Source organism: Bubalus bubalis, chromosome X (assembly GCF_019923935.1).
Source record: "Bubalus bubalis isolate 160015118507 breed Murrah chromosome X, NDDB_SH_1, whole genome shotgun sequence".
Lineage (NCBI taxonomy): Eukaryota > Metazoa > Chordata > Mammalia > Artiodactyla > Bovidae > Bubalus > Bubalus bubalis.
Window position 1 is genome coordinate 127,824,350 of NC_059181.1, and position 69,461 is coordinate 127,893,810.

At 41.5% G+C, this 69,461-nt stretch overlaps 1 protein-coding gene, 1 non-coding gene and 1 pseudogene across 2 annotated transcripts; 2 read left to right on the forward strand and 1 right to left on the reverse strand.

Moving 5' to 3' along the window:
* Positions 1-12,790: 12,790 nt before the first annotated feature.
* Positions 12,791-17,005, forward strand: LOC112582132. The gene is made up of 2 exons (XR_006640637.1): positions 12,791-13,271; positions 16,440-17,005. It is a non-coding gene; the product is annotated as an uncharacterized LOC112582132 (transcript).
* Positions 17,006-42,407: 25,402 nt separating this feature from the next.
* LOC112582054 lies at positions 42,408-43,924 on the forward strand (annotated as a pseudogene).
* Positions 43,925-53,806: 9,882 nt separating this feature from the next.
* Positions 53,807-62,144, reverse strand: LOC123465405 (fibrous sheath-interacting protein 2-like; the record flags this gene model as incomplete). Its single annotated transcript, XM_045164428.1, is given in 5 exon segments — positions 53,807-54,018; positions 56,342-56,408; positions 58,466-58,509; positions 60,586-60,632; positions 62,044-62,144. Coding segments are annotated over 5 exon segments (288 nt in total). The 3' UTR covers positions 53,807-53,980.
* Positions 62,145-69,461: the final 7,317 nt, after the last annotated feature.

Consider the following 69,461-nt stretch of genomic DNA (forward strand, 5'->3'; position numbering starts at 1 on the left):
TGTTGCAGATGGCAAATTTCATTCTTTTTAATGTTGAGTAGTATTTCATTCTTTTTAATGTTGAGTATGTATATACCATATCTTCTTTATCCATGCCTATGTTGATGGACACTTACGTTTCTTCCATATCTTGGCTGTTGTGAATAATGCTGGTATGAACATTGGGGTGCAAATGTATCTTTTGGGGTTAGTTTTCTTCTTTTTAGATATATACCCGGGATTGAAATTTCGGGGTCTTACGTAGTTCTGTTTTTATTAAGTTTTTGAGAAACCTCCATACTGTTTTCTGCAGTGGCTGCACCAATTTACATTCCCACCAACAGTGTGCAAGTGTTCTCTTTTCCCTCCACAAGCTTACCAACTTTGCTATTTGTAGTCTTTTTGATGTTAGCCATTCTGGCATGTGTGAGGTGATATCTCATTGTAGTTTTGGTTTGCGTTTCTCTCGTGATTAGTGATGTCTGTTTTATTGAGGTGTAGTTGATTTCAAATATTCTATTAGTTTCAGATGTGCAACATACCGACTGAAAATTTTTATAGGTTATTCTTCATTTAAAGTTATTATAAGATATTGGCTATATTGCTGCTGCTAAATTAAATAAATCCTTTTTAATTTTCCAATTCAGTTTCATTACTAGTAATTGATCTGTTCAAATTTTCTATTTCTTCTTGCTCCAGTCTAGGTAGACTCTACATTTCTAGGAATTTGTTAATTTCCTCTAGGTTATCCATTTTGTTGATGTCTTATTAATTGTTCATAGTAGTCTCTTATGATCCTTTGTATTTCTGTGGCATTGGTTGTAACTTCTTTTTCATTTCTGATTTTATCGATTTGGACCCTCTTTTCCTTGATGTGTCTGGCGAAAGATTTATTAATTTTATTTCCTTTTTCAAAGAATCAACTCTTATTTGCATTGCTATTTTATATATTTTAAAATATATTTCATTTATTTCTTCTCTGATTTTTGTGATTTCTCCCTTGTACTAACTTTGGGTTTTGTTAGTTCTCCTTTTTCTAGTTCCTTTAGGTGTGCAGTTAGGTTGCTTATGTGAGATTTTTCTTATTTCCTGAGGAAAGCTTGAATTACTACAAACCTCCCTCTGAAAACTGCTTTTAGTGCATCCCATAGATTTTGGATTATTGTGTTTTCATTTTCGTTTGTTGCCGTTTGTTTATTTATATTTTTCCTTCAGTGACTCATTCATTGTTCGGTAGCATTTTGTTTAGCCTCCACGTGTTTGTGTTTTTTTGAAGCTTTTTTCCTTGTAGTTGATTTCTAGTCTCACAGCATTGTAGTTGGAAAAGATGCTTGATACCATTTCAGTTTTCTTAAATGTATTGAGGCTTGTTTTGTGGAGAATGTTCCATGTGCACATGAGAATGTGTTCAGTTCAGTTCAGTTCAGTTGCTCAGTCGTGTTTGACTCTTCGCAATCCCATGGACTGCAGTACGCCAGACCTCCCTGTCCATCACCAACTCCCGGCGTTTACTCAAACTTATGTCCATTGAGTCAGTGATGCCATCCAACCATTTCATCCTCTTTCATCCCCGTCGCCTCCTGCCTTCAATCTTTCCCAGCATCAGGGTCTTTTCCAATGAGTCAGTTCTTCCCATCAGGTGGCCAAAGTATTGGAGTTTCAGCTTCAGCATCAGTCCTTTCAATGAATATTCAGGACTGATTTCCTTTAGGATGGGCTGCTTGGATCCCCTTGCAGTCCAAGGGACTCTCAAGAGTCTTCTACAACATCACAGTTCAAAAGCATTAATTCTGCTGCACTCAGCTTTTATCGTCCAACTCTCACATTCATACACGACTACTGGAAAAACCAGAGCTTTGACTAGATGAACCTTTGTTGGCAAAGTAATGCCTCTGCTTTGTTATATGCTGTCTAGGTTGGTCATAACTTTTCTCCCAAGGAACAAGCGCCTTTTAATTTCATGGCTGAAATCACCATCTGCAGTGATTTTGGAGCCCCGAAAAATAAAGTCTGCCACCATTTCCACTGTCCACCATCTATTTGCCATGAAGTGATGGGACCAGATGCTATGATCTTAATTTTCTGAATGTTGAGTTTTAAGCCAACTTTTTCACTCTCCTCTTTCACTTTCTTCAAGAGGCTCTTTAGTTCTTCTTCACTGTCTGCCATAAGGGTGGTGTCATCTGCATATCTGAGGTTGTTGATATTTCTCCTGGCAATCTTGATTCCAGCTTGTGCTTCATCCAGCCCAGTGTTCCTCATGATGTGCTCTGCATATAAGTTAAATAAGCAGGGTGACAATATACAGCGTCGACAATCTCCTGTCCCGATTTGAAACGAGTCTGTTGTTCCGTGTCCAGTTCTAACTGTTGCTTCCTGACCTGCATACAGATTTCTCAGGAAGCAGGTCAGATGGTCTAGTATTTCCATCTCTTGAAGAATTTTCCACAGTTTATTGTGATCCACACGGTTAAAGGCTTTAGCATAGTCATTAAAGCAGAAATAGATGTTTATCTGGAACTCTCTTGCTTTTTTGATGATCCAGCGGATGTTGGCTATTTGATCTCTTGTTGGAAGTTCATCATTCATGCACTGTTGAAGCCTGGCTTGGAGAATTTTGAGCATTACTTTACTAGCGTGTGAGATGAGTGCAACTGTGTGGTAGTTTGAGCATTCTTTGGCATTGCCTTTCTTTGGGATTGGAATGAAAACTGACCTTTTCCAGTCCTGTGGCCACTGCTGAGTTTTCCGAATTTGCTGGCATATTGAGTGCAGCACTTTCACAGCATCATCTTTCAGGATTTGAAATAGCTCATCTGGAATTCCATCACTTACACTAGCTTTGTAGGAAGCGATGCTTCCTAAGTCCCACTTGACTTCACATTCCAGGATGTCTGGCTCCAGGTGAGTGATCACACCATCGTGGTTATCTGGGTCATGAAGAACGTTTTTGTATAGTTCTTCTGTGTATTCTTGCCACTTCTTAATATCTTCTGCTTCTGTTAGGTCCCCACCATGTCTGTCCTTTATTGTGCCCATCTTTGCATGAAATGTTCCCTTGGTATCTCTAATTTTCTTTTCTTTTAATTTTGTTATTTTTGTTTGTAATGTTATTGATGTATAGTTGACATAGACTATTACACTGGTTTTAGGTGTACAACTCATGATTCATCATTTGTATACATTGTGCAGTGACTACAACAATAAGTTTGGTTATCCTGTGCCACCATACAAAGTAATACCATAATATTAACTACAATTCCTGTGCTGTATATTATATCCCCATGACAAGTTATTTTTTTAAATTAATTTATTTTACTTTACAATATCGTATTGGTTTTGCCATACACTGACTTGAATCCGCCAGGAGTGTACATGAGTCCCCCATCCTGAACCCCCCTCCCACCTCCCACCGCCCTCCGCATCCCATCCCCCTGGGTCATCCCAGTGCACCAGCCCCGAGCACCCTGTATCATGCATCAAACCTGTGCTGGAGATTCGTTTCACATATGATATTTTACATGTTTCAATGCCATTCTCCCACATCATCCCACCCTCACCTTCTCCCACAGAGTCCAAAAGATTGTTCTATACATCTGTGTCTCTTTTGCTGCCTCACATACAGGATTATCGTTACCTTCTTTCTAACTTCCATATATATGCGTTAGTATACTGTATTGGTGGTTTTCTTTCTGGCGTACTTCACCCTGTATAATAGGCTCCAGTTTCATCCACCTCATTAGAACGGATTCAAATGCATTCTTTTTAATGGCTGAGTACTATTCCATTGTGTATATGTACCACTGCTTTCTCATCCATTCATCTGCTGATGGACATCTAAGTTGCTTCCATGTCCTGGCTATTATAAACACTGCTGCGATGAACATTGGGGTACACGTGTCTCTTTCGAGTCTCATTTCGTCAGTGTGTATGCCCAGCAGTGGGATTGTTGGGTTATATGGCAGTTCTGTTTCCAATTTTTTAAGGAATCTCTACACTGTTCCCCATAGTGGTTGTACTAGTTTGCATTCTCACCAACAGTGAAAGAGGGTTCCCTTTTCTCCACACCCTGTCCAGCACTGATGCTTTTGAACTGAGGTGTTGGAGAAGACTCTTGAGAATCCCTTGGACTCCGAGGAGATCCAACCAGTCCATTCTAAAAGAGATCAGTCCTGGGTGTTCCTTGGAAGGAATGATGCTAAAGGTGAAACTCCAGTACTTTGGCCACCTCATGTGAAGAGTTGAGTCATTGGAAAAAACTCTGATGCTGGGAGGGATTGGGGGCAGGAGGAGAAGGGGACCACAGAGGATGAGGTGGCTGGATGGCATCACCCACTCGATGGGCGTGAGTCTGAGTGAACTCTGGGAGTTGGTGATGGACAGGGAGGCTTGGCGTGCTGCAGTTCATGGGGTGGCAAAGAGTGGGCCACGACTGAGTGACTGAACTGAACTGAAAGCTTTTGATTTCTCCTTCATATTTGAATGAGATCCTTGCTGGGTACAGTAATCTGGGCTGTAGGTTATTTTCTTTCATCACTTTAAGTATGTCCTGCCATTCCCTCCTGGCCTGAAGTGTTTCTATTGAACGATCAGCTGTTATTGTTATGGGAATCCCCTTGTGTTATTTGTTGTTTTTCCCTTGCTGCTTTTAATATGTCTTCTTTGTGTTTGACCTTTGTTAATTTGATTAATATGTGTCTTGGGGTGTTTTGCCTTGGGTTTATCCTGTTTGGGACTCTCTGGGTTTCTTGGACTAGGATGATTATCCTTCCCCATTTTAGGGAAGTTTTCAAGTATTATCTCCTCGAGTATTTTCTCATGGTCTTTCTTTTTGTCGTCTGCTTCTGGGACTCCTATGACTCGAATATTGGGGCATTTCACATTGTCCCAGTGGTCTCTGAGGTTGTCCACATTTCTTTTAATTCATTTTACTTTTTTCCTCTGTTTCATTTATTTCTACCAGAAATGGCAGCCCACTCCAGAATTCTGCCTGGAAAATCCCATGGACGGAGGAGCCCAGTTGGCTACTGTCCGTGGGGTCGCAAAGAGTCTGACACGAATGAGCGATTTCACGATCACTATTCACTATCTATCTTCTACCTCACTTATCCTGTCTTCTGCCTCTGTTATTCTACTGTTTGTTCCCTCCAGAGTGTTTTTGATCTCATTTATTGTATTATTCATTATATATTGACTCTTTTAGGTCCTTGTTAAACCTTTCTTGCATCTTCTCGATCCTTCTGTCCAGGGTATTTATCTGTAACTCCAATTTGTTTTCAAGATTTTGGATCATTTTCACTATATTCAGAATTCTTTATCAGGTAGTTTCCCTATCTCTTCCTCTTTTGTTTGGTTTGGTGGGCATTTATCCTGTTCCTTTACCTGCCGGGAATTTCTCTGCCTTTTCGTCTTGTTTATATTGCTGTGTTTGGGATGGCCTTTCTGTATTCTGGCAGTTGGTGGTTCCTCTTTATTGTGGAGGTTCCTCATGTGGGTGGGGCTGGATGGGTGGCTTGGCAAGGTTCCCTGGTTAGGGAAGCTTGTGTCGGTGTTCTGGTGGGTGGAGTTGGATTTCTTCTCTCTGGAGTGCAATGAAGTGTCCAGTAAAGAGTTTTGAGATGTCAGTGGGTTTGGTGTGACTTGGGCAGCCTGTATATTGAGGCTCACAGTTCTGTTCCTGTGTTGCTGGAGAATTTGTGTGGTATGTCTTGCTCTGGAACTTGTTGGCCCTTGGGTGGTGCTTGGTATCAGTGTAGGTATGGAGGTGTTTTATGAGCTCCTATCAATTAATGTTCCCTGGATTCAGGAGTTCTCTGGTGTTCTCAGGATTTGGACTTAAGCCTCCTGCCTCTGGTTTTTAGTCTTATTCTTAGAGTAGCCTCAAGACTTCTCCATCTATACAGCACCGATGATAAAACATCTAGGTAAATGATGAAAAGTTTCTTCACAGTGAGGGACACCTGGAGTGGTACACAGAGTTAAAAGGAGAAGAGAAGAGGGAGGAGGGAGATAGAGGTGACCGGGAGGACAGAGGGGGAATCAAAAAGGGCGAGAGCAAGCTAGCCAGTAATCACTTCCCTATATGCTCTCCACAGTCTGGATCCCTCAGAGATGTTCAAGGAGTTACATAGAGAAGACACGAGGCAGGAGGGAGACAGAGGTGGCCAGGAGGATAAAAGGGGGAATCAAAAAGAGAGAGACAGATCCAGCCAGTAATCCGTTCCCTACAAAGGTCCGTCTAGTCAAGGCTATGGTTTTTCCAGTGGTCATGTATGGATGTGAGAGTTGGACTGTGAAGAAAGCTGAGCGCTGAAGAATTGATGCTTTTGAACTGTGGTGTTGAAGAAGACTCTTGAGAGTCCCTTGGGCTGCAAGGAGATCCAACCAGTCCATTCTGAAGGAGATCAGCCCTGGGATTTCTTTGGAAGGAATGATGCTAAAGCTGAAAGTCCAGTACTTTGGCCACCTCATGCGAAGAGGCGAAGAGTTGACTCATTGGAAAAGACTCTGATGCTGGGAGGGATTGGGGGCAGGAGGAGAAGGGGACCACAGAGGATGAGATGTTTGGAGGGCATCACCGACTCGATGGATGTGAGTCTGATTGAATTCCGAGAGTTGGAGATGGACAGGCAGGCCTGGTGTCTGCGATTCATGGGGTTGCAAAGAGTCGGACACAACTGAGTGACTGAACTGAACTGAAGTGTTCTCCACAGCCCAGAACACACACAGAGATTCACCTTGTTGGGTAGAGAAGCAAAGGGGGAGCGGGGAGATAGAGGCAACCTGGTGAAGAAAAAGGAGAGTCAAAAGAAGGAGAGAGCAATCAGGCCAGTGATCTCGATCCCAAGTAAAAATGGGTACTGAAGATTGGGTTCTTAAAGGTACAAAGTTGATAACAAATACCAACAAGCAAAGATTAAAAATCTTGAGTAGAGGTTAGATCCTCAAAAATACAATATTAAAAAAACAAACAAAAAAAAAAAACAAAAAACAAAAACGAAACCCAAAAAAAACAAAAAGCAAAACAAAAAGTCACAGAAATTATAAAATATAGTTATATATATATATATATATATATATATATATGAAGTTTGCTTTAAAAATAGGGTCTTTCTTTTTTTTTGCAAAGTAATAGATTATAAAATTGAAAATTAAAGGAGTCATGGGGACTTAAAAATAACAAAAAAAATAAAATAAAACAAAAAAAATTTTTAATTAAAAAAAATGATAATAGTAAAAATATATCTAAGACTTTCCCTGGAGCTCTAGTGGACAGGGTGGGGTCAGTTCATTTTCAGATAGTTCCTTCGTCCGGCTTGTACTTCTCACTGTCTGTAGGCCCCTTCCTATGTAGTCGGTGCTAACTACAGGGTTTCAGTCTATTGCACCTGCCTCTTCCAAAGCAGTTCCCTCTGTTTATGTTAGCTTCTTCTGTTTGCTGGTCTCTTCATTGTCTAATTTCCACCATGACACAAGGGACGCGGTGGTGGCCACTTTTTTTTAGGCTCGCTTGTTCAGTCATTCTTTGGGGAGGGAAGAACACTGCAAACAAATATCACTGCGTGTGTTCACAGTGATTCAGCCACACTGGGTTTGCTCCACTCATGGCATGTGTGCTTTCCCAGTCTACACTGCTCAGTTCTGGGTTGCTCTGATGGGAACTGTCTTGATGTGGGCCCTGGTTTGCATGCACTTCCCAGGTCTAAGCTGTTCAGGTTCAGGTTCTCGGGTACTCTGCAAAGGTGCAGACTTGGTTGGGCCTGCGTTTTGCGCCTGTCGCAGGTCCGAGCAGCTCAGGTGACCAGGTCCTTGGCGCGCGTAGTCGCCCCCAGTTGAAGGCTGCAACTTATCCCCTCCCCCGTCCCAGCCACTGGGTATTCTGGGTGTACAACGGGCGCGCCTTCTCTCTTCTGGGAAGCTGATCTCTGGCTGCGACCCTCCCAGCAGATGTCGACCTTCCAGCATCCCAAGAAGTCTTGGTTAGCAACAAAGTCTCTTTGCAGGTTGGTAAAGGATGCCTCTCTGTGGCCGTGATTGCCCCCTTCCGGCTCTGGCTGCCCTTGCCTGCCTGTCTCCAGCAGGGGGATGGGACAGTCCGCAGCCGGCTAGCTCTGCTCAGTACGTTGTTCTGTGAGCGTGCCTGGTGGTGGTTAGGACTTTTCGCGGGATAGCTATCCCACAGTCTGGGTGGCTATCTCAAGCTAGTTCCCTCAGATTGCCCTCAGGGCATTCATGCCCGGTCCTTATCCTAAGCAATGCTGCCCACTCCTCCCTGTCCCTCCCCTGCTTGCTAGTGGAGGATGTGAGCGTCTGGGCTGTTGCACCGCTGGGAGTTGCTGTTAGGCACGTAATCTGTTGGTTTTAATTCTTGATTTATTTTTCCTCCCGGTTATTTTGCCCTCTGAGATTCTAAGGCTCGCCACAGACCCGTTGGAGAGAGTATTTCCTGGTGTTTTGAAGCTTCTCTCTTTTTTAAGACTCCTTTCCCTGGCCGGATCTCCATCCCTACCTCTTTTGTCTCTCTTTTTATCTTTTATATTTTGTCCTACCTCCTTTTGAAGACAATGGGCTGCTTTTATGGGTGCCTGATGTCCTCTGCCAGCATTCAGAAGTTGTTCTGTGGAATTTGCTCGGCTCTCAAATGTTCTTTCGATGAATTTGTGGGGGAGAAAGTGGTCTCCCCGTCCTATTCCTCTGCCATCTCAGGACCGCCCCCTCCAATTTTCTTGAAGAGAGCTCTAGTCTTTCCCCTTCTATTGTTTTCCTCTATTTCTTTGCATTGATTGCTGAGGAAGTCTTTCTTATCTCACCTTGCTATTCTTTGGAACTCTGCATTCAAATGGGTATATCTTTCATTTTCTCCTTTGCCTTTCCCTTCTCTTCTTTTAATAGCTGTTTCTAAGGCCTCCTCAGACAACCATTTTGCCTTTTTCATTTTTTTTTCCTTGGGGATGATCTTGATCCCTGCCTCCTGTACAATAGCATGAACCTCTGTCCATAGATCTTCAGGCACTCTGTCTATCAGATCTAATCCCTCGAATCTATTTGTTACTTCCACTGTATAATTGTAAGGGATTTAATTTAGGTCATATCTGAATGGTGTAGTGCTTTTCCCTACTTTCTTCAATTTAAGTCTGAATTTGCCAATAAGGAGTTTATGACCTGTGCCACAGTCAGCTCCCAGTCTCGGTTTTGCTGACTGTATAGAACTCCTCTGTCTTTGGCTGCAAAGAATATAATCGGTCTGATTTTGGTATTGCCCATCTGGTGATGTCCATGTGTAGAGTCTTCTTTTGTGTTGTTGGAAGAGGGTGTTTGCTATGACCAGTGCATTCTCTTGGCAGAACTCTGTTAGCCTTTGCCCTGTTTCATTCTGTACTCCAAGGCCAAACTTGCCTGTTACTCCAGGTATCTCTTGACTTTCTACTTTTGCATTCCAGTCCCCTATAATGAAAAGGACATCTTTTTGGATGTGTTAGTTCTAGAAGGTCTTGTAGGTCTTCATAGAACCGTTCAACCTCAGCTTCTTCAGCATTACTGGTCGGGGCATAGACTTGGATTACTGTGATATCGAATGGTTTGCCCTGGGAATGAACAGAGATCATGCTGTCATTTTTGAGATTTCATCCACGTACTTCATTTGGACTCCTTTGTTGACTGTGATGGCTACTCCTTTTCTTTTAAGGGGTTCCTGCCCACAGTAGTAGATACAATGGTCATCCAAGCTAGATTCACCCATTCCAGTCCACCTTAGTTCACGGATTCCTAAAATGTCAACATGTATTCTGCTGCTTTTGGATGGGATGCTCTATCAGTCCATTAAGTCTAATATGTCATTTGAGGTCAGTGTTTCCTTATTGATTTTCTGTCTGGATGATCTGCCCGGTGATGTAAGTGGGGTGTCACAGTCCTGAATATCATGTTTACTGTCAGTTTCTCCTTTATGTTTGTTAGTACCTACTGTATGTATTTTAGGTGCTCTTACGTTGGGTGCCTATATATTTACAGTTGTTACATCTTCTTGAGTTGATTCTATGTTCGTTATATAATGTCTCTCTCTTGTTATGGTCTCTGTTTGAAAGACTAGTTTATCTGATACAAGTGTTGCTACCCCAGCTTTCTTTTGATTTACATTTGCATGGGATACCTTTTTCCATCCTCTCACTTTTGGTCTGAGTATTTAGATCTGAAGGGAGACTCCTGTAGGCAGCCTGTATGTGGAATTTGTTTCTGTGTCGAGTCAGCCACTCTGTGTCTTTTAATTGAAGCATTTATTCCATGTATATTTAAAGTAATTATTGGTAGGTATATATTCACTGCCATTTTGCTCATTCTTTTCTTTTTGTTCTTTTCTTCTTCTTTGCTCTCTTCCTTTGTGATTTGATGGCTTTCTTTAGTGTAACGTTTGGATTCCTTTCTCTTTTGTTGTATGTGTGTCCATTATAGATTTTTGGTTTGTGGTTACCATGCGGTTTATATAGCTAGTGTATTCGGTTATACTTAAATATACATATGTTTGTATATGTATTCTCGTCCACATTCTTTTCCATTACAGTTTATTATAAGATACTGAATAACCTTCCCTGTGCTATGCAGTAAATCCTTCTTGTTTATCTATTTTTTATATGGTAGTGTGCATCTGTTAATCCCATACTCCCAATTTATTCCCTCTCCTCAATAACCATAAATTGGTTTTCTACCACTGTGATTCTGTTTCTGTTTTGTAAAAGAGTTCATTTTACTGTTTTTTGATACTGCATGTAAGTGATACCTTATAATGTTTGTCGTTGTTGGAATTAATTCACTTTGCCTAACACTATCCAGGTGCACCCACATGGTCACAAATGGCAGAATTTCATTCTTTTTATGGCTGAGTAATATTCCATTGTATATACATACCACATCTTTATCCATTCATCTGTTGATGAACACTTAGAGTGCGTCCATGTTTTAGCTATTGTAAACAGTGCCACTGTGAACATTGGTGTATGTGTATCTTTTTTAATTAGAATTTGCTCTTTTCTAGATCTATGCCCAGATGTGGGATGAGCAGTGTTGAGAATCTTTTCATGTGCTTGATGGCCATCTATATGACTTCTTTGAAAAAATGTCTGGGCATAATTTCCAAACTACTGAAATAGCTCATACAACTTAATAACAACAGCAACAAAAACCCAACCCAATCAAAAAAGGGGCAGAAGACCAAAACAGAGATTTCTCCAAAGAAGACATGTGTGTGTGTGTGCACATTTGTGTCCAACTCTTTGTGACCACATGAATTCTTGTCCTGGAAACTCCACACACAGAGAAGCCTGACAGGCTACAGTCCCATACATTCAAAATGAGTTGGACACGATAGAGCACATATGTGCCCACACATGCACACATGTCTTCTTTGGAGAAATGTGTATTTAGGTCTTCTCATTTTTTTGATTGGGTTGTTTTTTGTTGTTGTTATTGAGTTGTATGAGCTGTTTGCATATTTTGAAAATTTAGCTCATGTCGATTGCATCATTCGCGAAGACTTTGTTCTATTCCGTAAACCTATGGACTTTCGTTTTCTTTATGGCTTCCTTTGCTGTGTAAAAGCTTATAACTTTACTTTTTATTCTTTTCTTATTTGTGTTAATAGCCTTTTCTTTTTCGCTTAGACAAGTTCCTTTAACATTTCTTGTAAAGCATGTGTTGTGGTGTTGAACACTTAGCTTTTACTTGTCTCTAAAAGTCTTTATCCCTTCTTCAACTCTGAATGATAGCTTTTCCAGGTAGAGTATTCTTTGCTGTAGATTTTTCCCCTTTGATCACATTAAATATACTCTGTCACTTCCTCTGGTCATCAGAGCTATATGCTCCAGGGGTGTTTTCTATATGGGCTGCATGAGCCCTTCTGTTGTGGTGGGCTGAGGACCATGGGTGGACCCCTGGTCTGTTGGTTACCAGGCATTGCCTAGTGCATAGGCTGCTGGCCCACCGGTGTTTGGGGCTGGGTCCTGGGACCTCTGGTGGGCAAGTGTGGTTCTTGGGTGACTGGGGACTCAGAAGCTCCTATGGCAAATGACTTGTTGGTGAGTGAGGCTGTGTCCCTGCCTGGCTAGCTGCTTGGTTTGGGGTGTGCCAGGATTAGTGCCAATAGACTGGTGAGAGGGCTGGGTCACAGTGCTAATAATCTAGAGGGAGGATTTCAAACTGGCCCTTGCCAGCAGCAGAGTGCTCACGGTCCAACGAGCACCTTAAATGGCTGCTGCCAGCATCTGTGTCCCCAGGGTGAGCTGTAGTTGTTTCCTGCCTCTGCAGGAGATTCTCCAGATCAACAGGTAGGTCTGACCGAGGCTCCTTTCAAATCACTGCTTCTGCCCTGGGTCCCGGAGCATGTGAGATTTTGGGTTCACCCTTTCAGAGTGGAGTCTCAGTTTCTCACAGCTCCTGGGTCTCCTGAAAGGAAGCCCTGCTGGCCTTCAAAGCCAAATGTTCCGAGGGATTATCTTCCCAGCTCAGGACCCCAGGCTAGGAAATCTAGTGTGCTCAGACTCCTTGCTTCTTGTGGTGAATCTCTTCAATTATAAGTAAGTAAGTAAGTAAGTAAGTGAAGTCACTCAGTCGTGTCTGACTCTTTGTGACCCCATGGACTGTAGCCTACCAGGCTTCTCCGTCCATGGGATTCTCCAGGCAAGAATACTGGAGTGGGTTGCCATTTTCTTCTATCCTCCTGTATACTGGTTGCCTGGTGGCTCAGATGGTTAAGAATCGACCTGTAATGCAGGAGACCTGGGTTTGACTCCTGGGTTGGGAAGATCCCCTGGAGGAGGGCTTGGCAATCCACTCCAGTTTTCTTGCCTGGAGAATCGCCATGGACAGAGAAGCAGGGTGGGCTCCAGTCCATGGCATCCCAAAGAGTGGGACACAGCTGAGCGACTAAGCCCAGGACATATGGGTTGCCGACCTGTGGGTGTGAGTCTTGACTATACCCCTTCTCCACCCTTCCTGTCCATCTTACCGTGTCTCCTTCTTCATATCTGTAGTTGTGGAAGATCTTGTCTGCTCATCTTTCAGGTCATTCTCATCAATAGCTTCTCTGTATATAGTTGTAATTTTGGTGTGCCCAAGGGAGGAAGTAAGCTCAGAGTTTTCTTATGCTGTTATCTTGGCTACTCTCTGAGTAAATATCTTAGATAGTGAGACATGTACAACATTATTTCATTTCATGCATAATGTCAAATGCTGAATATTTGTAATTCTTCCCCCTCAGACAGGAGCTTGCAAGACGCATGGGAGTGACTGAAGATTGAATGCAGGTGAGTAAACTGGAAAAAAGCAGTTTGGCGTAACAGCCATTCTAAAACCCACTTCGGGAACTGGATACCTTGTCCTGGACATTCTCACATTGGTTTGTGTTTGTAGCCTTCACTATGTTTGGAAAGAAAGATTGGAACTTCTGGACTTTGGGGCCAGAATAGATACCTCTTCAGTAAAGTAAACTCTTTCTAACACTGATACCCTTCAGGGGGCAATTCTCTGTGGACTCATGTTGGGGCTGAGTCTGACTTGGGAATTATTCAAATTAATGCACCAAATAGCTGGGTTTTAAGGGGGTCCACCCCTTGAGTGGCAACTCACTCCAATATTCTTGCCTGGAGAATCCCCATGGACAGAGGGGACTGGTGGGCTACAGTCCATGGGGTCACAAAGAGCCGGACACGACTGAGCGACTAAGCATGCAAGGGGGTCCAAGTATAGTAAATTATTTAAAATATTTAAGCCAGGCATCAGCTCTTTCTGCAAGGAGTGAATTTTCAAGTATTCAGCCATTTGGGTAAGGGAATAATTCACCTCAGGACGCAACGTATGAGCAACAAATGTACGTTTAGTTTAGCTGAGACTGATGGGGAGGGGCATCATTTAAAATTCCAAGTGCTGGATCCTCCTGCTGTTGTTTTTGTGTGTTTGGTAGAGCAACGCAGGAGACACAAGAGACGTGGGGTCCATCCCTATTTTAAGAAGACCTCCTGGAGTAGGAATTGGTAACCTGCTTCAGTATTCTTGCCTGGAAAATACCATGGACAGAGGAGCCTGGCAGGCTCTGTGGGGTTGCAAAGAGTCAGACACAACTGAGCACACACATACTCACACTCACAACAGTGTAGAGTTTCAGCTGTAAATTTTAATTTTCTGAAATTGTTTGAAGTGCAGCCTGAAAACATTGCTAACATAGTAGGTTGTGCATTATGATGGAGATGAAGGAAAGGTTTGCAACCCTTAGGAATTTGTCGATATATATTTTAAAGTTGAGTCTGAGAAAATTGGGCACTATTAATATATTTATTGGAGATACTGCATATATGCAGCATTATGAAACTACCAGATATATGAGTGAATATTATTTTTAGCAATTTCTTATGTGTAAGGATTTTTTCCTGCCCTTTTCATACTGTTTTCAGGGATTGGTTTTGAAGAAGTTCTCTCTGATTGTCCATGGTCCATGGCTCTCAGCCAGTAGCTTACTTGTGTTAATTTGAAGTACCCGCCCATTTACTTAGATGGTAATGACTACTTGGTACCTCCAGGCACAGAAAGTGAATATTTGTTCTTTGAACAGAGTAAGTTGTATCAGGGGAATATTTTTTCAAAGTAGAAAATTAAGAAAGGAAGGAAGAAAAATCAGGAAGGTTTTATTATTTGCTTTGCTGCCGAGCCCCTGTGTGAGGGCAGTGATGGATGCGGGCTGCAGACCTGGTCGGGGTGGGGGTGGGGGTGGGGGTCTGCAAAGCAAGGCTGGGAGCCTAAGGCCAGGGGCTGGGCTCACAGTCAGGTCTGGCCAGGGCTTGGGAGGCCCGGGCCTCTGCTCTCTCATGAAGGCAAAGCAAGCTCACGGGGAGAGAAAACCTGGTGACATGCTTCTCCGGGGTTCACATAGTGGTCTCTTAGTGGAGTTCTGAAGGGGAACAGGACCCACAGGAAACAAATAAGGGAAAAGAGAGAATGTTCCCATCTATTTCCAAATTCTATGGCACGAATCTCCCAAAGAAATATTTAATGGACACCTCCCCTTGTTTTCACACACAGCAAGAGTTACTCTATGAAAGCAGTACTGGGAATATGGAAGTAGTAGCCGCCAGCACTTCAGTTAGCCAGTTTTACATCTTGTTTATCTTTATGCAGATTTGATCCCTGGTACACTCTATCCCCCGCTCCACAGTGAGCTTTATTAACGTGGCTCCTTAAGACTACCTATTCATGCATCAGAAGGGCCCAGATACTAAGATGGGAGAGGAAAAATGAGGCGATAGAGAGAGGAGGCCTTTGGTTTCATGTAAAATTTGCAGAGTGAAAACATCCAAAAACATTAAATATGATGTAATTCCAACAACTGGGATGCTGAGGGAGCAGTGGCACCCACAGCACAGGTTTTTCTTTCAGTTGTTGAAAGTTGGCTCATATTTCGGAAGGAGCCATTTTGTGAATCCTGACCAACGTGTTTATCAATTCTCTTCCTATGCTCTTGCCTTAATCATGAGGGGACAATGAGGCTCTCCTGGTTGAGAGGCAGCGCCTAGAGAGCAGGGCTATGGGGCACAAGAGACTCTGGTCCAAGGTCCTGCAGCCACACCCAGAGCAGAGGGAGCTGACTGGGTCCTGAGCCTGGGCAAATTTGGAGGGTGGGGCAGGGTGGAGAGTGCAGAGTTGAGAAAGGCAACGGTGGTTGCGTCCTCCCCGCCATCTCTTGGCTGGCCGAGATTTTAAGAATGTTAGTCAATTTGGGCCGAGTTTGTTCCATGGACAGAGGAGCCTGGCAGGCTGCAGTCTATAGGGTCGCCCAGAGTCGGACAGACTGAAGTCACTCAGCAGCAGCGGTATAAACCTCTCTGATCTGCAGTCCGGTACTAAGGCTGTGTCCAGGGCTTCAACTCCACTGGTGTCAGCAGACGAGCCACAGAGTCCCTGGGCCCCCACGACCAAACCTCACTGGCAACACCAGCTCCGTCTCTAGAACCGTCACAGCAGTCCCTGGGGACAGCTTTTATTTACAAACCCAGCCCGTGCCTATTGATTATTTACTGTGCACCAGAGACTGGTCATTCAAAATGGGTCCCGTTCCTCTCAGTATGATTTTAAAAGGCACCCACTTTATCATGTGCTCAAAGTCCCCCATCACGAAGGTGCGCCTGCCTAGTGAGTGGGGTTAGTGCCAGGAATAGTAATAGGTGGGAGGAGAGACAAGGCGAGAAGCCAGTCCAGAGCCAGGCACATCATCAGTGCCCACTTGCTGGGGGTGGGGGGTGGGGGAGCTGATGGGAGGGCCTTTAAGTAAATGTCCTAAAAAATTTTAACCAGAAGGAAATAGCTTCTTCTCCTGGTGTAGTTTCCCATCTTCAAGTCACCAAGATTTCCCTGCTCCGTTTTTTCCTGTCTGATATTAACTGGTCCATGTACTAACCCAGCCCCCTTTTTCTCTCTGACTGGAGGTGTGGTTTAATCATAGAAGGGCCAAGTGGAGGAAATATCAGAGAGCACTGAGGTTCAGAGATGCGCCGCCCCTGCTCCCGGCCCACCGTGTGGTCAGCAACAGGGGTGGACCCTGCAACACCGTCCTCATTCAGGAGCTGAATTGTGTCTGGGTCCTTCTGGAGCCGATAACCCTGGAGCTGATGCCCTTGCCGCCCGTGCCCCCCGTGCCCCCCTTGATGCTGCCCGTGCCGCCCTTGATGCCCATGCTGCCCTTACCCCCTCTGTTTCTGCCTCCTCTGCCCTGGATTCTACCACCCTCCATTCACTCCAGCTGCCCTCACGGCCTTGCCTGGTCCCCTACCACCAGTGGCCTTTCTGTAGCCCCGTTTCCTCTTGAATGGTCTCCATGACAGCCTTGTCGAAAGTGCCTTTGAGCCAGATTGAAGTTCTGATATCTCAGCATCAAGCACACAGGGCCTGCCAAGTGCCTGCCAAGTGTGCTACATACACGTGCCGAGTCATTGACCCACTATTTTAGGGCACGTTTTCTGTGTTTTCAATAAAGTTGTGAATTCTCTGCATATTTGTTCTGTGTGTCACATGGGGTTATTGCATCTGATGGAAACTGCTGATCCACAGTCACCATCAGTAGACCACACACATCTCTGAAGTATCCCAGGTGCCCAGGAGGGGTGTACCGAGACCCATCCATTCGCTTCCACCCTCATCTCCAACACCCATCCTTCCCCCACCCTGCAGCACTGGGACCACCTAGATGTGCAAGACGGGTCACTTGGGTCTCCAAGGGAGGAGAGTGTGTTCCAAGGCAGGCCTGAGTCACATTCATGGTGATGAGGTCAGAGGCAAGGACCCCAAGGGCCACTTCTACAGGGGCTGCTCATAGGGCTTTATGGAGGAGAGGGAGCTGGGTGTTCATCTGGTTCTCTCCCAGTTCTGTTCACCACCTTCCCTTTTGCGGAGGATATGCGGGGTGGGTGGGGGCACAGATAGAAACTACCCCAGCAGCAGGGGGAGTTCCTGGCTCTGTAGAGGAAATGCAAGAGGAAACTCTGTCTAGGCCAGTGTGCGACTTTCCCCCTCTCCCAGAGGTGGAAACTTAGCCCTCCTTCCCCAGCTCAGAGTTGATCATGTGGCCTTCAGATATATTTTGTCACCTTCAACATCCTGGGGAGAACCTGGGTTCCAGCTAATTTAATACTGCAAAGAAGGCACTTGGTTGTCTGCTGCCTCAAGCCAGGGAGAGTGGTCCCTTGAGCACTGATGCAGGATAATCACATTATTTAAAAGAAGCAGGAAGACCTTGCCTTTCTTCTTCAAATGGAATTCCCAGGTGGAAACCACCCAGGAAAGGGTATGTGAGGAGAATGAGCAGGCTATCAGCCAAGTTGGGGGTTGGGGTTGTAGCTGGGGGTTGGGGTGGAGGAGGGCATCATTTGCTGGCAGAGGAAGAGAGTCTCCTCCAGTTGCCCATCCCAGAGGAAGGAGGGACTAAAGAATGGGGAAGGGGAGTGTCCAGGCCCAGAACCTTATGGAACTGGCTCTCTCCAGCCCTTGGCCATGCCAATTTGCCCAAAGAAAACCACATTAAACTCTGGATTTAAAAATAACAGCATTGGGACTTCTCTGGTGGTTCAGTGGCTGGGACTCTGCACTCCCAGTGCTGGGGGCCCGGGTTGGAACACTGGTCAAGGAGCTGGATGTCACACACAGCAACTAAGAGTTCACATGCTGCAACTAAAGAGCCCACACACTGCAAAGAAATGGAAGATCTCTCCTGCCACAACAAAGACCCAGCGTGGAAAAATAAGTAGAATATTTTAAACACATTATTTCTTCTCTTAAAACAAATAAGAACATTGTGATGGTATCATGGTTTTGTACATACGTCCTGCTACTGCTACTGCTGCTAAGACTCTTCAGTCATGTCCGAAACTGTGTGACCCCATAGACGGCAGCCCACCAGGCTCCCCCGTCTCTGGGATTCTCCAGGCAAGAACACTGGAGTGGGTTGCCATTTCCTTCTCCAATGCACGAAAATGAAAAGTGAAAGTGAAGTCACTCAGTGGTGTCCGACTCTTAGCAACCCCATGGACTGCAGCCTTCCAGGCTCCATGGGATTTTCCAGGCAAGAGTTGGAGTGGGGTGCCATTGTCTTCTCCAGTATATATGTCCAAACTTGTCCAAATATATACATTAAATATGTGCATTTTTGTATGTTATGTAGCAAGTTGAAATAAATATATAAAGCAACAATAAAGTTTTTGGTAGGTCGGTAAGTTTGGTAAGCTCTGGCACATTAGTCATGTATAATAACTTAATCCTTCAAAGAATGACACACTTATTCATTTGGTCATTGTGTCTTGACTTTTGGTAAAAGGATGGCTTTTGATGAATTGACTTGGAGCCAAATCCAAGACGTCCAAGGCCAAGCTAATGAGGCAGAGTGTTTATTTATGCAAAGGTCCTATCTAGAACCCCCTCCGTGGAGCCCCGTGCTCCAACATGAGAAGGAAAGGGCTGGGATTTTATTCTCACATATGAGTGAGAGAAATCATTCTTGATCCTCTCTCCTAAGGGCCTTTCCCAGGTGGCGCTAGGGGTAAAGAACTCTCCCAGAGACATAAGAGACTGGGGTTCCATCCCTGGCTCAGGAAGATGCCCTGAAGGAAGGCCTGGCAACCCACTCCAATATTCTTGCCTGGAGAATCCCATGGACAGAGGAACCCGCTGGGCTACAGTCCATGGCGTCACAGAGAGTTGGACACGACTGAATCGACTTAGCACAGCAGCACGCCCTGTCCTTTCCTAGTTCCTTTTCTCCCTTTACCTTCCCGATGAGAGGCTATTTGGCAGAATGGGTGTGAAAGGTCAAGAGCATGGTCAAGCTTGGGGTCTGGGTGATGAATGGGGAGAACCACTGCAGATGACTTTTGAGGAGCCCTCTCTTACTAACCCTCAATACCTTAGTGAAGGCATGATGCATACAGAGAGGAGCATGGAACCATGTATTACCATATGTAAAATAGATAGCCATTGGGAATTTGCTGTGTGACTCAGGGAACTCAAACAGGGGCATTGTAACAACCTAGAGGGGTGGAATGGGGAGGGAAGTGGGAAGGAGATTCAAGAGGGAGGGGACATATGTACACCTATGGCTGATTCATGTTGATGTTGGGCAGAAACCAACAGAATCCTGTAAAGCAATTATCCTTCAGTGAAAAATGAATAAATTAATACCTGAGTGGCCATCCAACCTGCAAGCAGCTGCAGCAGAAGCCTCAGAAGGAGTTTATGACTCCCTGTTCCCTAGGGTTTTCAGATGGAAAGTTTGAGTGCTGCTCTGGCAACAGCTGAGCTATTTCAAATCCTGAAGATGATGCTGTGAAAGTGCTGCACTCAATGCACCCGCAAATTAGGAAAACTCAGCAGTGGCCACAGGCCTGGAACAGGTCAGTTTTCATTCCAATCTCAAAGAAAGGCAACCCAAAACAGTGTTCCAACTACCACTCAGTTGCACTCATCTCTCATGCTAGCAATGTATTTCTCAAAATTCCCCAAGTTAGGCTTCAACAGTATGTGAACTGAGAACCTCCAGATGTTCACGCTGGATTTAGAAAAGGCAGAGGAACTAGAGATCAAATTGCCGACATCCGTGGGATCATAGAAAAAGCAAGCGGATTCCAGACAAACATCTACTTCTGCTTTATCGGCTATGCCAAAGCCTTTGACTGTGTGGATCACATCAAACTGGGGGAAATTCTTCGAGAGATGGGAATATCAGACCACCTTACCTGCTTCCTGAGACATCTGTAGGCAGATTAAGAAGCAACAGTTAGAACCAGACATGGAACAGGGAACTGGTTCCAAATTGGGAAACGAGTAGACCGTCACCCTGTTTATTTCACTTATATGCAGAGTACATCATGCGAAATGCCAGGCTGGATGAATCACAAGCTGGAATCAAGATTGCCAGGAGAAATATCAATAACCTCAGATATGCAGATGACACCACCCCTATGGCTGAAAGTGAAGAGGAACTGAAGACCACTTGATGAAAGCGAAAGAGGAGAGTGAAAAAGCGGGCTTAAAACTCAACAATCACAAAAGGAAGAGCATGCCATCACTTCATGGCAAATAGATGGGGAAACAATGGAAACAGTAACAAACTTATCTTTTGGGGCTCCAAATCACTGCAGATGGTGACTTCAGCCATGAAATTAAAAGACGCTTGCTCCTTGGAAGAAAAGCTATGACCAACCTAGACAGCATACTAAAAAGCAGAGACATTACTTTGCTGCCAAAGACCTATCTAGTCAAAGCTCTGGTTTTTTGAGAAGTCATATGTGGATGTGAGAGTTGGCCTGTAAAGAAAGCTGAGTACTGAAGAATTGATGCTTTTGAACTGTGGTGTTGGAGAAGACTCTTGAGAATCCCTTGGACAGCAAAGAGGTCAAACCAGTCAATCTTAAAGGAAATCAGTCCTGAATATTCATTGGAAGGACTGATGCTGAAGCTGAAGCTCCAATACTTTGGCCACCTGATGGGAAGAATTGACTCATTGGAAAGACCCTGATGCTGGGAAAGATTGAAGGCAGGAGGAGAAGGGGACATCACCGACTTGATGGACATGAATTTGAGCAAGCCCCAAGAGTTCTTGATGGACAGGGAAGCCCGGTTACGGCAGTCCATGAATTGCAACGAGTCGGACACGACTGAGCAATTGAACAGAACTGATGGCAACAGCAGTATCAATCAATGGGAAGTAAAACTCCTCTGCTTCAGTTCATTCAAGGATGGGAAATTGGAGACAGCTGAGGGAAGGAGGGTGTCGTCAGTTACAGAAACTTAACCTGACCTCAGTAACAGGAAGAGTCTAGAGTTGCCTTGCTCAGTTTCCTCCCAGCAAGAGGTTAGTTTGCAGGGTTGTGCCACAGGGAATTACAATGATAAATGTCGCAGCTGGTATGTACTGTATTCTTATGTGCTAGTCACTGGGTTAAGGTCTCAGTATTTATCTAGACGTTTACTTCTCAAAGCACATATTAGTACTTTCACATTAAAATGCAAAAAGAGAGAGAGAGAGAGAGAGAGAGACAGCATTTGCTTTGCCCAAGACAAACCCTGAACCATCTGTGCTTTTAGTTGGTTATTCCTAAATTCTGAGATCAGGGCCTCTGGCTGTGCTTGATGGTTAATGTTTTTCTTTTCTTCTTATTATTTTTTTTTTTTTGCCACACCCTGTGGCACTCATGATCTTAGCTCCCCAACCAGGAATTGAACCCATGCCCCCTGCAGTGGAAGTGCAGAGTCTTAACCATTGGACCACCAGGGAAGTACTTTGATGGTTTCTTTTAAAAATATCTATTATCAAACACACATGAGAGACAATATACTATAATGGTTTTCAGCAGAGTCAGGAGTAAGTTACAAAACGTTTCTTTTTGTCACTTTCCTTGCCTCCAAAATGGGGAAAACGACAATGCCTACTGAATATGATTTTTGTGAGGATAATATCAGGTAATTCATTGAAAGTTTGAGAATAGTATATGGTACATGGTAATCTTTCTCTATATGCTTTAGATATTATTTCTGTTATTAATATTAGTAGGAAGAGGAGAATGACAAGGTCTTAATTGGTAAAATGAAAAGATTATGACCTCTGTCCACACCCAGTTTTATTTTACTAATATTACTAGTCTGTGAAACCTTCAAGGTTTGGAGCCCCTTCCCTTAACCATGGTGCTTGTATATGGAGTGGCTGGTTTCTCCCGTTAAGACAATGCCTCCGTCCCAACAAAGAAAGGGAAGAGCTTGGCTAAGTGCCATCTCTGAGCTCACTGCCTGGAGGACAGCACACAAACCCAGGACCCACACGCAGACTGTGCCGCTGAGACGACCTGGAGAGGGAGAGGCATGTGGGTGGGGAGGAGGAAGTGTGAGAGGCAGCTGGCTTCCTAGGAAGAAGACAAACTGTGGACTCAGAATCAGATCAGAGCTCTGCAATGGACTGGCTCTGTGACTTTGAACAGATTGGTTCAGCTTTCTGAACCTCATCCGTACAACGGGATCTTAATAGTAGTTAGTTCATAGAGCTGAAAAGAAGATGAAGAGATTCACGTGGAGCACTCAGAAGAAAACATGGCAAGCTGTAGGTGTTCAATAAACATTTGCTACCATGAAGATGATGAAGACACTAATACAGCAGACAGAACAAAGAAGTAGAGGAATAAAAAGAGCCCACTGCTTCCCAGAAGCGGGGAGAATTTTCTCAGTGCCACAAGGACCGATGTGTCTTGAGCTCTCCCTCACTAGGGTCAATGCCAGGCAGCCACGAAAGAAGGAGGATTTGCATGGCCCCTCACTGGTGAGCACACGCACTCCAGAGCTATGAATATTGCTGATGCTGGAGACTGGCCTCAGTTCTGCTCACTTGCCTGAATCCCACAGAGCCCATCAGATCCACTGCTATGAACCTCTGGTGCCACAGCAGGCCCCAAACCAGAATTTTCCCCTCTTCCTGGCCACAGAAGGAGAAAAAAAAAAAAAGTTCCTGAAGAAGTGGCAAAAGTTGGGCCTTCCCTGGTAGCTCAGTTGGTAAAAGAAATCCACCTGCAGTGCAGGAGACCCCAGACCAATTTCTAGATCAGGAAGATAACCTGGAGAAGGGATAGGCTGCCCATACCAATATTCATGGGCTTCCCTGGTGGCTCAGATGGTAAAGAATCCATCTGCAATGTGGGAGGCTGGGTTTGATCCCTGGTTGGGAAGATCCCCTGGAGGAGGGCATGGCAACCCACTCCAGTATTCTAGCCTGGAGGATCCCCATGGACAGAGGAGCCTGGTGGTGGGGGGGGGGGGGCTCGGAAAGGGCCGGACTGAGTAACTGAGCACGGCACAGACCGACGGAAAGAATAACATGAAAATGGTATTCAGGTGCCCTCTTCTGGGCAATCTGGGCAAGGGCTTTCCCAAAGACATCTCTGGGTCTACTCACTCAATCCCGGGGCCTCAAGGGAGACTCATGGGCTATCCCCGCTAAGGAACTCTAATCTGGGGTCAGGAAGCAGATTATGAGGAGCCTGGCAGAGTCCCACTAGAGTCTGCATGGTGATGGCCCTGGATTTCACCTTTGCTGGTGAATTTGGAGATGAACCAGGGAGCCCCAGTGTCTTGGTCAGCTCAGGACAGTTACTGGCCTCTTATTGGCCCTTGGTGGATACTGTGCACATGATTCATGGTTGTGAAGTAATCTTTTAAAAAATAGTTATTTATTTATTTATTTGGCTATGTCAGGTCTTAGTTGCGGCATGTGGGATAATTCATTAAGGCACACGGGCTCTGTAGCTGTGGGCGCATGTGGCTAAGTAGCTCCGAGCCATGTAGGATCTTAGTTCCCTGGCCAGAGGTCAAATCTGCATCCCCTGCATTGGAAAGTGGATTCTTAACCACTGGACCACCAGAGAAGACTGTAAGTAATCTTAAGACCATAGATTTTCTTTGTCCTTACTGATTCTTGTTTTTCATTAAATGATACACAGCATGTAAAATACGCAGGACATGCTTAGTAGAGTTATGTAACATACTTAATTATTTTAGGAGAGTTGAAATTGAGTTCTTTTCCCCCAAAATCTAACAGACAATGCCCTTGTCAACAAAGTTTATTAAGTATAGATGAATAGGCTCACCAATACATCATCTTTCACCTACTAATTACTTGCTTAAAGCCTCTGCGCCTCAGTTTGCTCATATATAAAATGGGCATGTTGATAACACTTTACTCGTAGATTTTCTTTTTGATTAAATGAAGAGAAGGGTGCAAAACCACCAGGACATTGCTGAGAAGATCTAAGCAACTCAAATTTTTTTTTAATACAGAGAATTGAAATTGGGATTTTCCTCCAACAATCTAGCCAGAAAATACCCTTTCCCACACAGTTTTAACTAAATAGATAAACATGCTCAACAAAAAGCACGTATTTCCCTAACTAGTAACGGCAGTAATGTCTCTGTGCCTCAATTTCCTCCTCTATAAAATGGGAATGCTGATAACACATTCCTCGTGCATTTTCTTTCTACCGAAATTAAGGCGAGCATGTAAAACCCTGAGGACATGCTTAGTAGAGTAACATACTTCATTTGGGTTTTTTTGTTCAATAGAATAGAAATCAAGTTTTTCCCCCAAACATTCTAGATAGACAATGCCCTTTCCCACAAAGTTTACTAAATATGGATAAATACGGTTAGCAAAAGCATCTCTCTCACTTACTAGCAAATTCATTAATCCCTGAAGTATAAGCTTCATTAAGCTTCCTGAAGTATAAATAGGAATATTGACAACAATTTCCTCGTAGATTTTGTTTTAATTAAATGAAGCAGACCATCTAAAACACCGACGACACTGCTTAGCAGTCTAAGTAACACACTTAACTTTGTTTTTTTTTTTTTTTTTCCTTTCAGAAGAATGGGTTGAAATCGAGATTTTCCCCCAATATTCTGGACCGACAATGCACTTTCCAACAAAGTTTCCTAATTATAGATCTGTACACTCACCAAAAAGCATCTCTTTCACTTTCTAGTTACTTCATTACCTCTGGGCCTCAGTTTCCTCATCTATAAAATGGGAACGTTGATTACACCTTCTGTGTAGTTTTTCTTTGAATTAAATGCAGGCAAGCAGGTAAAAGAAGACAGACTTTGCTTGGTAGATCTAAGTATCATACCTAATTTTGTTTTTTTTCTAATAGATGGAGTTGACATTGAGCTTTTTTCACCAACAATCTACAGACAGTGCCATTTCTGCAAATTTTACTGTGCCCATAAATACGCTCACCATAAAGTATCTTGTTCACTTATTAGTCACTTCCTGAATGCCTCTGTGCCTCAGTTTACTCATCTACACAATGGGAGTGCTCTTTGTTTTTAATTAAATGAAACAGAGCATATGACACATCCAGGATGTTACTTAGTAGATCTAAGTAAAATACTTCATTTCTTTTTTTTAGAAGAGAGAGTTGAAATTGAGTTTTTTTCTCCAACAATCTAGAAAGACAATGCCCTTTCCCACAAAGTTTATTGAGTGTAGATAAATACACTCTCAAAGACATCATCCATTTCACTTCTTGTAACTGCATTACTGCCTCTGTGCCTCAGTTTACTCATCTGTAAAATGGGAATATTGACACCACCTTCCTCTGAGATTTTCTTTTGAATTAAATGAAGCTTAACGTGTAAAACGCCCACCATTGCTTAGGAGATCTAACTAACATACAAAATATTGTGTTTTTTCTTTTAAGAGTGTTAAAATCTTTATTTTTACCCCACAGCCTTGTAGATTTTCTTTTACTTTACTGATTCTTGTTTTTCATTAAATGAAACAGAGCATGTAAAATACACAGGACATGCTTAGTAGAGTTAAGTAACATACTTAATTATTTTAAGAGAATTGAAATTGAGTTTTTTTCCCCAAAAATCTAACAGACAATGCCCTTATCAACAAAGTTTATTAAGTATAGATAAATAGGCTCACCGATACATCATCTTTCACCTACTAATTACTTGCTTAAAGCCTCTGCACCTCAGTTCCTCATATATAAAATGGGAATGTTGATAACACTTTACTCGTCGATTTTCTTTTTGATTAAATGAAGAGGAGTGTGCAAAAGAACCAGAACATTGCTTAGAAGATCTAAGCAACTCACTTAATTTTTTTTAATACAGAGTATTGAAATTGGGTTTTTTCCCCAACATTCTAGCCAGACAATGCCCTTTCCCACACGGTTTAATAAATAGATAAACGCGCTCAAGAAAAAGCATGTATTTCCCTAACTAGTAACGACAGTCATGTCTCTGTGTCTCAGTTTCCTCATCTATAAAATGGGTATGTTGATAACACCTTCCTCGTGCATTTTCTTTGTAAATAAAGCCTCAAATCAAAATAAATAAATTTAAATTAAAAAATAAATGAAGCAGAGCATGTAAAACACTGAGGACATGCTTAGTAGAGTTAAGTAACATATTTAATTTGTTTTTTTAATACAATTCAAATCAAGTTTTTCCCCTAAACATTCTAGATATGAGGCCTTACAAAGTTTACCAATTATTGATAAATATGGTTAGCAAAAGCTTCTCTCTCACTTATTAACAATTTCATTAATGCCTCAGCTTCCTGAAGTATAAATGGGAATACTGACAACAATTTCCTTGTAGATTTTGTTTTCATTGAAATGAAGCAGACTATCTAAACACCGAGGACATTGCTTAGCAGTCTAAGTAACATACTTAATTTTGTTTTTTTTTTAGAAGAATAACTGGAAATTGAGTTTTTTCCCCATAATCTGGACTGACAATGCACTTTCCCACAAAGTTTCCTAAGTATAGATCTGTGCACTCACCAAAAAGCATCTACTTCACTTTCTAGTAACTTCATTAATACCTCTGGGCCTCAGTTTCCTCATCTATAAAATGGGAAGGTTGATTCCACCTTCTGTGTAGTTTTTCTTTTGAATTAAATGCAGGCAAGCAGGTAAAAGAAGACAGACTTTGCTTGGTAGATCAAAGTATCATACCTAATTTTTTTTTATAATAGATGGAGTTGACACTGAGCTTTTTTCACCAACAACCTATGGACAGTGCCATTTCTGCAAATTTTACTCTGCATAAATACGATCACCATAAAGCATCTCGTTCTCTTATTAGTAACTTCCTTAATGCCTCTGTGCCTCAGTTTACTCATCTACATAATGGGAGTGCTCTTTGTTTTTAATTAAATGAAACAGTGCATATGACACATCCAGGATGTTACTTAGTAGATCTAAGTAAAAACTTCATTTCTTTTTTTTAGAAGAGAGAGTTGACATTGAGTTTTTTTTTCTCCAGCAATCTAGATAGACAATGCCTTTTCCCACAATGTTTATTGTGTCAGGAGCCAACACGGGAGATCCCACCCATGACAAGGTCATGCTGAGGAGACCTGACAGGCAAGCCGGATCAGGACTCGAGGGACTGCCTGGACCTGCTCGAGCATCGACCCCCAAAGCAAAGTCTGTCTGTCTACTGTTTACTGTATTATGCCTTTCACCAACTCTTCTGACATTAACAGGGTGCTAACTCCGACCACCTTTCTCTGAAGAAAATCAACTTAAGGATCTAGTTAATAAGTGTCCTGGTCTTAAAAGGAGTATTTTAACTTTAACCCCTCAGTTACTATTTTAGTTTGCTTGGCAGGTTTATCCACACTCTTGCAACTAACACACATGATTGTTCACAACACCCCAAGCATAACCTTCGAGCGATAAAAAAGTTTTATTAAACAATACAGCATTGTTGAGCCAATGTTTGTTACTGAGTTTCCTTGTCTTTACCCAATGTGCGCCTGGGAGTGCATTAGCTAGTATAGTTGGTATGCAAGAAAAACAAGCAGTAGCCTTGGAATTAACAACATAAGACCCTTGAGTTAATACATTCTTTCTTTGTTGTAACCCACTGCACCTTTGCTCCATAAGAATGTAGCTGTGTTTCCTGAGGGGGACTGCAGACCGGAAAGATAAAGGGAAAGCAGGTTTTCTGGTTGACCAACCTTTATCAAGAAAGAGTCACAAATATGTTAATAGGCCTCTGGGCCAAAAGATAATGTACATAACACAAAGACCCTTGTAAATGAAAAGGTATGCAGAAAACATCCTGGTGCCAATGAAGGTCAAACTGCTCTAATGTTGAGCTGACTCTACATGACTTTGTATCTTTCATGTCTGGAAATGTATAACTCAGGGTATAAAAGCTCCCTTTAAAAATAAAGCTGCAGACCCGGCTTCATCAGAGCTTGGCCTCCCCGTGTCATTCTTTCTCTCTTTCTTTCTCTCTCTTTCTCTATCTCTTTTTTTCAGGCTTATTCCCTGGAGCACAGAGGCTCTCTGAGTTCACTTTTCTGCCTGGGCTTCTAAGACCCAATTGAAAAGGCGCTCTGCGTCTTCACTCCGGAGAAAAGGTGCTCTGAATCTTTGCCCCACGTTGGGTGCCAAAGAATATCAGCCTCTTTCTCTCTCCTTTTACTTTCATCTCTCTTCGCCGACGCTGTTCATCCTGAGGGTATCCCTAGATCCTGCTGGGGCTGGACCCCGGTATTATTGAGTGTAGATAAATACACTCTCAAAGACATCATCCGTTTCACTTCTTGGAACTGCCTTACTGCCTCTGTGCCTCAGTTTCCTCATCTATAAAATGGGAATATTGACAACACCTTCCTCATAGATTTTCTTTTGAATTAAATGAAGCTTAACATGTAAAATAGCCTCCGTTGCTTAGGAGATCTAACTAACACACATAATATTGTTTTTTTTTTTCTTTTAAGAGTGTTAAAATCTTTATTTTTACCCCACAGCCTTGTAGATTTTCTTTTATCTTATGGATTCTTATTTTTCATTAAATGAAAAAAACAGAGCATGTAAAATACATAGGACATGCTTAGTAGAGTTAAGTAGCATACTTAATTTTTTTATGAGAATTGAAATTGAGTTTTTTTCCAAATATCTAACAGAAATGCCCTTATCAACAAAGTTTATTAAGTATAGATAAATACGCTCACTGATACATCATCTTTCACCTACTCATTACTTTCTTAAAGCCTCTGTGCCTAAGTTTCCTCATATATAAAATGGGAATGTTGATAACACTTTACTCGTCGATTTTCTTTTTGATTAAATGAACATGAGAGTGCAAAACAACCAACACATTACTTAGAAGATCTAAGCAACTCACTTAATTTTTTTTTTTAGTACAGAGAATTGAAATTGGGTTTTTTCCCCAACAATCGAGCCAGACAATGTCCTTTCCCACACAGTTTATTAAATACATAGACACGCTCAACAAAAAGCATGTATATCCCTAACTAGTAATGACAGTAATATGTCTCTCAGTTTCCTCATCTATAAAATGGGAATGTTGATAACACCTTCCTCGTGCATTTTCTTTGTAAATAAAGCCTCAAATCAAAATAAATAAATTTAAATGAAAAAAAAAATAAATGAAGCAGAGCATGTAAAACACTGAGGACATGCTTAGTAGAGATAAGTAACATACTTAATTTGTTTTTTTTTTAAATAGAATTAAAATCAAGTTTTCCCCTAAACATTCTAGATAGATGAGGCCTTACCCACAAAGTTTACTAAATATAGATAAATATGGTTAGCAAAAGTATCTCTCTCACTTACTAAAAATTTCATTAATGCCTCAGCTTCCTGAAGTATAAATGGGAATACTGACAACAATTTCCTCGTAGATTTTGTTTTCAATTAAATGAAGCAGACCGTCTAAAACACCGAGGACATTGCTTAGCAGTCTAAGTAACACGCTTAATTTTGTTTTTTCATTCAGAAGAATGAGTTGAAATTGAGATTTTTCCCCAATAATCTGGACTGACAATGCACTTTTCCACAAAGTTTCCTAAGTGTAGATCTGTACACTCCCCAAAAAGCATCTCTTTCACTTTCTAGTAACTTCATGAATACCCCTGGGCCTCAGTTTCCTCATCTATAAAAGGGGAACGTTGATTCCACCTTCTGTGTAGTTTTTCTTTTGAATTAAATGCAGGCAATCAAGTAAAACAAGAAAGACTTTGCTTGGTAGATCTAAGTATCATACCTAATTTTGTTTTTTTCCTAGTAGATGGAGTTGACACTGAGCTTTTTTCACCAACAATCTACAGATAGTGCCATTTCTCCAAATTTTACTGTGTGCATAAATACTCTCACCATAAAGCATCTCTTTCACTTATCAGTCACTTCCTTAATGCCTCTGTGCCTCAGTTTACTCATCTATAAAATTGGTCTGCTCTGTTTTTTTTTAATTAAATGAAACAGACCATATGACACATCCAGGATGTTATTTAGTAGATCTAAGAAAAAGATTTCATTTCTTTTTTTTAGAAGAGGGAGTTGAAATAGCGATTTTTTCTCCAACAATATAGATAGACAGTGCCCTTTTCCACAAACTTTATTGAGTGTTGATAAATACACTATCAAAGACATCATCCGTTTCACTTCTTGTAACTTCATTACGGACTCTGTGCCTCAGTTTCCTCATCTGTAAAATGGGAGTATTGACAACACAACACCTTCCTCGTAGATTTTCTTTTGAATTAAATGAAGCTTAATGTCTAAAACACCCACCATTGCTTAGGAGATCTAACTAACATACATAGTATTGGTTTTTTTCTTTTAAGAGTGTTAAAATCTTTATTTTTACCCCACAGCCTTGTAGATTTTCTTTTACCTTACTGAGTCTTGTTTTTCATTAAATGAAACAGAGCATGTAAAATACACAAGACATGCTTAGTAGAGTTAAGTAACATACTTAATTTTTTTAAGAGAATTGAAATTGAGTTTTTTTCCCCAAAAATCTAACAGACAATGGCCTTGTCGACAAAGTTTATTAAGTATAGATAAACAGGCTCACTGATACATCATCTTTCACCTACTAATTACTTTCTTAAAGCCTCTGTGCCTCAGTTTCCTCATATATACAATGGGAATGTTGATAACACTTTACTTGTAGATTTTCTTTTTGATAAATGAAGAGAAGCATGCAAAACAACCAGGACATTGTTTAGAAGATCTAAGCAACTCACTTAATTTTTTTTAATACAGAGAATTGAAATTGGGTTTTTTCCCCAACATTCTACCCAGACAATGCCCTTTCCCACACAGTTTACTAAATAGATAAACACGCTCAACAAAAAGCATGTATTTCCCTAACTAGTAACAACAGTATTGTCTATGTGTCTCAGTTTCCTCATCTATAAAATGGGAATGTTGATAACAGCTTCCTCCTACATTTTCTTTGTAAAGCAATTAGCCTCAAATCAAAATAAATAAATTTAAATTAAAAAAATAAATGAAGCAGAGCATGTAAAACACTGAGGACATGCTTAGTAGAGTTAAGTAACATACTTAATTTTTTTTAATAGAATTGAAATCAAGTTTTTCCCCTAAACATTCTAGACAGATGAGGCCTTACCCATAAAGTTTATTAACTATAGATAAATACGGTTAGCAAAAGCATCTCTCTTACTTACTAACAATTTCATTAATGCCTCAGCTTCCTGAAGTATAAATGGGAATATTGATAACAATTTCCTCATAGATTTTGTTTTCAATTAAATGAAGCAGACCTTCTAAACACCGAGGACATTGCTTAGCAGTCGAAGTAACACACTTAATTTTTTTTTTTTTTGGAAGAATGAGTTGAAATCTAGATTTTTCCCCAATAATCTGGACCAACAGTGCACTTTCCCACAAAGTTTCCTAATTATAGACTGTACACTCACCAAGAAGCATCTCTTTCACTTTCTAGTTACTTCATTAATACCTCTGGGCCTCAGTTTCCTCATCTATAAAATGGGAACATTGATTCCACCTTCTGTGTAGTTTTTCTTTTGAATTAAATGCAGGCAAGCAGGTAAAAGAAGACAGACTTTGCTTGGTAGATCTAAGTATCATACCTAATTTTGTTTTTTTCCTAATAGATGGAGTTGACATTGAGCTTTTTCACCAACAATCTACAAACAGTGCCATTTCTGCAAATTTTACTGTGTCCATAAATACGCTCACCATAAAGCATCTCGTTCACTTATTAGTCACTTCCTGAATGCCTCTGTGACTCAGTTTACTCATCTACAAAATGGGAGTGGTATTTTTCTTTTTAATTAAATGAAACAGAGCATATGACACATCCAGAATGTTACTTAGTAGATCTAAGTAAAATACTTCATTTCTTTTTTTTAGAAGAGAGAGTTGAAATTGAGTTTTTTTCTCCAACAATCTAGATAGACAATGCCCTTTTCCACAAAGTTTATTGAGTGTCGATAAATACAGTCTCAAAGACATCATCTGTTTCACTTCTTGTAACTGCATTACTGCCTCTGTGCCTCAGTTTCCTCATCTGTAAAATGGGAATATTGACAACACCTTCCTCGTAGATTTTCTTTTGAATTAAATGAAGCTTAACGTGTAAAACACCCACCATTGCTTAGGAGATCTAACTAACATACATAATATTATTTTTTTCTTTTTTTTATTTTTAATTTTATTTTTTTTAAACTTTACAATATTGTATTGGTTCTGCCATATATCGAAATGAATCCGCCACAGGCATACACGTGTTCCCCATCCTGAACGTCCTCCCTCCTCCCTCCCCATACCCTCCCTCTGGGTCGTCCCAGTGCACCAGCCCCAAGCATCCAGTATCGTGCATCGAACCTGAACTGACGACTCGTTTCATATATGATATTATACATATTTCAATGCCATTCTCACAAATCATCTCACCCTCTCCCTCTCCCACAGAGTCCAAAAGACTGTTCTATACATCAGTGTCTCTTTTGCTGTCTCGTATACAGGGTTATTGTTACCATCTTTTTAAATTCCATATATATGCGTTAGTATACTGAATTGGTGTTTTTCTTTCTGGCTTACTTCACTCTGTATAATAGGTTCCAGTTTCATCCACCTCATTAGAACTGATTCAAATGTATTCTTTTTAATGGCTGAGTAATACTCCATTGTGTATATGTACCATGGCTTTCTTATCCACTCATCTGCTGATGGACATCTAGGTTGCTTCCATGTCCTGGCTATTATAAACAGTGCTGTGATGAACATTGGGGTACACATGCCTCTTTCCCTTCTGGTTTCCTCAGTGTGTATGCCCAGCAGTGGGATTCCTGGATCATAAGGCAGTTCTATTTCCAGTTTTTTTTTAAGGAATCTCCACCCTGTTCTCCATAGTGGCTGTACTAGTTTGCATTCCCACCAACAGTGTAAGAGGGTTCCCTTTTCTCCACATCCTCTCCAGCATTTATTACTTGTAGACTTTTGGATCGCAGCCATTCTGACTGGTGTGAAATGGTACCTCATAGTGGTTTTGATTTGCATTTCTCTGATAATGAGTGATGTTGAGCACCTTTTCATGTGTTTGTTAGCCATCTGTATGTCTTCTTTGGGGAAATGTCTATTTAGTTCTTTGGCCCATTTTTTGATTAGGTCATTTATTTTTCTGGAATTGAGCTGCAGGAGTTGCTTGTATATTTTTGAGATTGGTTGTTTGTCAGTTGCTTCATTTGCTATTATTTTCTCCCATTCTGAAGGCTGTCTTTTCACCTTGCTAATAGTTTCCTTTGTTGTGCAGAAGCTTTTAAGTTTTATTAGGTCCCATTTGTTTATTTTTGCATTTATTTCCAATATTCTGGGAGGTGGGTCATAGAGGATCCTGCTGTGATGTATGTTGGAGAGTGTTTTGCCTATGTTCTCCTCTAGGAGTTTTATAGTTTCTGGTCTTACGTTGAGATCTTTAATCCATTTTGAGTTTATTTTTGTGTATGGTGTTAGAAAGTGGTCTAGTTTCATTCTTTTACAAGTGGTTGACCAGATTTCCCAGCACCACTTGTTAAAGAGATTGTCTTTAATCCATTGTATATTCTTGCCTTCTTTGTCAAAGATAAGGTGTCCATATGTGCGTGGATTTATCTCTGGGCTTTCTATTTTGTTCCATGGATCTATATTTCTGTCTTTGTGCCAGTACCATACTGTCTTGACAACTGTGGCTTTGTAGTAGAGCCTGAAGTCAGGTAGGTTGATTCCTCCAGTTCCCTTCTTCTTTCGCAAGATCGCTTTGGCTATTCGAGGTTTTTTGTTTTTTTCATACAAATTGTGAAATTATTTTTCCTAGCTCTGTGAAGAATACTGTTGGTAGCTTGATAGGGATTGCATTGAATCTATAGATTGCTTTGGGTAGTATACTCATTTTCACTATATTGATTCTTCCAATCCATGAACATGGTATATTTCTCCATCTATTAGTGTCCTCTTTGATTTCTTTCACCAGTGTTTTATAGTTTTCTATATATAGGTCTTTAGTTTCTTTAGGTAGATATATTCCTAAGTATTTTATTCTTTCCGTTGCAATGGTGAATGGAATTGTTTCCTTAATTTCTCTTTCTGTTTTCTCATTATTAGTATATAGGAATGCAAGGGATTTCTGTGTGTTGATTTTATATCCTGCAACTTTACTATAATCATTGATTAGTTCTAGTAATTTTCTGGTGGAGTCTTTAGGGTTTTCTATGTAGAGGATCGTGTCATCTGCAAACAGTGAGAGCTTTACTTCTTCTTTTCCAATTTGGATTCCTTTTATTTCTTTTTCTGCTCTGATTGCTGTGGCCAAAACTTCCAAAACTATGTTAAATAGTAATGGTGAAAGTGGGCACCCTTGTCTCATTCCTGACTTTAGAGGAAATGCTTTCAATGTTTCACCATTGAGGATAATGTTTGCTGTGGGTTTGTCATATATAGCTTTTATTATGTTGAGGTATGTTCCTTCTATTTCTGCTTTCTGGAGAGTTTTGATCATAAATGGATGTTGAATTTTGTCAAAGGCTTTCTCTGCATCTATTGAGATAATCATATGGCTTTTATTTTTCAATTTGTTAATGTGGTGTATTACATTGATTGATTTGCGGATATTGAAGAATCCTTGCATCCCTGGGATAAAGCCCACTTGGTCATGGTGTATGATCTTTTTACTGTGTTGTTGGATTCTGACTGCTAGAATTTTGTTAAGGATTTTTGCATCTATGTTCATCAGTGATATTGGCCTGTAGTTTTCTTTTTTTGTGGGATCTTTGTCAGGTTTTGGTATTAGGGTGATGGTGGCCTCATAGAATGAGTTTGGCAGTTTACCTTCCTCTGCAATTTTCTGGAAGAGTTTGAGCAGGATAGGTGTTAGCTCTTCTCTAAATTTTTGGTAGAATTCAGCTGTGAAGCCGTCTGGACCTGGGCTTTTGTTTGCTGGAAGATTTTTGATTACAGTTTCAATTTCCATGCTTGTGATGGGTCTGTTAAGATTTTCTATTTCTTCCCGGTCGTGGTTTGGAAAGTTGTACTTTTCTAAGAATTTGTCCATTTCTTCCACGTGGTCCATTTTATTGGCATATAATTGTTGATAGTAGTCTCTTATGATCCTTTGTATTTCTGTGTTGTCTGTTGTGATCGCTCCATTTTCATTTCTAATTTTATTGATTTGATTTTTCTCCCTTTGTTTCTTGATGAGTCTGGCTAATGGTTTGTCAATTTTATTTATCCTTTCAAAGAACCAGCTTTTGGCTTTGTTGATTTTTGCTATGGTCTCCTTTGTTTCTTTTGCATTTATTTCTGCCCTAATTTTTAAGATTTCTTTCCTTCTACTAGCCCTGGGGTTCTTCATTTCTTCCTTTTCTAGTTGCTTTAGGTGTAGAGTTAGGTTATTTATTTGACTTTTTTCTTGTTTCTTGAGGTATGCCTGTATTGCTATGAACTTTCCCCTTAGGACTGCTTTTACAGTGTCCCACAGGTTTTGGTTTGTTGTGTTTTCATTTTCATTCGTTTCTATGCAAATTTTGATTTCTTTTTTGCTTTCTTCTGTGATTTGTTGGTTATTCAGCAGCGTGTTGTTCAGCCTCCATATGTTGGAATTTTTAATAGTTTTCCTCCTGTAATTGAGATCTAATCTTACTGCCTTGTGGTCAGAAAAGATGCTTGGAATGATCTCAATTTTTTTGAATTTGCCAAGCCTAGATTTATGGCCCAGGATGTGATCTATCCTGGAGGAGGTTCCGTGTGCGCTTGAGAAAAAGGTGAAATTCAATGTTTTGGGATGAAATGTCCTATAGTTATCAATTAGGTCTAACTGGTCTATTGTATCGTTTAAAGTTTGTGTTTCCTTGTTAATTTTCTGTTTAGTTGATCTATCCATAGGTGTGAGTGGGGTATTAAAGTCTCCCACTATTATTGTGTTATTGTTAATTTCTCCTTTCATACTTGTTAGCATTTGTCTTACGTATTGCGGTGCTCCCGTGTTGGGTGCATATATATGTATAATTGTTATATCTTCTTGGATTGATCCTTTGATCATTATGTAGTGACCGTCTTTGTCTCTTTTCACAGCCTTTGTTTTAAAGTCTATTTTGTCTGATATGAGTATTGCTACTCCTGCTTTCTTTTGGTCCCTATTTGCATGGAAACTCTTTTTCCAGCCCTTCACTTTCAGTCTGTATGTGTCCCCTGTTTTGAGGTGGGTCTCTTGTAGACAACATATGTAGGGGTCTTGTTTTTGTATCCATTGAGCCAGTCTTTGTCTTTTGGTTGGGGCATTCAACCCATTTACGTTTAAGGTAATTATTGATAAGTATGATCCCGTTGCCATTTACTTTATTGTTTGGGGTTCAAATTTATACACCCTTTTTGTGTTTCCTGTCTAGAGAATATCCTTTAGTATTTGTTGGAGAGCTGGTTTGGTAGTGCTGAATTCTCTCAGCTTTTGCTTGTCTGTAAAGCTTTTGATTTCTCTTTCATATTTGAATGAGATCCTTGCTGTGTACAATAATCTGGGCTGTAGGTTATTTTCTTTCATCACTTTAAGTATGTCTTGCCATTCCCTCCTGGCCTGAAGAGTTTCTATTGAAAGATCAGCTGTTATCCTTATGGGAATTCCCTTGTGTGTTATTTGTTGTTTTTCCCTTGCTGCTTTTAATATTTGTTCTTTGTGTTTGATCTTTGTTAATTTGATTGATATGTGTCTTGGGGTGTTTTGCCTTGGGTTTATCCTGTTTGGGACTCTCTGGGTTTCTTGGACTTGAGTGATTATTTCCTTCCCCATTTTAGGGAAGTTTCCAACTATTATCTCCTCAGGTATTTTCTCATGGTCTTTCTTTTTGTCTTCTTCTTCTGGGACCCCTATGATTCGAATGTTGTAGCGTTTAATATTGTCCTGGAGGTCTCTGAGATTGTCCTCATTTCTTTTAATTCGTTTTTCTTTTTTCCTCTCTGATTCATTTATTTCTACCATTCTATCTTCTAATTCACTAGTCCTATCTTCTGCCTCTATTATTCTACTATTTGTTGCCTCCAGAGTGTTTTTGATCTCATTTATTGCATTATTCATTATATATTGACTCTTTTTTATTTCTTCTAGGTCCTTGTTAAACCTTTCTTGCATCTTCTCAGTCCTTGTCTCCAGGCTATTTATCTGTGATTCCATTTTGATTTCAAGATTTTGGATCAATTTCACTATCATTATTTGGAATTCTTTATCAGGTAGATTCCCTATCTCTTCCTCTTTGGTTTGGTTTGGTGGGCATTGATCCTGTTCCTTTACCTGCTGGGTATTCCTCTGTCTCTTCATCTTGTTTAAATTGCTGAGTTTGGGGTTTCCTTTCTGTACTGTGGCAGTTTGTGGAGTTCTCTTTATTGTGGCGTTTCCTCGCTGTGTGTGGGTTTGTACAGGTGGCTTGTCAAGGTTTCTTGGTTAGGGAAGCTTGTGCCGGTGTTCTGGTGGGTGGAGCTGGATTTCTTCTCTCTCCTTTCGAAGACAATGGGCTGCTTTTCTGGGCGCCTGATGTCCTCTGCCGGCATTCAGAAGTTGTTTTGTGGAATTTACTCGGCGTTTAAATGTTCTTTTGATGAATTTGTGGGGGAGAAAGTGTTCTCCCCGTCCTATCCCTCCGCCATCTTAGCCTCCAATTTCTTAAACACGCAGATGAGCTCTTCGTCTTCCCTGAGCTCCAGTCCTCTTCATACGTAGCCTGTAGTCTGGCTCCAATAGCTGCTGAAAGTTCTCTTCTGGCAGGCCTACCCCACTGTCCACAATCAGCTCTTAGTTTTGTTGAAATTCTGGGTACTCTGAGAGTAGAGTCAGTCCCTCTCACAACCTCAGCCCCTTTGAACCCTCACCCACTGGGAAAGTGCCACCTCCTCCACCAGAGGCACATTTACCCACAAAACAAGAACTCTGATCTCATCTTTCAGTTATTCAGGGCTCTACCATGCCCGGAGAATATTTATATACATAGCGCAGGAAGGCAGAGTGGATCTTATCCCCATTTCATAGATGAGGAACATTACCTCAAAAAAATCATGCACACTAGCGCGGTCACATCAGTTCATTTAATGCCGAACTAATTCTAAGCCAAGTAGTACACAGCCATTGCCCCAAGACTCCTAAGTCTATTGTCTTCTTTTCAATGTCGGGCATTATTTCCAATATTTTGCTGTTATGAATTATACTGCAGTGTACATTGTGATATATACATCTTTGTCTGCCTCCCTGATGGTTTCCTTCATGAAATTAATTTATAAACATTGTCAAATTACTCTCCGAAAAGGTTGTATCAGTTTTCACTCTGACTGGAATGCTCATTTTCCTGAATCCTAATCAGTAATGGTTATTTTAAGAAAATATTGCCATATGATTTCTCATTATTATTTTACTTTGCCTTTATTTCATCATCCGGGAGGTTGAACATCTCTTCGTAGATTTATAGGCCCTTATTCTTTTTCTTTGTAAGTTGTCTATTAAGATCATTTGCCTAGTTTTTCCCTGTTAGTGTGTTCCTCATTTTCTTACTGATTTTACAAGAGCCCTTCATGTATTAAGGATATTAACTTATTGTTTTTAACACTTTATCATGTATTGTATTGCTGTGGACTTATTTTTTTAATTTGATGTGTTATACTACATTGCCATTATTATTATTTCTTGATGCTCAAACTGTCCCAGTTTGGTCTGTAGTTATCCTGTCAAGCCAGCTCCTGTATTCTTTTTTTCTTTTACTTTTTATTTTGAAATACTTGAAAAAATTTCTGGGTTAAAACAGGAAAGTTATGAAATAGAATGAAGAATACCTATATCCCCTTTACTCAGAGTCCCCAGATGTTAGCATTTTATCACATTTGCTTTATTATTTCTCTCCACCTGTATGCATATTATTTTTTTTCTGAACCATTTGGGGGTCAATTGCAGACACGATGCACATTTACCCCTAAATTCATCAGTGTGTATTTCCCAAAATACCGGGACATTTAACTTCAGGATAGTGATCAAATTCAGGAAATCAACACTGTTACACTGTTATCTAATCTATAGACTTTATTTGACTTCCAGTTGTCCTGGTAATGTCCTTTATAGCAAAAGGAAAAAAAAATGGCTTTCTAGCCTTAATCTGTGATGTAAATTGCAGACGTTTTCTCCTAGTTTGTCATTTGACTTTGTTTATTGTGATTTTTTTTTCTTTGCAAAATTATTATTTTTAAATTTTTATGCGTTCATTTATTCATGTGTTTAAATGATCTTATGGTAACATTGACTTTTTAGGGGATGTACAGTCCTATGAGATTTTTCTTTTTAGTACTTGAATAGATTTGTGTAATCACCCTTACAATCAGGATGAAGGACATTTCCATCATCCCCCAAACTCCCTCATGCTGTCCCTGTATAGTCTGTCCTCTAATTGCTGGAGAAGGCAATGGCACCCCACTCCAGTACTCTTGCCTGGAGAATCCCATGGATGGAGGAGCCTGGTAGGCTGCAGTCCATGGGGTCGCTGAGAGCCAGACACGACTGAGCGACTTCACGTTCACTTTTCACTTTCGTGCATTGGAGAAGGAAATGGCAACCCACTCCAGTGTTCTTGCCTGGAGAATCCCAGGGATGGCAGAGCCTGGTGGGCTGCCGTCCATGGGGTCGCACAGAGTCGGACACGACTGAAGCAACTTAGCAGCAGCAGCAGTGGTCAAATTTATCAGTCTTTTATTGCTTCTGGATTTGAGTCATAATTAGAAAGTATTTCTTCCCACCCATCCACGTTCTCTTCTAATACTTGTATGGTTTCAATTTTATGCATTGAAATCTCTGATCCATTTAGAGTTATTCTGATGTGTAGTGTGAGATATGGACCCAATTTCATATTTTTTCAAATGGCTATCTAGTTGTCCCAACAGCATTTATTTAAAACTCCATATTTACCCCCAGAAAATTGGAGTGTCACCCTTATACATAAGTATTAACTTGGGAGGTGATTTTGATATCTTTATAATGTTGAGTCATCTTATGCAAGAAAAAGAGGTGTCTTTATATTTATTGCAAACTGTGTTTGTGTCTTTCAGCAGTTTTTAAGAGTTTTCTTTGCATAGACCTTGTACATTCCTTGTTGTTAGATTTATTTCTAAGTATTTTATCTTTTTGTTGTTGCTGTTACAAATAGGGCTCCTCTTTCCTTATATCTTATGATTATTGTTTGTAAGAGGGTGGTTTATTTTTGTTGTCTTTATATCCTGTTATCCTACAGATCTGTTATATTGTTTGTTTTTAACACTGTTTCTCATTGCTTCTCTTGGGTTTTCTATATATATCATCATATATAATCTTCATACAGAGATAGCTTTACTTTTTCATTTTTAAATTAGTTTTTAAAATTAGAGTATAGTTGATTTACAGTGTTGTACTAGTTTCTGCTGTGCAGCAAAATGTGTCAGTTATACATACACATATATTTACTCTTTTTTTATATCTGTTTTCTCCTGTCTAATTGCATGGGCCGATACCTACAATATTAAATAGTGTTAAATAGCTGAATACCATATACCATAGTTGAATCATTTCTAGTGTTTTCTTTTAAGTAAGATGCTAGATTTGGGGCTGAGGTATATGTATGTGATCATGTTATAACATTTCCATCAGCTACTATTGTATTTTTATGACTGTAGTTTTAAGTTTATGAAGCTTTCTGGAATTAATTTTTATATAATGAGTAAGGTAGAATTTTTTCTTTTTTTTTTTCATTAAATTATGTCTTTAGTCTATGAAAGTAACTCATTCTGAAGGTTTCTGTCCTCTATTCTCTCTCCTCCACCCTTGTAAGTGCGACGGTGAGTGATGACATGAGAGTGAGGCATGAAAAGGGGATGGGGCAAGTCAGGGTTACCTATGCTCCACATGCTCCCTGTGCTCATTTAGGAAAAGCACTGCCATTGAATAAGCATTGTCACAGGTTGGAGGGGTGACTCTTGACTTGGAGAATCTGTCACTGATTGCACCAGCAGTGAAAGGAAGTCACCATAAAAGGTGACTTTATTCCACCTTTTATGGTGGAATGGGATAGGTGAAAGTACTCAGGCTTAGGGGTAAGAGTAAAAACTTGCTCTTGAATGGAACAGTAAAAGCCAGACATTTCACATTTCTGATGGCATTGCCTATAGAATAAGTCTGTATCTGCCCGAATGTTTTTGTTTTAAGTGAAGGTTTAATTTTTTGTTGTTCACCTGGAGAGTTGGGATTCGCAGTGATAGTATCAGCATGAGCCAGTGGTTCCAGTATGGTGGGGGTGGAGCAAGGAGTGAGGGCTTAAGAGAAAAGAAAGTAGTCCTTTCTAGATTCCTTACCCCCTCCCAGCTGTTGTTCGCTTTGGCCTCATCCATTTGTGTTGAGAAAGCAGCTGTAGCATTGAGCTGAATTTTAGGAATTCCCTTTAGCTTCCAGGCTTCTTAACAGTGTGTTTCACTGTAAATTAATGTTACAGATGGAAGGTAATTCATGTTTGTGCATCTAAACTCTTGCAGTTTTCCATGCTGCTTATGCTTTGGGGCAGTACTTCCCAGGCTCCTTTCACTTCATGGCACACTTATAACATGGAGATATTTATATAGAACTCTGGGATAAACTGATGAGGCTCCCAGGATCTCCAGCTGCCCCAGGCTCTACCTGACTGCCCCCAGGGTTGAGCGAATGTGTAGGGATGTGTGCTGTGACACATCACTTGAGCAGGTCTGCTTTTGAGATTTTCTGAGAAACAGAATTAGCAAGAGGATAATGGGAATGGCTCAAACCATGGATTTCTGCAGCTGGGTTCAAATAGATGGAAGGCTGTGTTTGGTAGCAAATAGTTAGCTATCTGCCAAAGCATTGCCTGTCTGTCTTAGATCAAAGGAAGAACTATCTGAGTGGATCATGTATCTAACTATCGACTTCCTGAGGACTCAGAAGAAATGGATGAGGTGACCAGAGAGCTGCAGGAGAGGGGCTGTGGGACTCATGCTCCTCCACCAAGTTCATCTGAGGGCTCTGAAGATGACAAACCCACCAAAAAAAAAACACAAAAAAGGTAAATGGTTAAGGCCTATGAGAAGACACTGGGTAGGCTTAATGTTTGCTCTTCTTAGCCTTCACTGAGATTTGGTAGTCAGTTCTCAAGTGTGAAGGGGGCAGGTGTGGGGAACCTTACCTTAACTGGGAAAGAAGAAGTATCAGCAGAAGACTAATGCTGTGGGCTAAATTCTGGCCACCAAAATGTGTATGTTGAAGTCCTAACCCTCTGGTGCCTAACGTGACTGTTTGGAGGTAGGGTCTTTAGAGAGAGAATTAAGAGCTGGAGTTGCCTTATATAGCAACCTGACATATTAAGGGTGACAGACATCCAGCTTGGATTCTTGGAGGCACTTTTCTAGAAGTAGAGACCGTGAGTGTTTCATGCTGCTGCCAAGCATGCTTTTCTTTTGTATATCCTCCATCTTTTCCATCTTCTTTTTCTTACTGATTGTGCCCCTCTTTTCCTCCAGACAAAACGGAAGAAAAGAAAAAAAAAGAAAGACAGAAGACTGGCCGGGAGGTACAGGCAGAGTAGCCAGCCTCCTCTTCCTTGCCCAGAAGCAAGATGATAAAGGAAAAGGATGACCCTGGCTCTAAAAAGCACAGTGGCAAGCACTCAGAGAAGGCAGAGAAGGGTCAGAAGTCAGAGTCCAGGGAGGTGCGGAAGTCCCACCCCAGTTCCCCTGAGGTCAGGAAGACCTGCCGTGGTAGAATGGAGGACCGAGAGAGGGAGCCAAGAACGGAGAAGTCCAAGCACGAACACAAGTCATCAAGCAGAAGGGAAGAGAGAGAAGACAGGCACAGGGAGAGAGACAGGGGTTGAAGCTCAGACATACATTCCAGATGGCATGACAGGCGCTCTGAGGGGCGGCATGACAGGTGCTCTCTGAGGGGCGTAGTCACAGGAGTAGAAGTAGGCACCAAGATAAATCCCACTGGCACAAAAGGTCCCGGCACTCCCGGGACCCGGAGTCCTCTAATCCCAAGGAGTGCAGGCATCACTGATGCCGCAGCCTGTTCAGCTATTCAGCACGGTAGAATTAAAAATGAACTGTATTTTTCAAATGCAATGAAATTCAGTTATTCTTTTACTATATTTACATGTAAAGTCTCTGAAAATGAATTCTTTTGATCCCTTGAGTATAATAATCATCAAGAGAGCTGTAGTTTTTAACAGCTAAATGTCCTGGATTTTTGAGCAGAATCCATTGTCCCTGGGAATATACTTGGTACTTTTGGTACTTACCAGAGCATGTACCTAAATCTGGGTTTATCAATAGGGCCATTGAATTCATGACCCCAATTTCTGATGAAATGGCCAGGAAGGAGAAATAGCAGACAGTTCTAGAATTCCAGTCTTTGTGCTACATGTTAAGAACCTTTCCAGTTGGCAGCTATAACCACTGAGCAGAGAAGTGTGGCTTAACTAGGTTCAGACAGGTTGCTATACATGTGATAAGGATTCTTAACATCAGCCTGCTCCTTCCTTATTTTTGCCTACCTGCCCCCTGTTTTTTGAAATTGTAGACATCTTTTTTTCAATTTTGCTGTTTTTGTTTTGGTTGATATGTCTACATTTTTTCCCTTATAACTTATTTATTTATTTGATTGAGAAGAAATTCACATGAAATTAACCATTAAAAAATATATATATTTATTTATTTATTTTTAATTTATTTAAAAAAATTTTTTTTACATTTCTTTCATTTTATTTATTTTTTTAAGTTAATTTTATGTTTTAACTTTACAATATTGTATTGGTTTTGCCATATATCAACATGAATCCGCCACAGGTATACACGTGTTCCCCATCTGGAACCCTCCTCCCTCCTCCCTCCCTGTTCCCTCCCTCTGGGTCGTCCCAAACTGGAGTTTATTTTTTAATTTAAGGATAATTGCTTTACAGAATTCTGTTTTCTGTCAAACATCAGCATGAATCAGCCATAGGTGTACATATGTTCCCTCCCTCTTGAGCCTCCCATCTCCCTCTCCATCCCAACCCTCTAGGTTGATACAGAGCCCCTGTTGGAGTTCCCTGAGACATAACAGTAAATTCCCATTGGCTATCTATTTTCCATATGTTATTGAAAGTTTCCATGTTACTCTCCGTACATCTCACCCTCTCCTCCCCTCTCGCTGTGTCCATAGCCTGTTTTCTATGTTTCTCCATGTCTGCCTTGCAAATTCGTCAGTACCATCTTTCTAGATTTCGTATATATGTGTTAGTATACGATATTTATCTTGAGATTAACCATTTTAAAGGGGATATTCAGTGCAGTTGGGTACATTGACAGTGTTATAAAACCACCAACCCTATCTAGTTCCAATATATTTTCATCACCCCAAAATGAAACCCTGTATACCCTTGAAGCAGCTCCTCCCCATCCCCTCCTCCTCTTTGTCCCTGGCAACTACCAGTCTGCTTTCAGTTCCTGTAGATTTACCTATTCTGGGCATTTCATGTAAGTGGAATTGTACATGTGGCCTTTTGTGTTTGGGGCCTTTCACTTAGTATAATAGTTTTGAGGTGCATCCATATTGTATCAGTGAAAATGTTACGCAATCGTGTCCAACTCTTTGTGATCCCATGGACTGTAGCCTTCCAGGCTCTTCTGTCCATGGAATTCTCCAGGCAAGAATATCGGAGTGGGTAGCCATTCCCTTCTCCAGACACCTCATTCGTTTTTGTGGATAATGTCCCATTGTATAGATATTCCATGTTTTGTTTGCCACTCCTGAATGGATAGACATGTGGGTTGTTTCCACCTTTTGGCTAGCCAGGTATACCAACCTGCTTCTGTGCTTAGTCTGCTTTTCGAGTAGCTGCTCTTGGTGAGGTGGGAACACTTTGTCAGCTCCATTGCATATCTGTCTGGTCTGCTGGGTAGTTCTTTCTCATTTTGAGATTTCTTTTTATTTATTTATTTTATTCTACTTATTTATTTAATCAATCCTTTATGAATTTGATAGGAACAGTCCACAAAACCTTAATACCTCTGCTGAATTATTAAAATGGAATTTCTGACACTGTAAAGCAGAGGATTAGAGCTTTAATAGTGAATGTGCTAAGTTAAATCAACTGGTGTGTTTGTATGGGTCCTAGATGAGATGTGCACCTAGACTGGTGGTTGGGATGTCCATGAAGGAGAGTGGGGAGGGAGCTGGCGGAGATTGGGAAAGCCGTCAGACTATGACGTATGTCTAACTTGTGGAGAAGAAAGGGAGGGAAAGAAGGAAGTTACATAGGAAAAGTCTTAAGACTGCAGTGGAGTTCTAAGACTATTTCAGCAAGACCAGTGGTGAGCCCTTGATCAAGAGTCACCTGTCAGAGGAGTCCCAGGAGATGAGCCTTGGTAAACAGGCGTCCTTGCTGCTGGACTTCCGTCAGCCATCGTGACCACTCTGCTCGTGTCCATCATGCCAGTTGTGTAGTAACTAACGAAGGCCCCTGCACCTGGCTGAGTCGTTGTGTCTGCCTGGTGGTTCAGTGCCTCTTCCATAAGAGATGTTTTCTGGTGGTGGTTAACATATGATGCAGAAATCTTCACACTTTGCATGCTCCCATGTGTCAGTCCACGGCCTTTGCATCAGATCGCCTTGTCTCTGATCTTCCAGCCCTTTTCCTTCCAGGCTTCCAATTGGATGGTCAAGCCATTGGCCACTTCCTAGAGTCTTATGTATTCAATAAACGGTCTCACTTTGGGCCACTTTTTCCACACCAAGTCAAGTGCCCTGCTTGTTCCATCCACTGGAAAAATGTTCCTTCTCCCCCGTGAATGTATCTGCTGTTATATAGATACCACCCATCTTCGTTTTGTACTTAGATATTGAGTGCTGACCCATCTGTAAACCAGGCTCAAGCTGTTTCCTCCTTCAGCTGGTCATACAGGAATCCCCATATGGCCATAGGTGCAGAGTTACCATAGAGCCTACCACTGTCTGCATCATTCAGGTGTTTAAAAGCAGTGCTGATCTACTGCATCTCCATGGAATATGTATTTGATTTATGTATCAATTAGGGTTTTTCCAGAGAAACAGGGTATACATATATGAATGTGTGTGTGTGTGTGTGTGTGTGTGTGTATATATATATATATATATATATACATATATATACATATATACATACATACACCATATATATCTTGCATCCAGTATTCAAATGTCTGGCTATTCTTGCCCCAGTGTACATACAGCGTTAGTGCCGGGAGAAGCATTACATGGCATTGTCCTTCCTTCTAGGGGCCCAGCTACTTCTTCTAGATCTGAGGATGGGCTGATGTCTGGAAATTGAGCAAGTAATTTGGACTTTTTATTGGGGAGAACCTCCCTCGGCCCCCTGTTTCTCCACTTTTGCCTTTTTCAGCTTGTAGATCTTGAGTGATAACCCTTGGTGGCTCTCTGTATTGCTTCTAGGGACACCATGGTCCGTTTGCGCTATTTCCATGAGTCCATGTGGGTGAAGCCCGCTTGGTTGCCCTTCTGACCTTGAGGTTCACTTTAGTATTTGTGTCTTCCTGGCTTCTGGGGATAAGCACCACTCAGTTCAGTTCAATTACTCAGTCATGTCCGACTCTTTGCAACCCCGTGGACTGAAGCACACCAGGCTTCCCTATCACCAACTGGAGCTTGCTCAAACTCATGTCCATGGAGTCAGTGATGCCATCCAACCATCTCATCCTCTGTTGCCCCCTTCTCTTCCTGCCATCAATCTTTCCCAGTGTCAAGGGGCTTTTCTAATGAGTCAGCTCTTTGCATCAGGTGGCCACAGTGTTGGAGCCTCAGCTTCAGCATCAGTCCTTCCAGTACTATTCAGAATTGATTTCCTTTAGGATTGACTGGTTTGATCTCCTTGCAGTCCAGGGGACTCTCAAGAGTCTTCACCACCACAGTTCAAAAGTATCAATTCTTCGGCACTTCCTAGGTTTTTATTACTGTGGGGCCCCAGCTCTGTGATGATCTCTTACTGCCATCCCTGGCCTGCAGAGGAGGCCACCTCTGAACCTAATGAGCCTCTGAGTGGGATATCCTCTGGACCCTGCTATGGAATACTACCCTCTGGTGAGGTTTCTTACCTCATGCAATCTCTCCAGGATACCTACTCCCCTTGGCCTCGTCATTCCTTCCTTGGTCCTTTGCCAGGACAGCTCAGGTGTTTCTACTTTGCCTGGTGGTGGCCAGCACTTTCTCCAGTCCTCTGTGAGCCACCTCAGTGGAAGCTGCTCACCCCCTGCAGTTCTTGCCTGGGGGTTAAATTCTGTATGTATGTGTGTGCGTGTGTTCAGTCGCTACAGTCGTGTCTGAGTCTGCAACCCTATAGACTGTAGCCCACCAGGCTCCTCTGACAGTGGACTTCTCCAGGCAAGAATACTGGAGCGGGTTGCTGTGCCCTCCTCCAGGGGATCTTCCCCACCCAGGGATTGAACCTGCATCTCCTATGTCTCCTGCATTGCAGCTGGATTCTTGTACCACTGAGCCACTTGGGAAGCCCTCTAAATCCTATATGCTGAGTTCTAAGTCTGAATTCCTGCTTTTCTGATTCTTGATACAGCACCCTTGAAAACCAAACCCAGTGTTCCCATGGCTCCTGCCAGTTAATTCTTGCAGCTTTTTGGTAGGCCCAGCACTTCCCTAGCCAGGTAATGCTGGAATTTAATCCTAGATAGCAGTTTGGTAACCAGGAAAGAGGCTGGACACAGCTCCTGGGTCGGGGAGGAGGCGGGGGGGGGGGGGGGCCCGGCGGGGCACTGCGTGTCTGGTGAGGGGAGCAGCCTCTAGCATCTTCCAGCACAGGGTGTGCAAGCCCTTGTTTGGAAAGAATGGCCCCCTTTGCATACTGAGAGCTGGGTAGGGGTGTCTCCAGAGCCACCACCTTCAGGAAAGTCTAACCAGATGTTCCTATCCCACGTTTCAGGGTCCCAAGGATTTTCCAACCATATGAAGTCATGTGGCCCTGACTGCAGCAAAGCCGACCTGCCATATGTTAGATATTGAGTATTTAATCTCCCTGGAGTTATGCAACTCTTATGGCTTCTTTGTTGCTCTGCTGCATCCACTCCTCCACTGCAGGAACTGAGGGGCTCTTGGGAAGCTCGCTGGAGGCCCTCTGGCTCTCACACATACTCTTTACTTAACGGTCATCCATTTCTCATTACCCTGCTGCAGGGCATCAGTATACTTAACAGTATCCAGCCATTTCCACTGTCTTTGTAGGCCTTCCTTATTCCTCCATTTTCAAAAGTCTGAATCACCACATCTGGCAGCCTGTTTTCTCAGTTTTCCCACATCATCTCCAGAGAAATCTGTAGCAGTTGGGTCCTCAAGGCCTAGGACTATCCGTGCCCCACATCCCCTCAGGACAGTGTCCATTCTGCCCACCAGGCAGTGACTGAAGCAGTCCCAGGCCCCATCTTACACAGCCTGTTCTCTTGGACCACTGATGGCACCATCTGTGATAATTCGGGTTCTCTGAGAAGCAGGGGCCAAGGTGGGATCAAACACATAAGAGATTTATCAGGGTAAAGGCCTATGAGGGAGAGTGGGGAGGGAGTCAGGGGAGAGCTGTGGGACTAGATGCGGGTCTCTAACCCCGGTGGAGAGAGGGAAGGAAGGAAGGGTGGAGAGGAAAATTCTTAACCAGGTGGTGCAATTCTAAGGACATTTTGCGAAGCAAATGCGTCTTTCAGGACAGGCAGTCCACCATGGGCCCTGAGCATCTGCACATTCTTGCTGAGGTTCTTGAAAGCACAGTTTACCTGCTTCTTGATGCTGAACCATTTCTGTGTAGGGCAAAGTGACCATAGTATGACTACTGTTTAACCACTCGCTTCCCAGGGGAAGGAGCACTGGTTTGTTTGTTCATTGCTCAGAAGGTCCTGGGCCCTTGACCCTGGGTTCCTCGGCAGTGATGCAACCCGCCACATAGGTAGCATGTCTCTGAGCCCATTGCATTGCCCTTGGGGGACTGGCAGAACTCCACTGATACCCATGCTGTTTGCTGATAAAGTATTACTATCTTGTTCTGCCCCATGAAGTCTGTCTACTTTGCATCTGTAATGTGGGATCAGGTCGACCTGCCATCCTTTGTGAGGATGGGCTTCTTCCCTGACAGCATCCCTGCCCAGTCACCTGTGGGGGAAGTCCTGTGTCTTGCAGGAATAACCAATCTTAGCATCTCTGCTACACTCTGCCATTGGCCGAGAGTAGCCCATGAGAAATTTGGCCTTGGTGAAAATGCAGCGGTGATGGAAAGTGCAGCAGCACTGCATTTCAGAGCTCAATAGCTGTGGCAGTCAGTCACTTATGCTCCCTGGAGTCAGAGATCTGAGAGGGGCAAATACACCCTGCACTACGCCCAGCTGAGAACAGCCAGCTAGCTATTGGTTTTACTTGATCTTTGGCAACAACGAATGCTTACTGGTTTCTTTCATGGGTTCACTTCACAGAAGAGTTGCAATTCATTGGTGGACAAACTCGCAGTGACCTCAAAGCTGAACAGCCAGTGAATAAAGTGCTCATTAAGAACAATTTTTACTTCTTGGCATATCAGTATTTCTTTCATGTGGCCTGATTAACACCCTAGTCTGTCTCTTTCCTTCCTCTAACCTACTGGAATGTGTACCTCATAAGTATCTATCTTGGCCGTTTATGGACTCAGTGAACCCTAAATTGGAAGTGATCCTTATCTAGTACAGATGTTCTGTAAACAGGTTTTAAAGCTTTTTGAAAGGAGTAGCCTGGTCATTGTCTAAATGGTAGTCCAGTGAAGTATAAAGTGCTGTGCACTATGCTGTTGAGACCAAACAATAGTCAAACATTTGCTGATATCTTTCATCTGAAAAGTTAAGCTTAGAAGACATGTTTGGGTGTGACTATTTGCACTGAAAGGATTTAACCTAGTATCTTTCCTTTACTAAATAGGTGGCCCGTGATTTCTGCAAGTGTTACTGGGAACTCCATCATAAAATGAATGATAAGAACAGATCAGTTTTTCCAGTTGGAAATAATAATTATATCTGTGATAAGCATTTGTTATTCTTTAAGTATGGGCTTCCCTGGTGGCTCAGTGGTACAGAGTCCGCCTGCAGTGTACGAGGTGCAAGTTTGATCCCTGTATCAGGAAGATGCCCTGGATGAGGGCATGGAAACCCACTCCTGTATTCTTGCCTAGAGAATTCCATGGACAGAGGAGCCTAGCAGGCTACAGTCCATTGGGTTGTAAAGAGTTGGACACAAATGAAGCAACTTAGCATGCATGCAAACTAAGTATGACCAATAGCGTGTCATCAAAGACACATTGGTCCCTAGATGAATCATTAAAAATACTGAAATTATGTGCTGGGTCCTAAAAAGGGGCAAAACCATATGACACAAGTTACTCTAAAATATATGCTTGTCACCTAGCTATATAGCTATTGTATATTTGATGCCAATATACTTTCTATAATGAACATCAGTCAAAAATTTGGTTACCTTTTGTCAGCTTAGAATTTAGAAGAGCACCTTGGGGTTGACTGAAGATGACCTACTATCTTTACAGAAGTTGTTCGAAAAAATCTGAACTAATGCTTTGTTTTTCTACGCCTCATAAGAAACTGAGGCATTTGGTATTATCCACCTTAGGCTAGGTTTAGAATTGGCATAAGAACTGATGTTGGAGATGGTTGTGATGATGTTTCCTCAAGAGAAAGGCATTTGTTAGCAAGCAGCTAACAGCGGCCAAAAAAAAAAAAAAAAAAAGTCCTTCATGATTATTTAGATCTCTTAAGTTCCTTGAATTTTTATTAGTATATTATATGGTTGCCAAATCATAAAGTATACTGTGTAATTGTTATCAGTGTGACATCTTTTTTTTTTCCTCTAGCCTTCCCTGGTGGTTGTGGGAAACCCCGGGGTCTCCTTGGGTCTGTGGCCGCATTCTGGCCCTTCCGGTTCATGTCCTGCTTGCTTGGCAGGCCCGGTTGGGCCCCTTGGAACACGTCCACAGCACGAGGGGAGGGGAGGGGCACTGACGCCTCCCCTCCCAGCGCCCCTGTGTGGGGAGGCCCGAACAGGGCCTTATTCTGTGCTCACATCTTATCTGTGTGCTGGTTTTACTTATTTCATATCTGCATTTCTTTGTGTGTATATTTTCACTAGCATTCTTTCCTGATAATACACCACACCAGTGTCCCACTAGGATTGTTTTAATTTGTCTTCATAATTAATAGTAATGCTATGTACATTTTCATATAGTCTTTTACATTTGTTTTCACTTTATATTATTCCCTTGGACCAAATTTACCTAAATGCAGTTACCAGGTCCAAAAGTACAGCTGGAACCATAACCCATCTTATTGTTAGACTGCTTTTCAGAAAGATCAGATTTGTGGGATTGCCACCACTGTAGAGTTGAAATGTAATTCCCCACATCTGGGCAACACTGGATTTTTATCATTTTATTCCTGTTTTCTTCTCTGAAAGGTATATTGTGATACATTTGCGTTATTCTAATTTGCATTTTATTTCATGGCATTGTTACTTTTAGTGCTTTCGTTTTTAAAAAATATTTAAATGGTTCTCTCTCTAAGGACTGTAGTTACCAGCTCATACATTCTTAATGTATTTTGGCCAGCAGACTTGGAAGAGCTATGGTAAGCACCTTTCCTCCCATTCTGGCGCTCACCTTTTGACATTTAATTCATTAGACAAAAGAGCATTTGAAAAAATGACTGACTTTGAGACTACGAATGCAGTGATATTAGGACATAGTAGCCGTCAGATAGCGTGCACGCATTCTCTCCTTCCATTCTCACCTCCCTCTTCCTCTCTGTTTTCTGCCTTTTTTGAGGGAGGATATTAGACTTCTTGCTAAAGTCATATGAAAATACACTTGTTATCCAAAGCCTATCTCTGAGAAGGATACTGGTCCCATTGGTAATAGAGATTGCTTTGGGAGAGGTGAACCAGGCCAACAGCTGGGAGAGGAGAGGGAAACTTTTCACTGTAGCTTTCATACCTTTTGATTTCCAAACTGGATTGCTATTACTTTAAAAAAGTTTTATTTTTTGGTATTACTTTTTAATAAAAACAAAGGCTTATGTAATATCAGTGCTTGCCATTATTGTAGATCTTTCAAAGCTAACTTTAAACTTATGCTGCTGCGTGCGATGAACTTCAGTATGTAAGGGCAGAAATGAGATGAAGGCAGTGCAATTTAGGTATATGTGATATTTGGGCAGAACTGCCTGCCATTCTATTTACTAAACGTCACTTAACATTTCTGGACTATAGGTACAGCATAAAGGAAATTTACTTTCATAGAAATAGTTCCCTTGGGCATTAGTATAAGGCTGAGACCTTCCACTGACCTAAATTCCTGGATAAAGCTGGGGTATGAGAATGACTAGTGAGTGATCATCTTCATGTGTTGCTGTCTCCTGGAAGCCGTTTCTAGCCAAGCACTGCTTGAGGCCAGCTGGCAGATGCAGGTTCCAATTTTCTGTTTGTGATTCCCTGACTTTGGTGTTCTCCATGGGGCTTATCCTTTCTCCATCAATTGAGTTTTGACAAGTGCAGCGGCACAAATATGGCTGGAAACCATGAGCTCCTCTCTGGCCACACTGGTGGTTCATGTCTCTTAAAGGGACCAAGAGGATGCCTGGAGGCTTCAAAGCCCCCCTGAGGAGTTAGATCTCTACACGTCTTTGTTTGAGGATAGACTTTGGAAATGAACTTTCGGGGAATCCTTCAACCTAATTGGAATTGGCTGCTGTCCCTGAGGCCTTGTACCGATTAGACTAGTGCTGTCTGATAAGGCAACCACTAGCTACATGTGGCTATTTAAACTGAAATAAAATGGAAAGACTGGGTTCCTCAGTCACGCTAGTGACAATAGCCACGTGGGGCTGGTGCCTCCTGTACCAAACTGAGCAGATACAGACCATTTCCATCATCGTAGAATGTCCTATGGGCCAGAGCTAAATTGTTCAGGCGTGGCGGCAGTGTATGCAGGTGTGTGACCTGAGGGGATAGCCTTCCCGGTGCCGTCAAGGCCTCCCTAATCCGAACGGTCCTTTGAGGATTGTCTGAATTCCAGTTCCTCCAGCAAATGTATCCTGACCACTCCAGCCCACAGCGATGACTCCCTTCTTTGAACACCTAGGGTGCCTGAAAGATGTGATGACACGTTGTTTTACTGGTATCACACGTTTGCTTTGAAGTTAGTTCTCATCTTCCCGGCAAGGCTGCAGGGCCCTCAAGAGCAGAGCTTCAACCCCACACTGCCTGCTAGATGGATCTCTATGTGACACAGAGCTGCTCTTTTCATCCCAAAATGCTTGTCAGAAGCATTTATCAAAACCCTCCTTTTCTCCAACTGCCTGTTTATGCTTTCTTTGCTCTTATTTTCAATATAAGAATCAGTGTGTAGGACACAATGTCAGCTTTAACAACCGTTTATTTTTTGAGGAAGGTCAACATGCTTACTGTTATTGGGTATTACAGTCTCAGTTTCTGTTTTGGTGAGGGGGTGAGGGTGAGGAAGGTTTCGGAACACTGGTGTTAGATTCTTGAAAACACTTGGGAGGAAGTTGATGATATCTTCCTCATCATTTCAGACCCATCTAGAGGAAGTATGGGGCTTTTCAAAGTCTGTGAACAACCAAAAGAGAAATGTGATCAGTTACCAGGCTTTCCAATTGCTGTCAGGCCCCGGGGAGCGATCATTTAGGATTCAGAAATAAGTAGTTATATCATAGCTTTTGTTTTTAAAAGTGCTTTCACAAAGAGTATTTTGCTCCTTCTGACAGCCTTGGGAAGAAAGCAGGAGAAACCCAGTGAAGTCAGATGCCTTGGCTAAGGTCACATGGGTAGCCTGATGAGCTAATTCCACACAAGAAGGTAACTTTCAACTCTCAACAGTACCGGTGTCCATTTCAAAATGTCCAGGCAAAAGCAGCTGCGCACTACAAAAGGCTAGCATTTCTCTCAGTCTGGGAACATTTTCAGTTGTCTGACCTCAAGTGATCTGTTTGTTGTGTGAGCTATACAGGACTTGTGTGGCCAATAAAAGTCTCCATTTGGACTCATTGTTCTATACCACTTGTCTTGTGCAAAGGGCTCTTAAAGCGTCTAATAGTTTATGTTAACAAAATGACTGTTGTATCTGTAAGGACAGAAATGAGCATTTACCTTTGTTGCTGATGAACTGTGACAAGATGTCATAAAAAGACACAGGGCAGTAAAGAACATACCTTCTTATTTCTAGTAAAAGACAGGGTTCTCCTAGACCTCTTGCAAATCCTCAGCTTTTCTCATTAGCAATATAACCTTAGGAACCTCAAGGATCTATGATTAAAACTAAGGTAGCAGATAGCAAATTTAACCGCAAATAAAGTGGGGGGTGGGAATAGTTTAGCTCTTCAGATCAATAATGCAGTACTGGAATGTGCTGATAGCTCAAACAAAATAAGAACAACCAAGAAATTAATAAGGAAAAAGCCAAAATTTGCAAAGGCAAAGGTAAAGGCTTGAATGGAGAGATCTCTTCTGAAAAAGTAAGACAAAGACAGTTACAGAATTCAAGCATATACTGCAAGGCCACATTCTGAAAATCTTGAGGGGAAAAATAAAGCTTTGTTTTTGCAATTTGCGGGTCTTGTTAAAAATGTAGATGCCTGGCCACCATTTCCAGGTCTCCTTCAAGACACCCTGCTGCTGCTTTGATCTGCTTTGTGGGCAGCACCATGGACTTCACTTGGTTGGTACTGGTCACTCTCAAGAGAGAAATGTACCTGGGTGTTTATGGCCATGACACATGCCAAGGGCTAGGGAATGACACGTCGTACCATGAACTGATTTTGATTCCCCCAAAATCCTATTCGTGAAAAATAAGCTGTAATGAGCCTGTGTTGGTCCAGAAGTCCCCTCTTTTGGGGTGGGTTTTCCTAAGCAGGTATCATTGTAATTTCAAATTCAATGTAAATTCTCCTCTGTGGGGAGCTTTACTACTTTGAGCACCTTAGCACAGGGTGAGCCATTTCTGCATTTCTTCCTCCAAAAGCCCTTATCAGAGCAAAAATAGGTTATCTGAACTGCTTCTCAGTGAACTCCTCTAATGTGTGGAATGTAGGGGTTGGGAGGAGGCGTCCCCATCAAACTGAAGTCACAGAAGAATGGGATTTTACTCTTTGACTGGACATGCTACTTGGAAACCTAGATGGGATCTTTTCTACTTATCACTAAACTCTGCAGGAAGTTCCTGGTCACCGCTTAGTTCTGAGATGTGACCCCTGTTTGGCAGGAAAAAGAATATGGGAGAGAGCCTCAAGACCTGTGATGTTAGAGCCCTGGCTCAGCCACCTGCTGGCTGTGCCACCTCAGGCAGGTCATTTGCCTCCATTTTCTCCTCTCTGAGAGAGAGCTTCAAGACTTGCAAGGAAGCATGGTATGATAAGCTTTAGTGACTGTTACCTTGTCGATATAATGGAAATGATGCTTCACAGGGTGGATGTGAGAAAAGCACTTAGCAGAATGCCTGGTACATGGCCGGTCCCTAATAAATGTTACTCCCATGACCAGGAACTGCCTGCAGGTTTAAGTCAGAGAACTGCATAATAACCTGCAAATTGCAATCTACATACATACTAAGGGAGAAGGAAATGGCCACCCACTCCAGTATCCTTGCCTGGAGAATCCCATGGACAAAGGAGCCTGGAGGGCTACAGTCCATGGAGTCGCAAAGAGTCAGACACAACTGAGCGACTCACATACACACACACACACACACACACACACACACACACACATACATACTAAGTCATATTATCTCATCCTCATATTGGTGGTGGGTGGGTGTGCTGCAAGGCAAGGCCCATTCAATGTGATGGGCAAGGGGGGGTGAATGATCAAAACTCCTCTATGTTCAAAATGACATAATTGAGAGCTTCATTCTAAAATGATAAATTTGTTGTACCTGAAGTGCCATCGTTTGAGGAATATTGGCTGGTCCGGTCACTTCTGCATTGATAGAGGGTGAGAAACTGCCAAGACAAAGGTGAAATACTAGCTTAAGCCTCTGCCCTTTGATGGACAGCGAACACTAGAAACCCTGAAGGGAGCACAACCATGGTGGCATCATACATAGTAATCTCAGGGCCCCTCAGTCTCAAAGAATTATCTTCTGGGACTTTGGTTATTCCTAGGCATGACTTCTCATAATTCTTGCTAATTAGGACACCCAGGATTGGCGCCAGACTCAGACAAGGGCTGCCCCTGGCGGATAATTTCAAGGGCTCACGTGTCCCAGGTCACAGAACAATGTCAGCCATGCTGCCCTTCCCCTCCGGGAACTTGGAACAAATAAAACATTTTCGATCCTTCTCTGAGCAAAGCTAATGATAGTGGAGGTCTTAAGGGAAGGAGGAGGCAAGGGGAGGTCCATTTTACTACCCCAATCTTCTTTGAAATAATTCTTAACCATTGTGAGGTCTGGAGCAAGAAAGTGGTAGTGTGAGGTTGCAGCAGCCTGGAGGGGGCAGGGCGGAGATGGTGGCTCAGGTGCTGGCTTTGCTCTGTGGACCTTCCTCACCCCCTGGAATGCAGAAGCAGCAGGGTCCCAGAAGGGCCTGCAGTAGGCTGGGGGAGGTGGCTGGGCTAGGTGTGCCATGGTGAGGGCGGTTAAAAAGGATGGGGCAAATCAATGAAGGCAAGATGAGAGAAGCATGAGAGATGAGAGAACTCTCCACACCAACACCTACCATTGGTATGGAGAGCAGAGTATTATGGTGAAATTTTGGATTTGAGGCAGTTTATGGATTAAGATATGGAGGATAGGATATATAAAGGGATAAACTGGGACAGAACAATCTAAGGGACTGGTTCTCAACGTTGGCTGCACAACACAACCATCTGGAGAAATATTACAAATAGGCATGCTTGGACCCCGCCCCAAATGAACAGGAATCCTTGAGGCTGGGGCAAGCATTGTTCTCTTTTCTAAGTTGCCTAGGTGACTCTAGCATGAAGTCAGGTTGAGAATTCCCTATCTAAAGGAAGGAGGGGAAGGGGCAGATGCTACTAAATGGCCAGACACAAGTCCGCTAACTCAGTGGTTCTCAACACTGCCTGTTCGTCAGCATCACCCAGGGCCCAGGCTGCAACCCAGACCAACTGAATCCGAATCTCTGGGGATGGAACGCTGGGCGTCCGTTGTTAAAGTTGATTCCAGGCTGCAGCCAGGGTTGAGAACCTCTGCTCTGTGTAACAGTTCCCACACAGGGCTGTCCATCAGCTTCATGGGGGTAGGAGTTGAGGCCCTCCTGACGTGGTTGAAATTTGACTCTGATGGTGCTAAGGCAGTTATTCTGACAAGACAAGCCCTTGCTGTCATGAAGCTTATACTCAAGTGAATCCTGTGCCAGAGGATGAGGGCAGGAATATTTGACAGCTTTGTTTACTTCTGAATCTCTAGCCCTTGGCACATAGTAGGCACTTGATAAATGTTGAATAAATGACTAAATGGTGACCTAAGTGGTGTGAAGAAAATAACGCAGGATAAGGGGGATGGTTTGTGTTTATGTGTGTGTACACGCATGCTGGGGGATGGTTAAAGTGAACCAAGAGTAAAGCAAAAGTAATACAAAACAGAGAGGAGGATCTAGGAGGAGCTGTAGTTTCAGTCTCCTCAGAGACTTCCTAAGAGGGCTTTAGGTGGAGGGAATTTCTTGGGATCACACTAAGGAGTGGGCCAGATTTTTGGAAAGCTGCCTAGGAAGGGTACCCTGCAAAGCAGATGGAGCCAGCGTTCACTTCCCTCAGCCAGCGCCCCTTCCTCTTCGAAGCATCTGTTCCCTCGCTGCCCCCACCGGGCCCTCCAGTTCCAGGGCCTCACTCCTTGCGTGCCATTGTTCTCAGGTGCTAAGGGGCTTACCCTATGCGCTTAACTCGGGGACAATAACTTCAACCAGAGGTTGGTCCCAACTGGGAGTGCTTCCTGAGGCAACCTCAAGGCATGCCACACCCTTACTTTAAGGCACTCCCTCATTTTTGTCAGGGTTCCACTGGCTCACAATGAGGGGACCCAGTGAAAAATATTTACCTCAAGACTGCTCAAATTCTCCAGACATGGACATTCAAGACTTTCTGTGATCAAAACACAATATTGGAAAATAGTTATTTCTGAGACATATACACATTTTAGCACAAAAATAACCTCAATAATTTCATCAGAGAATCGCAGAAACTAGGCAAGCAGAAGAAACCAAAAGAGGTGAGATCCTCAAATTCAGGGCACAGGTTGTGGGGAAGATGCCTCTAACATGCCAAACTCATCCCATCTAGGGTCCGTTGCACTTACTGAACTCTGTGTGTGGGACCCTCTGCTTCCAGATCTTCTTGTGGTCACTTCCGTCTCATTATTAAGATCTGATGTTTCTAGACTTCTTGGACCAAACTAATCTAGCCAGTCATTCTATATCACTTGGGCTCTTCTTTATTTTTTTTTTTTTCATATTCATTCATGAATTTCACAAATACGTACTGAGTATCTACTCTGTGCTTCTTTTGTAGACATGTGGGGATACAGTGAACAGAGAAAAATCCCTGCCCTCATGGAACTAACATTCTAGGGAAGGGAGAGAGTCAATAAACAATTTTTTAAAAAAAGCTTTCAGATGGTACAAATGCTAGGGATAAAATTAAAGCAGGGAGTGCTGGGGTGGCATTGGGGTTTCAGTTTTAAAGAAAAGTGTTCAGGGAATTTTTGACTTCGAATATAATATTTCAGCAAAGATCTGAAGAAGATAAATGTTCATGTGGCGGGAGTGGAGGGATTAAGAGGGATCATAAAGAGAGGTGGTCAAGACAGGTCACCAGGAGGGGAGAATGGAATCCAGACCATGTGTGGCCTTGTAAGCCATTGTAAAGACCCCGGCCTTTATCCTGGGTGAAATGGGAAGTACTTATTCCTATCTAGAATTATTGTGTTTATGTGCTGTACTCAGTCACTCAGTCCTGGCCAACTCTTCACCACCCCAGAGGAAGCCCTATTGTGTTGATATCCCCTTCCCAATTAGAAGGAGGTGAAGACTTTGTCTCTCATTCGCAGCTCTATCTCCACAACTTAGAACAGTGTCCAGCCCGAAGAAAGTGCCCAGTGACTCTGTTGAATGTGAATGAATGCATGAACTGGACAGGTGCAATATTAAATATTACCACAGGATACCTATATCTAAGCGTGACTCACTGCAGTGAAGTTGAAGAAAACAATGACATTGAGTTCAGATTTAGGAGACGTGGGATCTATATTCTGACTGACAGTATGACCTTGGACAAGTCACTTCCCTACCCTGAACCTCAGTCTCTTCAGCTGTAAAATAAGGTTATACCAGCTACTTTCTGGCTCTGACAGCCTATGATTCCATAATACAGGAAACACGCCAGTGACGTATCATCCTCTGACGATGACCTATTTATGGGATTCTGGCAACTTACCTCCATTCTATGATTCATCTTTTAATAAATGTTATTCCCACTCTCAAATGGAGAGGATATATTTCTTGAGTAACTTCTTGAGTGGGTGCAGGCTTGAAACAACCAAGGCCAACTCCAGCTCTGTAGTTGGAGTTTTCAGGCCATCTTTACCGTAAACATGATACCCCTACCTCAGTGCTGTCCCACTGTTAGAGCCACATTGATCCTTTGAGCTTTAAAAGAATAGAGGACCAAACCCAACTCATAAATAAGGAGTCAGTTTTAACAGAGACAGAATTAAAGTGGGGTGCACCCTAGCCAGGATTTAATGCAAGCAAATAAACGTAGGTTTCATTTTTAGCTTTAAAAGCTTTTAAATATATTTTACTGGGGCTGACCTAGTTATACAAAGCAAGCATACCTACTTAAAGAGATGATTAAACCCTAGTAGCATGGGCTGTAGTCTACATATAGATGTGATAAACCTTTATTTCCTGGATATTTCCCACAGGATCATGGTAACTGTAAACTTATAGTCACACTACATACTTTTCGCCACAATTATTAATGGAATCTTACTAGTGTTTCAGAAAAAGCAAACTAGTTCATCACACTAGCTGGTTAACTGACTCAGTATTCTTCCAATTTAGATCAGCCTACTGGAAAACTCAGTATTCATCAATGTGATGAACAAACTCTCTTTTTAAATACAATCTAATTTAAAGTAAGAAAAGAAATCAATCCAACCTTCTGTAACCGTGGCACTTGGATCTGTGGAACTCTCATCATCAAAACTAAAGAAAAGATACAAGACATTTCATTTTCTTTGTATTTTATATGAAGGAATGAATAATTATTAATGAATAATAATGACTGTTAAAGAACCATCTGTGCAAGTCTTTATTTATATAGATGCAAACCTGGCGTGGTATGTCTGTGAGTTCTCAAAATAAAAATGACAGCTACATTGACTTTGGTTTTATATGTTCCCACTTGTGTTATGCAATGATACCAATAGTTGAGATTTGCCTGCAATACTAATTATGTATGTTAAGACAAGCGTGAGTGGAGATAAAGCCAGTGGTGGGCCAGGAGTGGATGTCCTAAAATGGCATCGGGTCAAAAAGAAACCTTGATTTCATGGTGCCAGGTGGAAAAGGATATAGTTGGGACAGGGTGGATTTTCTTCCTTATGCCCTATTTCTCCCATGATACAAAGTGCTACTGTTCCGAACTTATGGTTACCAGCGGGGAGGGTGGGGTGAAGGGGTGGTTAGGGAGTTTGGGATGGACATGCACACACTGCTGTATTTAAAACGGATAACCAACAAGGAAGTACTGTATAGCACAGGGAACTCTGCCCAATGTTATGTGGCAGCCTGGATGGGAAGGGAGTTTGGGGGAGAATGGATACATGTATATGTATGGCTGAATCCCTTTGCTGTCTACCTGAAACTCTTACAACATTGTTCATTGGTGATACCCCAATATAAAATAAAAAGTTTTAAAAACCAAAAACAGAGTGCTACTGTTCCCAGTTTGTGAATATTCTTATGGACACAAGGGCAATTTTAGACATGTTTTGGCTATTCTAGAAAAACTATTAAGACTTCAGTGTACTTTGTTCCTCCCTGTCCCTATAGATACCACATGGTCCAGCCTTTCTCTTATAGTCTTTTCCGACCGGATGGTCTTATCTAAATCTTATCCATCATTTAAAGCCCAATTCCAACTCTAATGCCTTTGAGAATTCTTCCCTGAGTGCTCTAATTTACATTGCCCCTCTGTGTCCTTGGGATTCTTCTGACAGGGCCACCCTGCTGAGCATTTAGGTACATACATGAACTAAGTGGGAACTCCTTTAGGTGAGCCGTTAGTGTGGGGACTGTTGACTCAGAGCCTGTCTCCCAGATTCAAGAACCTAACACATTAAAGACTCAAAGTAACTATACTATAGACCACTATACTAGAAAGCAGATCCCAGGAGAAGAAAGTAGAGACCAGATAAATAGGAATAGGAGAAAAGATGTGAAGGGAGGGCCCAGGAAGTAAACACAGAGGGGAGTTAGGGGAAGGAGTGAGGGGAGATTGAAGGGCTAAACTGGCTTCCTCACAGGTGTACCTGAGAGGCCCATTCTTCCCATCAACGTAATCTTCATTTCAGATTTCTATTTCCTTAGCCAACTAGTATTACTTTGACTGTACCTAGAAAATGAAGCCAGATCTTCTTCATCATTTAAAGATACACTCATCATTCTATGGATGAAGTCATGTGTTGGTTCGGTGCTAGGTCTCATTTCTGTTTCCTGGAAAAATACAAGTAAGACACAAAAGAGTGTGTATAATAAATAAAATATACCACAACATTTCCTTAGTTATCTATATAGCCAGCATTTCTGACCAGGCACACTTTGTTTGCTCATGAGATTTCACATGGCTTTCCAGTAAATAAACAGATCCCAATACACAGAGTTTGTGCAAGGCTATTGACCTGATGATGAGCTCCTGAACTGGCCAGAGTCATATCCCTGTGTTTTGTTTTCTCTGGTTCATTGCTGCTTCTGAGTTAATTGGAAAGAAGTGAAAGTGAAAGTTGCTCAGTCATGTATGACTCTTTGCAACTCCGTAGACTGTAGTCGATGGAATTCTCCAGGCCAGAATACTGGAGTGGGTAGCCTTTCCCTTCTCCAGAGGATCTTCCCAACCCAGGGATTGAACCCAGGTTTCCTTCAAATGGATAATCCATGGGATTGTTTTACTAGGAAATTCTAAATCATGTGTAATCCCCATACATATGAGTAAGGTACGATTTTTGGGGTAGGGCTAACCCAAGAGGTCAGTGAGGCCCAGATCACCACTAGAAGGGTACAGAACCAGGGATAAGAGCTAGAGTTTATGGGCTGTTAACAGGGGGAATATTCAACATATTCAACTAGCAAGCTGGATGAGTAATTTTTAAGAAGATAGTTGGTTAAATAACTTTCCCCAATGTCACATAGCTACTAAGTGACAAAGCCAGAATTCAAACCCAGATAGGCTGAATTTGCATGAATGTTTTTACTCCCCTTCAAGTCCATCTTCTGGTCCTGCCCACTGGAATGGAGTTGGTACACACAAAACTTCCAATGAATATTTACAGGTCAGTGTACCAAACCCCCCCACAACCTATCATTTTAAATAATTAGCTTGTGTTTCTCCTAACCAGTTTCTATTTTCTGTTTTTCTTGTCCTTCTAAATAGCCTAGGACTCTTTCCATGATCTGTTGTTCTTCAGTTGAGGCTCCTGGCTCATCTGTTAATCATTTCCCTTTTGTTATAAATGTCATCAGAGCTGGGAGAGACTACTTGGGATCCAGTTGATGCTCTTATCTTCCTACACAATGTGTATTACTTGGGCTAAGTTTGTGAAACTCTCTACCCTTTCTATAGAAACCTGGTCACTGATAGTTACGGTTGTGTCTTTTTCTCCCAAGGCGAATTTGTGACAGTCAAGCATTTGAGGTAGTTACACCAATGTTAGAAACAGTTCTTATTAGTGTCTGTTCAGATTCCGCCTGTTTTGCTGGTGACACTTCAGTAATTATAGTTACACTGGATTTGGGCTGACATTTTCCTACTGACAAAAATTTTTTCAGACTGCATTTGCTAATCGGTGGCTTAGAGTGAGCCACTATGCTGGTAGTGAGCTTCATGTCTTCTTTTACTTGATCTTCAAGTGGGCTTTCTTGAAATACTTCTTCTTCTTTTATAACCTCTTGTAAAACAATTTCATCTTCATCAGAAGCTAAGCTTTCTTCTTTATTTTCTAAATTTTCTTGACTAATATCAGATTTATTAACCGAATAATAAGATCTTTTTTGTTTTGGACATCTTTTATTTTTTTTTAATTTTATTTTATTTTTAAACTTTACAATATTGTATTAGTTTTGCCAAATATCGAAATGAATCCACCACAGATATACCTGTGTTCCCCATCCTGAACCCTCCTCCCTCCTCCCTCCACATACCCTCCCACTGGGTCGTCCCAGTGCATCAGCCCCAAGCATCCAGTATCATGCATCGAACCTGGACTGGCGACTCGTTTCATACATGATATTATACATGTTTCATGCCATTTTCCCAAATCTCCCCACCCTCTACCTCTCCCACAGAGTCCATAAGACTGATCTATACATCAGTGTCTCTTTGCTGTCTCGTACACAGGGTTATTGTTACCATCTTTCTAAATTCCATATATATGCATTAGTATACTGTATTGGTGTTTTCTTTCTGGCTTACTTCACTCTGTATAATAGTTTCCAGTTTCATCCACCTCATTAGAATTGACTCAAATGTATTCTTTTTAATGGCTGAGTAATATTCCATTGTGTATATGTGCCACAGCTTTCTTATCCATTCATCTGCTGATGGACATCTAGGTTGCTTCCTTGTCCTGGCTATTATAAACAGTGCTGCGATGAACATTGGGGTACACGTGTCTCTTTCCCTTCTGGTTTCCTCAGTGTGTATGCCCAGCAGTGGGATTGCTGGATCATAAGGCAGTTCTCTTTCCAGTTTTTTATGGAATCTCCACACTGTTCTCCATAGTGGCTGTACTAGTTTGCATTCCCACCAACAGTGTAAGAGGGTTCCCTTTTCTCCACACCCTCTCCAGCATTTATTGCTTGTAGATTTTTGGATCGCAGCCATTCTGACTGGCGTGAAATGGTACCTCATAGTGGTTTTGATTTGCATTTCTCTGATAATGAGTGATGTTGAGCATCTTTTCATGTGTTTGTTAGCCATCTGCATGTCTTCTTTGGAGAAATGTCTATTTAGTTCTTTGGCCCATTTTTTGATTGGGTCATTTATTTTTCTGGAGTTGAGCTGTAGGAGTTGCTTGTATATTTTTCAGATTAGTTGTTTGTCAGTTGCTTCATTTGCTATTATCTTCTCCCATTCTGAAGGCTGCCTTTTCACCTTGCTAATAGTTTCCTTTGTTGTGCAGAAGCTTTTAAGTTTAATTAGGTCCCATTTGTTTATTTTTGCTTTTATTTCCAATATTCTGGGAGGTGGGTCATAGAGGATCCTGCTGTGATGTATGTCGGAGAGTGTTTTGCCTATGTTCTCCTCTAGGAGTTTTATAGTTTCTGGTCTTACATTTAGATCTTTAATCCATTTTGAGTTTATCTTTGTGTATGGTGTTAGAAAGTGTTCTAGTTTCATTCTTTTACAAGTGGTTGACCAGTTTTCCCAGCACTACTTGTTAAAGAGATTGTCTTTAATCCATTGCATATTCTTGCCTCCTTTGTCAAAGATAAGGTGTCCATATGTGCGTGGATTTATCTCTGGGCTTTCCATTTTGTTCCATTGATCAATATTTCTGTCTTTGTGCCAGTACCATACTGTCTTGATAACTGTGGCTTTGTAATAGAGCCTGAAGTCAGGTAGGTTGATTCCTCCAGTTCCATTCTTCTTTCTCAAGATAGCTTTGGCTATTCGAGGTTTTTTGTATTTCCATACAAATTGTGAAATTATTTGTTCTAGCTCTGTGAAGAATACTGTTGGCAGCTTGATAGGGATTGCATTGAATCTATAAATTGCTTTGGGTAGTATACTCATTTTCACTATATTGACTCTTCCAATCCATGAACATGGTATATTTCTCCATTAGTGTCCTCTTTGATTTCTTTCACCAGTGTTTTATAGTTTTTATATATAGGTCTTTAGCTTCTTTAGGTAGATATATTCCTAAGTATTTTATTCTTTCCGTTGCAATGGTGAATGGAATTGTTTCCTTAATTTCTCTTCCTGTTTTCCTCATTATTAGTGTATAGGAATGCAAGGGATTTCTGTGTGTTGATTTTATATCCTGCAACTTTACTATAATCATTTATTAGTTCTAGTAATTTTCTGGTGGAGTCTTTAGGGTTTTCTATGTAGAGGATCATGTCATCTGCAAATAGTGAGAGTTTTGCTTCTTCTTTTCCAATTTGGATTCCTTTTATTTCTTTTTCTGCTCTGATTGCTCTGGCCAAAACTTCCAAAACTATGTTGAATAGTAATGGTGAAAGTGGTCACCCTTGTCGTGTTCCTGACTTTAGGGGAAAAGCTTTCAATTTTTCACCATTGAGGATAAGGTTTGCTGTGGGTTTGTCATATATAGCTTTTATTATGTTGAGGTATGTTCCTTCTATTCCTGCTTTCTGGAGAGTTTTTATCATAAATGGATGTTGAATTTTGTCAAAGGCTTTCTCTGCATCTATTGAGATAATCATATGGTTTTTATTTTTCAATTTGTTAATGTGGTGTATTACATTGATTGATTTGTGGATATTGAAGAGTCCTTGCATCCCTGGGATAAAGCCCACTTGGTCATGGTGTATGATCTTTTTAATGTGTTGTTGGATTCTGATTGCTAGAATTTTGTTAAGGATTTTTGCATCTATGTTCATCAGTGATATTGGCCTGTAGTTTTCTTTTTTTGTGGCATCTTTGTCAAGTTTTGGTATTAGGGTGATGGTGGCCTCATAGAATGAGTTTGGAAGTTTACCTTCCTCTGCAATTTTCTGGAAGAGTTTGAGCAGGATAGGTGTTAGCTCTTCTCTACATTTTTGGTAGAATTCAGCTGTGAAGCTGTCTGGACCTGGGCTTTTGTTTGCTGGAAGATTTTTGATTACAGTTTCAATTTCCGTGCTTGTGATGAGTCTGTTAAGATTTTCTATTTCTTCCTGGTCGAGTTTTGGAAAGTTGTACTTTTCTAAGAATTTGTCCATTTCTTCCACGTTGTCCATTTATTGGCATATAATTGTTGATAGTAGTCTCTTATGATCCTTTGTATTTCTGTGTTGTCTGTTGTGATCTCTCCATTTTCATTTCTAATTTTATTGATTTGATTTTTCTCCCTTTGTTTCTTGATGAGTCTGGCTAATGGTTTGTCAACTTTATTTATCCTTTCAAAGAACCAGCTTTTGGCTTTGTTGATTTTTGCAATGGTCAATTTTGTTTCTTTTGCATTTATTTCTGCCCTAATTTTTAAGATTTCTTTCCTTCTACTAACCCTGGGGCTCTTCATTTCTTCCTTTTCTAGTTGCTTTAGGTGTAGGGTTAGGTTATTTATTTGACTTTTTTCTTGTTTCTTGAGGTATGCCTGTATTGCTATGAACTTTCCCCTTAGAACTGCTTTTAAAATGTCCCATAGGTTTTGGGTTGTTGTGTTTTCATTTTCATTAGTTTCTATGCAAATTTTGATTTCTTTTTTGATTTCTTCTGTGATTTGTTGGTTATGCAGCAGCGTGTTGTTCAGCCTCCATGTGTTGGAATTTTTAGTAGTTTTTCTCCTGTAATTGAGATCTAATCTTACTGCATCGTGATCAGAAAAGATGCTTGGAATGATTTCATTTTTTTTTAATTTACCAAGGCTAGCTTTATGGCCCAGGATGTGATCTATCCTGGAGAAGGTTCCATGTGCGCTTGAGAAAAAGGTGAAATTCATTATTTTGGGATGAAATGTCCTATAGATATCAATTAGATCTAACTGGTCTATTGTATCATTTAAAGTTTGTGTTTCCTTGTTAATTTTCTGTTTTTTTTTTTTTTTTTTTTTTTTTTTTTCTGATTTATCCATAGGTGTGAGTGGGGTATTAAAGTCTCCCACTATTATTGTGTTTTTGTTAATTTCTCCTTTCATAGTTGTTAGCATTTGTCTTACATATTGTGGCGCTCCCATGTTGGGTGCATATATATTTATAATTGTTATGTCTTCTTCTTGGATTGATCCTTTGATCATTATGTAGTGACCATCTTTGTCTCTTTTCACAGCCTTTGTTTTAGAGTCTATTTTATCTGATATGAGTATTGCTACTCCTGCTTTCTTTTGGTCCCTATTTGCATGGAAAATCTTTTTCCAGCCCTTCACTTTCAGTCTGTATGTGTCCCCTGTTTTGAGGTGGGTCTCTTGTAGACAACATATGTAGGGGTCTTGTTTTTGTATCCATTCAGCCAGTCTTTGTCTTTTGGTTGGGGCATTCAACCCATTTACGTTTAAGGTAATTACTGATAAGTATGATCCCGTTGCCACTTACTTTATTGTTTTGGGTTCGGTTTATACACCGTTTTTTGTGTGTCTTGTCTAGAGAATATCCTTTAGTATTTGTTGGACAGCTGGTTTGGTGGTGCTGAGTTCTCTCAGCTTTTGCTTGTCTGAGAAGCTTTTGATTTCTCCTTCATACTTGAATGAGATCCTTGCTGGGTACAATAATCTGGGCTGTAGGTTATTTTCTTTCATCACTTTAAGTATGTCTTGCCATTCCCTCCTGGCTTGAAGAGTTTCTATTGAAAGATCAACTGTTATCCTTATGGGAACTCCCTTGTGTGTTATTTGTTGTTTTTTCCCTTGCTGCTTTTAATATTTGTTCTTTGTGTTTGATCTTTGTTAATTTGATTAATATGTGTCTTGGGGTGTTTCACCTTGGGTTTATCCTGTTTGGGACTCTCTGGGTTTCTTGGACTTGGGTGATTATTCCTTCCCCATTTTAGGGAAGTTTTCAACTATTATCTCCTCAAGTATTTTCTCATGGTCTTTCTTTTTGTCTTCTTCTTCTGGGACCCCTATAATTCGAATGTTGTAGTGTTTAATATTGTCCTGGAGGTCTCTGAGATTGTCCTCATTTCTTTTAATTCGTTTTTCTTTTATCCTCTCTGATTCATTTATTTCTACCATTCTATCTTCTAATTCACTAATCCTATCTTCTGCCTCTGTTATTCTACTATTTGTTGCCTCCAGAGTGTTTTTAATTTCATTTATTGCATTATTCATTATATATTGACTCTCTTTTATTCTTCTAGGTCCTTGTTAAACCTTTCTTGCATCTTCTCCATCTTTGTCTCCAGGCTATTTATCTGTGATTCAATTTTGATTTCAAGATTTTGGATCAATTTCACTATCATTATTCGGAATTCTTTATCAGGTAGATTCCCTATCTCTTCCTCTTTTGTTTGGTTTGGTGGGCATTATCCTGTTCTTTATCTGCTGGGTATTCCTCTGTCTCTTCATCTTGTTTAAATTGCTGAGTTTGGGGTGTCCTTTCTGTATTCTGGTAGTTTGTGGAATTCTCTTTATTGTGGCATTTCCTCGCTCTGTGTGGGTTTGTACAGGTGGCTTGTCAAGGTTTCTTGGTTAGGGAAGCTTGTGTCGGTGTTCTGTTGGGTGGAGCTAGATTTCTTCTCTCTGGAGTGCAATGAAATGTCCAGTGATGAGTTATGGGATGTCTATGGTTTTGGGGTGACTTTGGGCTGCCTGTATCTTGGAGCTCAGGGCTGTGTTCCTTGCTGCTGGAGAATTTGCTTGTATGTCTTGCCCTGAAACTTGTTGGCCCTTGTGTGGTGCTTGGTTTCAGTGCAGGTATGGAGGCATTTGATAAGCTCCTGTCATTAAAGTTCCTTGGAGTCAGGAGCTCCCTGGAGTCAGGGTTTGGACTTAAGCCTCCCGCTTCCAGTTATCGGTTTTATTTTTACAGTAGTTTGAAAGCTTCTCCTTCTACACAGCACCATTGATAAAACATCTACATTAAAGATGAAAAGTTTCTCTACCATGAGGTTCACCCATAGAGGTTCACAGCATTATATGGAGAAGAGAAGAGGGA